At 43.3% G+C, this 55,340-nt stretch overlaps 2 protein-coding genes across 7 annotated transcripts; one reads left to right on the top strand and one right to left on the bottom strand.

The window, feature by feature from the left end:
• The first annotated feature begins 547 nt into the window (after positions 1-547).
• On the top strand, positions 548-40,119 carry TSEN2 (tRNA splicing endonuclease subunit 2). Of its 6 annotated transcripts, none has more exons than XM_064592057.1 (13): positions 548-679; positions 6,955-7,156; positions 8,429-8,510; positions 14,838-14,874; positions 20,242-20,779; positions 21,984-22,061; positions 28,014-28,064; positions 30,325-30,463; positions 36,361-36,397; positions 36,936-37,047; positions 38,003-38,059; positions 38,173-38,262; positions 39,223-40,119. In XM_064592057.1, exons 2-13 carry the CDS (start codon positions 6,968-6,970, stop codon positions 39,280-39,282), a joined length of 1,470 nt encoding a protein of 489 aa, XP_064448127.1. In that variant the 5' UTR covers positions 548-679; positions 6,955-6,967; the 3' UTR covers positions 39,283-40,119. The 6 variants fall into 6 exon arrangements, 5 of the variants coding, with proteins under 5 accessions (XP_064448127.1, XP_064448122.1, XP_064448136.1 ...); XM_064592052.1 differs by lacking the exon at positions 548-679 and adding an exon at positions 1,119-1,540; XM_045861805.3 differs by lacking the exons at positions 548-679; positions 38,003-38,059 and adding an exon at positions 1,125-1,540.
• A 6,805-nt stretch (positions 40,120-46,924) lies between these two features.
• Positions 46,925-52,898, bottom strand: MKRN2OS (MKRN2 opposite strand). Its single transcript, XM_045863774.2, has 4 exons — positions 52,681-52,898; positions 49,045-49,094; positions 48,324-48,486; positions 46,925-47,165 (listed from the first exon to the last, which is right to left on the bottom strand). Exons 1-4 carry the CDS (start codon positions 52,896-52,898, stop codon positions 46,925-46,927), a joined length of 672 nt encoding a protein of 223 aa, XP_045719730.2.
• Between the last annotated feature and the right edge of the window lie 2,442 nt (positions 52,899-55,340).

Raw genomic sequence — 55,340 nt, 5'->3', positions numbered from 1 at the left:
CTCACAGTGCCTCTGAACCTTTTTTCTTACCTGTTAAATAAGGAAATTGAATTGGACAACTTCTGGGTTCCCCTTCATTGTTAAAACCCTCTCATTCTAAAACCAGTATTTCCTAAATTGCTATGTTCTGGTATAATATTACAGCCTCCGGCGGGCTCTCTCTCTTCCCTGCCCCCATTCGTCCTGATGCCACTATTCTGTGAACCTTGCTGAAGTTCTCTTTTTTTTGCAACACTCTAACCAGGAAGCTATGCTAATTTTGATTTCTCTAAATCAAAGTCGAAACTCAAAGCCGAGCAGTTAAGGCCTGTGCAGGCAGACCATCCACTGAAGCCCTCTGGCTAAGAAGGACCAGGAAACAGGAACAACACAGGGTGCACCAGACGATTGCAGAAACAGAGGAAAGTCACCCAAGCCAGTCGAGGGAGGCAAGAGGAAGTCTCCTGGAGGAAGATGTAGGAGCTGAGGCCCCAGGGAGGAGGGGGGGCAGGAATTACAGCTGCAAACAGAAGGGAGAAGGATGTTCCAGGCCAAGGCAAGTGTGTGTGAAGCCCCGGAGACAAGAGAAGTTTGGAAAAGGGTCGGATTTCGAAGCCCATCACACCAGCCCCATGAGTCCCTCGGGCATTATTTGCCACCCCTTCCTGTCACCACCTTCCCCACCGGCCCAGCATGTGTGGTATGTGTGCTGGGGACCCTGGGGTTCATATCTGGAAAAGCATATTTGGGACTCCCTACTAGACCTCCTTTAAAATAACCAGGTCAGGATTAACTTTTACACTTCCCCCACACCTTTTTGTTTTGCTCATCCGGCATAATTCTAACGACCCACTTTTCAATAGAGGAAACTGAGGCTCAAAATTCACTCAAGACCACCCAGCCGGGGAGGGGGACGGCGGGGATTCAAACGCAGTTCTGACTCCTGGCTATTTTGCCCTTCATAATGCACAGGGCAGCCAGGACACACGGGGGCTTTTAGTCAGGTGTCTGCGAGAGGGCGCTTCCTTACAGGTTCCGGGCATGCTGCAGCTTATACATCTACACTGAGAAAGCTGAGGTCAGCGTCAGGACTAAGCTTACAGACCCATTTTTCTCAGGACGAGGTCATACAATAAAATCTGGTCGCCTCAACTCTCCCACCCCCGCCCGGGACAGACTCCAAGTCTTCATGCCCGGGTTAGAGTCTCGTTTCCACTACCTCCTAGCTATGTGACATCCGACAAGTAACTTAGGATCTCATATGTAAAATGAATCTTGTGAGGATTAAACGAAAGTGGCATCTGTGCAGGAGGCTGTCCGTACAACTACGGGGAGGGCAGGAAGGAGAACTCGCTTACACCCGGTTCAGGGCCAGCAGTAGACACAGAAAACGCAACTTCAGGCCCTGCGCAGGCGCTCTCCGCAAAGACCCGGCGGGCGCTCCCGAGAACTCTGCGGCTGCGCATTCGCCCGGCTTTGCGGCCGCACTGCTTGACGGCGGCAGTGACCGCCCTCCGGCCGGCGTTGCCGGGGTAACGACGAGCGCGTGAGGCTGAGGAAGGTAAGGCGCCGGGGCGGGCGGTGCGAGGCGTCCCGTGGCGCTGAGCGTGGTGGCCGCGTGTGGCGGTGCGAGAGGAGACATCGCCTTCTCCGAAAGCTCTCAGGCGCGGGAGCAGAAAGGGCGTAGAGACTTTACCCCGGTTGCACAGCCACCCCAGAGTAGGCCGGGCAGGGGGAGCCAGGCTTCCTGGTTCCGCCGGAATTTGCTCCTCTCCCTTTCTCCGAGCATCTGTGGCCCTTTGCACTTCTCTTCGTTCTTTCCGAACGGGAGGCCACGTTCTGTGCTGGGGGCTGGGGACGTCGAGGTGTACCGGATACCGTCTCTGCGCGAGGGGAGCCTCAGCCGCTAGTGCGGTTGTTTCGGTGCGGGGGGCACCCAAGGAAATCCACAGAGGGATGAGTTAAAAGACAGGGAGTTATGAATTTGGTGGGCCCTTAACACCTTCTGGCTTGTGTGCAACCATTTATTGCAGTTGCAGCCCCCGTCTGGCTAGCATTTTGCACATGACAGGCCCAGTACGAGGCTCCTTCGCCTTCGCACAGTTACCCACTTAATCCTCACAAACAGCCTTCAAAGGGTTATCGTTTGTTTATGTGGCCTGTGTCAGGTTCTAACTTGAAAGCTCCCCTGGGGCTGGATTGTTTGCCTTGTCCCTTTCATCCTTGCCTCCCTAAGCCCAGGAGGTACACCGCTGGAGCTTCAAACATTTTTTAATTGGGAGAAGGCGAGCTTTACTGGGTGGGAGGTTTTAACCAGATTTTGGCAAGGTGTTTCCAGGGGGTTGGAAAATTAAATGGAGTTACCTTCCTCATTTTTGTTTTGCTCTGTTTTGTTTGGAATAAACATTTACTGGATACCTAAACAGTGTTAGCTTGTCTGCTCAAGGGAAGAATAAGGAACAAGCGCTGCTTTTGATAGTAAAGTAAATGTACTTAATGCTCCTTGTGTCTGGAGTCAAGTATGCCCTGGTTTGGGAAGGGAAAAGCAACAATCCCTTACAGGTGCGTAGCACTCAGCCCCTCTGAGTCCCTTTCCTGCTCTGAACAATGGGAACAGTAACAGTACTTACTTAGGGAGCTGTTGGGATTAAGTGAGTTTGAATAGTCTATCCTGTCACCAGTGGTTGGCAACTTTGGTTACATGTTGAAATCACCTGGGTCCCACCCCAGAATTTCTGATGTAATTGCAGGTAAGTTCTGAGAATTAGGAGTTTTAAGATTTCCCCAGGTGATTGTAAGGGCACCCAAGCTTGAGAGCCACTGTTGCATACCACCCCAAGTTAATTCATCTCTTTTCAGTTCTCATTCCCTGCTTAAGCGTCTGCACTGACTCCAAGTCTAAACCAGCCTTCATATTCCAAACCCCTTGACAATTGGCCCAGTCATTCCTATACATATGTGTGTGCTTCAGACATCGGTCCTCTTTAAGGCCGGTCTTCTTACAGTGCTGTGTCTTCATGCAGTGGGGCTTTGGGCAAATGACTGGCCCTCTCTAGGCCTCAGTTTCCTTGTCTTTGGAAGAGGATAGTAGTACCCGTGTGTGTAGCATATGGTACAGTCCATGCCTGGAGTGTTGTACCAAACCGATGATGATTACCTCTTCGAATTTTATTCACATTCCACATCTTATGTTATGCTGTTCTCCTATCATGGCACTAAAGAAACATATCTTAAATGCCTGTTAACAGATGTGGAGAACAGTGAATTCAGTCCTGTCTCCCCTGCTTTGCCTTTCAAGTTCAGCACAAGACAACTCCTTCAAAAAACCATGAAACTAGAGATCATTTGGTTTGTCCTATTGAATTTTTTAAATAACAGCTTTATTGAGAGACCACTCACATACCGTAAAACTCACCCTTGTAGGGCGCCTGGGTGGCTCAGTCGTTATGCGTCTGCCTCTGGCTTGGGTCATGATCCCAGGGTCCTGGGATCGAGGCCCACATCGGGCTCCCTGCTCAGCGGGAAGCCTGCTTCTCCTCCTCCCACTCCCCCTGCTTGTGTTCCCTCTCTCGCTGTCTCTCTCTCTCTGTCAAATAAATAAATAAAATCTTAAAAAAAAAAAAAAAACCTCACCCTTGTAAAACGTACAATTCGGTGATTTTAGTATATTCACAGTTGGGCAGCCATCACCACCACTGCAATCCAGTTTTAAAACATTTTCATCACCCTCAAAATTAATCTGTACCTATTAGCAGTCGCTCTCCATTTCTCCCTTCCCTCAGCACCTGGCGATCACTAATCCACTTTGTGTCTGTATGCATCTGCTGTTGTGGACATTTCATATTAATGGTCTTATAAAATATGTGGTCTTTTGTGACTGCTTTCACTTAGGGTAATGCTTTCAAGCTTCATACACAATGTAGCATGTATCAGCACTTCGTTCCTTTATTGCTGGTAATCCATTATTTATGGATACACCACATTTTGTTAATCCATTCATCTGTTGATGGACATTTGGGTGGTTACCACTTTTTTTTTGGCTATCATGAATCACTGTAAACATTCAGGTATAGATTTTTGCATGAACATGTTTTTAGTTTTTTTATATCTGTACCAAGAAATGGAATTGCTGGGTCATATGGGTATTCTGTGTTTAACAATTGAGTGACTTCCAAACTCTTTTCCAGTCCTGTTCAATTTGAAGATGAAGAAACAGGGCTCAGAGAGCTTATGTGGGTTGTGCATGGTCACATAATAATAACAGCGGGTTTGCATATGTAGGAGGTCCATGAGCCAGATTCTTGAAGCCTTTTCTGCCACATGGGCAGAGGTAACACTAGATCACAGACTTGGAGGTTTTGTGGAAAACAGGGAATGTTTTGTGGCAGGAACCTTTGTCACACACACTTGCGCTGGAATACAGAGTGCTTTCAAGTGTCCTAGCTCATTCTTGCTTTTTTTTAAAAGCGTGTAGCAGTAATCTGAGGGAAAATTCCAAACCAGGCAAATTAAAATATAACTTCAGTGTCACTTGTTCGAGAGAATTTAATTGGAAGTTCTTGAAGTTAGCCATTTAACATTTTCTCTTTTTTAAAAAATTCCAAATGTTAGCATATACAAGTTAAATACTAACCAGAGGTTAAGTTATAAAAGTGAAAAATCTCATTAAAGTCCAACTTTTTCCAGGAAATGCCTAGAAAGTTTCTCACTAGATTCCAACATCCTGCCTCCAAAAAGCCAACACAGCATTGTTTAAATTTTAGAATAAATTGCTGTTTCTTCTTCTTTTTTATTGCTGTTTCTTCTGTTGAATACCAAATGTGATCATTGGCTTGGATTAAGGGATAGGTCGTCATTGGCTTGGATTAAGGGATAGGTCGGCAAGTGAAAATTGAGTTAAAATGCTCTTGGAAGAAAATCTAATTGTCCGTTAACATGCGACATACATGGTTTTGTTGTGAATGCTTTACAGCAATGTGTGTGTGTGTGTGTGTAGAATCATGCTCAGTATGTAATTCCATTGAGGGATCTTATTTAAAAATTAAATTATTCTAGTGTTTTGCTGCTTAGCATACTTGGTTAATTCTATGAAGGTTCCAACTTGCTGATTCTTATTTTTCATAGTTATCTTTGTAATTGAGTTACCAATTTCTGTAACTCTCCCTTGGTCTGTGTTTTCCTTTGTCCTCATCTAATTCCTCAATTTCTTTGAGAGGGCGGATAAAGGTATCATCACACACTGGACAAGGTATTCAGTTTCTTTTTAATGGTCACGAACCCATAAAACCACTTACCTTCCACAGTTTCGGCCACCGTCACTGTCTGTTTCAGGCTTGGTTGCATCCATTGCCCAATGGATGCTCGTATTAAGTGCAGGAGGCATTATAATAAGCAGTCTTACTTTTTTCTCTGGATCCATGTAGATGAAACATGTGATAGTGCTCCACTGTATTTTCAAGCACCAGATCTGCTCCCCGCTTAAATCAAGCCAGGTCCAGGACGAAGGGAGCAGCAGGTTCAAGTCTCCCCTCTCATTCCAGGGCGTCTGTTGGGAGAGTGGAGTGCCTGGCCCAGACTCTTGCACTGTTTACATTTTCCCCCCTTGTATGTGGTTGAGTTAGTCCTAAGTTAGATATGTGTGCGTGGCTCTGTGTCTTTATCACACAGTGCACTCAACTTCATTTCCTTCCTTTAGCCATTATGGAATGCAGCCTGTTGTGTTACCTTCAATTTGCTTTCGTGTGTGTTATGTGCTTGTTTTGTCTCCTCAGATTGAGTATAAGGCCTGGAAGGGAGAGGTACTGACTTTGGCTTCCTTTACTTCCTCAGAATGCTGAGTGCACACTGGCTCAGGACTGAGACAAGGACAGTTTTGTCTAAGTAATTCCATAATTATCTGGAACGCTTTAGCTCCTAACCTTGAGAAATAGTGGGCCTTCAGACAAAGGGGGACAGATGCTGCCTGTGCTTGCAGCAGAACCCAGCGAGAAGAGTGTAACAGGCTTTGGAATTCAGCAGACCTGGGATCATCCGAATGGGCCTTTCACAGAATCTCTCTGACCTGAACCTGTTTTCCTCATCTGTAAACCAGAGTTGGTAGTGCTCACCCCATAATAATAATTAAAGCAAATACACACATGATGCTCATTATGTACCTGGTACTCTTCTAGGTCCTTTATGGGGTCTTAACTCTAAGATAGAGTCTGTTTTTAATCCTTACTTTGCAAATGAGGAAACCAAAGCACTGAGAGATTAAGCAACTTTTGCCCCAAATCACACAGCTAGGACATAGTAAAGCCAATTCAGTCCTGGCCCTCTGGCTTTAGAGTTCCTGCTCTTTGCCACTCACATTTGGTGGAACATAACAGACCCTGAAATGATAACTGTTTCTGTCATTGTTGTTATTACCTATTAATTTACCTTAAAAATTAGAAGATGATTGACCTAATGTTTAGAATGTATTTTAAGGTCCTTTTTTGGAAAAAAAAAAAAATACTAGATTTAATTCTTTGAGAAACAGTGTCTCTTTTGGCTTTATCTTTATATCACCAGCACCTCTGATTATCACAAGGCCCTGGTAGGTACTCAGTAAATGTCTGTTGTCTGAGTGAAAGAATAGGAATAATCCTAATAAACAGGAATCTTATTGTGCTTGCTATCAGTAGACTTTTGCATGTTATGACTTTGGACATGCCGCTAGGCCTCAGTCTTGTCCACTATAATTAGAAATATTGCCACAGACTTCTTGGGCATGGTTTGGGGAATTGAGATATTTTAGGTGATTGGGATTTGTAGTGCTTGTACAAAATGTTCTCATTAGTTTTTCTTTTAGTCCACTCCTTTTAAATATTTTATTTTTCCCACAGATCGCAAAATTTTCTGAGCCCAGAGATAAATGCACCCCCATTTTTTATCAACATAGTTATGGATTGGCTATCTGTTTCTTTCTCCTTATTATACTCTTTTAAAAAACAGCTATCCTTGAGAAATGGCAGAAGCAGTTTTCCGTGCCCCAAAGCGGAAAAGAAGAGTGTATGAGAGTAATGAATCTCCACTGCCCATCCCTTTTGGTCAGGACTATGGGCCTAAGCAAGACTTCAAAGTGTTCACAGCAGAGATGATAAACAACAATGTAATTGTGAGGAATGCAGAAGATATGGAGCAGCTCTATGGGAAAGTAAGTGCTGGTGGCTTTGGCATGGTTACTTCTGACAGAACTGAGCCAGCTATCCTTTTTGCTTCCCCCCATCCACTCCAAAAAGCAAACCATCATTGACCCATATTCTTTCCTTGCCATTCAGTCCAGTGTAGGAGAGGAACTGCCCAATTTGAATCAGGTGCCCTGATGAGGAAGACTCCCCCACCATTGAACCCACGTTGCAACAATAAAGTAGGGTCAGTGCATTGGCCTTTCTTGTCTTTCAGTTATAAAAGCCATGCATGTTCATAAAAAATGTCAAGCAATTTACAGAAATGTAATGCGTAAAAAGTAAAAATTCCCCACTCCCATTCCATCTCCAGAGGTAAACACAGAGTGGCATATTGTTCTGGCTCATGGACAGATGAGGCTTAGGCATGTCCTTATCTGTGATCTCTTGTTTGGGGACCTCTTCTTAGATGAGGACAGGTTCTAGTTCTTGCTGTTTTCCGCCCATGATAGGTTCAGGTTGAGATTGGTAACTTGCTTGCTTTTTTTTTTCTATCCATAGCCAGTTTATTACTGGAGGCATTTTTTTTTTTTTAAAGTAATCTCTGCTCCCAGCGTGGGGCTCGAACTCACAACCCTGAGATCAAGAGTCACATGCTGTACCAACTGAGCCAGCCAGGTGCCCCAACTTGGGGGCATTTTTTAAATAGCTTTATTGAGGTATAATTTAGTGTCATAAAATTCACCCATTGTAAATGTGCAATTCAATGATTGTAGTAAATACACAGAGTTGTGCAACCACCATAACATTCCAGTTGTGGAGCATTCCCATCACTACAAAAAGTTCCCTTGTGCCATTGCAGTTAATTGCTGCTCCTACTCCCAGCCCATATCACCCACTGATGTACTTCCTCTCTAAATTGGGCCTTTCTAAACATTTTATGTAAAATAGATATGTTGTAGCCAGCTTCCTAAAGTGGGATACAGCAGGTGGCATTGATCCTGGTGAGATGGGGTCTAGGCCAAGGCCCTGCCTCTGCCTGTTCCATTGCCTTGAGCTTACCAAACCCAGACTGAAATCATTAGGTATAAGACACATAAGGTGTACTGAAAACTTACTAGAACTCTTCATACAATCAGATATAATGCTAAGATCTTCATTAGTAATCATTAGGTAATCAGAGGGAAAATGTAAAGCTAAGGAAAATAGAATGAATCTCTTGTTAACTCAAATAGTTGTTTTCCCCCAGCTAAAAAAAATTGGTAACTAAACATGAACTTTGTTTTCTCTTTTCCTGGAAGGGTTATTTTGGAAAAGGTATCCTGTCTAGAAGCCGTCCAAACTTCACAATTTCAGATCCTAAGCTCATTGCTAAGTGGAAAGGTAAATTTGTGCCTCATTCAGTTAACTTTTGGCAAATTATTTTCTTTCATCTTTGATCTTTTTTTTTTTTAATCATTTCATGAGGCCAGCTTTATCCTAACACCAAAACCAAAAACATTCCCAATTCATCTTTGGTCTTAAACTTCGGATTATATAGGAAAATTCTCTGGAGAAGACGTAACATGCACAGTGGCAATTTTACTGCTAAAACTAGCAACTAGAATAATTCTAATCAAGGTGAAAGGGTTTTGATGGTTGGTGAAAATGTGTTTTATCTAATTTCTGGAGTTATCAAAAGTGTTATTCAGGTTTTTCTGTTGTTAAACATTGACTAGCAGGGTACTATGCACTCGGAAGGTACTAGTAATTAAGTACCTTTTCACCTGTATGCAAAATGAGTTTTATATTTTTTATTTCTAGAATTAGAATTTACAGCAATAACCATAACATTAATGAATTTGTTAAAACATTAACTAATGTGTGTAGTTCTTACTTGCTTGACTTGCCTTCTTTAACTTAAAAATCTTTTACTTTGTCTAAAGAAGTCTCATGGTGATTACATAACCAATGCCAGCAGATGAGAACATAATGTAAGAAAAAATACAAATTAAACCTACACTAAGATACCATTTTAGCAATCAGATTGGCAAAAATCCGAAAGTTTGACAATATTCTCCTTGGGGAGGCCCAGAAAAATACCCTTCATGTATTGTTGGGGGGAATGTAAGTGGTACTACTGTTACAGGGGGGAATTTAGCAATGTCTGGTAAAATTATATATACATTTGCTTTTTCCGCCCCCAATCCTCCTCTCCCCCTAACCCCTGGCCACCTTAATATGTTTGCTGTATCTGTGAGGTTGCCCATCCTAGATATTTCATGTAAGTGGAATCATACCTTGTGAAGCCTTTTGTGTCTTCCACTCAGGATGTTTTCAAGGTTCATCCATGTTGTAGCATGTACCAGAACTTCATCCTGGGGCGCCTGGGTGGCTCAGTCGTTGGGCATCTGCCTTCGGCTCGGGTCGCGATCCCAGGGTACTGGGATCGAGCCCCGCATCAGGCTCCCTGCTCAGCAGGAAGCCTGCTTCTCCCTCTCCCACTCCCCCTGCTTGTGTTCCCTCTCTCGCTGTCTCTCTGTCTGTCAAATAAATAAATAAAATCTTTAAAAGGAAAAACAAAAAACTTCATCCTGAATAATAATTCCATTTTGTTTATCCATTCATCCAAAGATGGACATTTGGGTTGTTCCCACTTTGGGGCTGTTATGAATAGTGCTGCTGTGAATGTTCATATACAAGTCTCTGTGTGAACATGTATTTTCATTTCTCCTAGATATATACCTAGGAGTGGACTTGCTGCATCTTATAGATACAGATAGATATAGATATATCTATTCTGTTTTAATTTTTTTAGGAAATGCCAAACTATGTTCCACAACACCTGCCCCCTGTTACATTCCCACCAGCAGTGCACAAAGTTTCCAATTTTTCCACTTGCTGTTTTCTGGTTTTGGATTTGTTTGTTTGTTTGTTTTTTATGATAGCCATTTCTGTGAGTGTGAAGCGGTAAAAGTTTTTAATATTAATGAAGTCCAGTTTATCTGTTTTTTTCTTTCATTACCTATGGTTTGGTGTCATATTTAGGAAACCTTGCCAAATCCAAACTGATGCAGATTTTCCCCTGTGTTTTCTTCTAAGAGTTTTACAGTTTCAGCTCTTAAATTTAGATCTCTGATCCACTTCGAGTTAATTTTCATACGTGATGTAAAGTAGGGGTCAAGCTTCAGTGTTTTGCCCATGGATATCCAGTTGTACCAGTATAAGCATTTACTTTTAACCCAGCAATTCCATTTCTAGGAATTTATCTGAAAGATACACTAGCAAAAATATGAGAAGAAGTCGCACAAGGCTATTCATCGCAACACTGTTTCTTATATTAAAGACTGGAAACAACCCAAATGTCCAGTATGAGGGGACTGGTCAACTACACTGTACTGCATTCACATAATAAAGTACCATGGAGCTGAGCTAAGAATGAGAGATCACTGGGATGTATTCCTAAGCGAAGAAAGCACAGAAGGGGGGTCTGCATAGTGTGCTGTGGTTTATCTGAAGGTGGGGGGATATAAATATATTTTTGAAATTTAAGGAAGGATAAATCAAAGATTCTTTTTAATGCCTATGGGGGAGATACGGAACAGGATGGAGAAAGAGGTGAGACTTTATAGATTTGACTTTGGAACCTTGTAAATGTGTTACATGATTACAAAACAAAGTTAAATTTTAAAAAGTAATTAAAAAAAAAAAAAGCTGGGGCGCCTGGGTGGCTCAGTCGTTAAGCATCTGCCTTCAGCTCAGGTCATGATCCCGGGATCCTGGGATCGAGTCCCACGTTGGGCTCCCTGCTCGGCAAGAAGCCTGCTTCTCCCTCTCCTATTCCCCCTGCTTGTGTTCCTGCTCTTGCTCTTTCTCTCTCTGTCAAATAAATAAATAAAATCTTAAAAAAAAAAAAAAAGCTGAAGCTATATATCAAGTTGGTGGTATAGCCACTGAGGAAAACTATTTTCAGTGACTGTAAAACGTGGTAACTTGAGGTTCAATCCTAGTAGGATAGACTTTGTGTCAGTTATCTCTTGGCACAGTGTTGTTTAACCAGTGGCTTTCAGCAGCATCCAAATTGCTCACAAGTCTACAGGTTTGCTAGGTAGGTGTGCTGATCTTGGCTGGATGTGTTCATCCATCTGGTTAGTTATGGAGATCAGCTAGCTGCTCTAATGGATTTAGTCCAATAACGGATCTAGTTGGACTTACTAGTGTCTGGTTGGCTGTTGGTTGGCTGTCAGCTGGTCTAGGATGGTCTCAACTGAGATGAGGGGCAGGGGGCACCATGTGTGTCATCCCTTGGCAGGCTAGCCCAGGCATGTTCTCATGGTTATGGCAGAGGGTCACGAGCAAACCCCAGTGTGCCAGTGCTTTTCGGGCCTCTGCTCACAGCACGTTTGCTGTTATTCCAACCGGTCTAGAGTCAAGGTGTTTGGCAGGTGGAAGACCTGAAGAATTGGGGCCATCAGTACAATTAACCTACCCTATACTCTAAAGAAAGGAAGAGTGGCGAAATAATCTTCACATTGCTTTCAGCAATTATTTTATAGGTGATAGCTTGGTACAACTGACTGTTGTATGTATATTGTGTGAAAAAGCAAATGATTAATTATGTTGGTATGGTTGAGAGCCAGGATTTTCACCTGAAACATTTTTACCAGGAAGCAAGGAAGCTTATCAAGAACTGCTAGGCTTGTTTCAAAAGTGGCTCCCCAGACCAAAGAGGGAAACATTTGAGCATCAATGAGAATAATACTATAGCGGCCCCTGGGTGGCTCAGTCGGTTAAGCGTCCGACTCTTGATTTCTGTTCAGGTCATGATCTCAGGATCGTGAGATTGAACCCCACATCAGGCTCTGCGCTGAGCATGGAGCCTGCTTAAGATTCTCTCTCTCCCTCTCTCTCTTGCTAAAAAAAACAAACAAAAAGGATCAATCCTACAATTTGTTTTAAAATCCAGTCATTGGTAATAATGTCCCAAAAAATGCTTGAATCTTTTAATTTATGCTGGTACAATATGTACCTTCACCTGTGAAGGATTCACCATTTTGGAAATTAGTAAACATGAATTGGTTCTCAGGGTCACTGAGTAGTGAGGGATTTCTCTCTATGGAAGATTCCTGCTAATAAGCAAGGAATAATGGGATGAGAATAGCACCATTTTGCATCCTCTAATAAAGCACTGATCGTCAGTGGTGTTGATGACATACAAAAAGACAACACATTTTTTGTCTTGTAAGAGAAACACACAGCACCACCCATGAAGTAGGCTGCCCAAAATACTGAGCCTGAATGTGATCAAGCCTCTAGTTCCACCAATTTACAGGAAACAGGGTAAAAGAATGTATTAAGCCAGTGCTGCTCAAAGTGTCACAAGTGTCACTGAAGTGTCACAAGATAAGTCCTTTGCACCAGAATGGAAATAGATCCCATACTATTTAGCTGTTTCTGCGGCTTCCCTCTCCGTGAAAATCTGGCTATGAAAACAAGGTGAGCTGAACTAAGCAATGTGCTGAGTGAGACAGTTGCTTAAAGGTTGGTGCAGGCCCTTCTTGGACCATCCATGAGCTGTTCAAGGACAGCACAGTGCTTGTGACCTCCTTTGATGAGCACCATGTTTACAGCACAATAGGGACGTGATCCTCTGAGGCCAGACTCGGGGGGGGGGGGGGGGAGGTGTATAGGACAGAAAAGCCATTGCTTCAGTAAGTGAATTACAGGGAAGAAAATCATGATGGGGTAACATATATTAGAATCAATTTCAGATGTATCAGTCAGTTGTAATGTATATAGGCCTCATATGGATTTTGAGTCTGACTTTTAAAAATTGAGACAATCCATAGATTTTCATGAGGCTAAGGAATTAATATTAATTTTTAAAGTAATAATGGTATTGCAATTTGGGGGGGGGTTGTTTAATTTTTATAATTTTTTTAAGTAAGCTCTATGCTCAGTGTGGGACTTGAACTCAAACCCCAAGATCAAGAGTCATGTGCTCTACCAACTGAGCCAGCCAGACCCCCTTTTTTTATGCAAGTTTTTTCTTCATTTTTTAAGTCTTCATAGAAATACATAATGAGCTACTTAGAGATGCTGTGATAGAATGTGAAGGATCTTTTTCAAAATAATCTGGGGACGGGGAAATGAACAGAAGAACAAGATTGGCCATGAGTTAATTGTTAAAGCTGACGGATGGCAACATGGGAATTTATTATACTGTTCCCTTTACTTTTGTATGTCTCAAAACTTTTTCATAATGAGTGTTTCAAAAAGAGAGGGGAAAAAAGTGGAAAAAAAAATAGCATAATGACCCTCACCATCCAGCTTCAGCAGTTACCAATATTTGGCCAGAAACATAAAAAGCTTTCAAATAGTATAATGATCTTAACAGTTGAGAATCTTTTCCTGATCTGTGTAGTAACTAAATTTTAGACAGTAATAGAAATTTGAAGGAAAGGAATTTATGCCAAGGAAACAGAAATTAAGCTTGTGGACTGCCCTGAAGAAGTAAGTCTCAAATGTCCATTTTAGGAGGTTCTTCAAGTCCTGGCTTCAGCCTCATCTTCCACCCTCTCTTTGCACTCTCTTCTACTCATCGGCACTGGAGCCACCTTGGGCTGCTTGCCGTTCCATGAACCTGTCACGCATTTACTCTCTCTCAGCCTCACAGGGCTTCCCCTGCCTGTTTTCCCCTGGTCTGCCTGGTGAACTCTTACTCATTCTTCAGAGCCCAGCTCAGTTACTCCTCCTCCTTGGTGTTTTTTACTAAGCCTTTCAGGCAAAGTGAACACTCCTTTTATACTCCTTTACTTGGTCATGTATCAGCTTGGGTTAGAATCAGTCATTTCTGGTCTGTCTCCCCAACCAGACTGTGAGTATCTCAAGAAGAGGGGATTTTATTTTATTACTTCTGTATCTCAAGTGCTTGGCACATGGATGGCTGTCAGTAAAACTCGCTAAATTTTCATTTTTGTTAAATTACCAGAGGAGGGAGGTCATGACACAGAGAAAACTGACAAATTCCTAAGGAGGTAGGAGTCTGTGAACTCCTAGGGTTTTTAAAGCTGATGATCATCTATTCCAGGCCTTTAATGCGCTGGGGAGAAGGCTGAGTTTGGGTAAGGAGAAACGACTTGCCCAAAGGCAGAGTGGAGGAGGATGAGGACTAAAACCCACACCATCAGGTGATCAATAAATAACATTGAAGGTAGAAAGGCTCAACCAGCCAGATGCCCAGAACTAGAACTAGAGCCCAGAACTCCCAGGTCCACACCCAGAAGCAACACTGCCATGAAATTCCACAATCTTTTCTGTAGGTACATGTGGGGCGCTTTGACTGAAGATGCCTTATAGAGCATGGGAAAACGGGGGTCAAGTGCATAACTTTAGGGCCTCGATACTCTCATCTGAAAGTTCAGAGGTTGCAGGGGGGTTTCCTCTTGCCTGCCATTGCTGCCAAGCTGCAGTGTTGAGTTGAGAAGGATTTCAGGGTCACATCTGGGCACAGCAAGAGCACCATGAACAGGCAACATTGCCTTCTAATGGGTTCAGGGGGTGGGTTCCAGGAATGATGGCAGAGAAAGCATGCCATTGCTGGTTGGGCAAGATTAACCTTCTAGATGTGTGATTTTGTGATTCTTGAAATTCTCTTTGTTTTTCTGGATTTTCAGTGTGTTTTTTCCCTTAAGGAAAATTTGTCTGAACAGAACTTTTTTGTTGTTACAGATATGAAGACACAAATGCCTATAATCACGTCAAAGAAGTAAGTCATGGTGACCTTGGTCAGAGTTACGGTTTAAATCAGATCTGTTTGTAGATAACCTTTTCCAATGTGGTAGGTCATGCCCTTTTTTTTTTTTTTTGGTAGTAGGTGTATCCTTGAAAATTATGTCTGAACTTAATGTGGATCAAATCATATTTGAAATGCACTAAGTTAATTTTTTTAAATAATCCTAGGCCAAATCCTTTGCCACTTGAATTCTTTCCAAAATATGAACAAATAACCTCTAATGTGTATGTCTCTAAGTGCTAAGATGCTTACACTTAGGTCTAGAACTGGCCTCCTCCCCGTCCTCTTTCCTCGCTCTACACTTGCAGGGTGAGAAAAAGGCTTCCACGGAGACTCTTCTTTATCCACTCATACACTCACAATTCCTTCCTCTGGCTTTTTTTTTTTTTTTAAGATTTTTTATTTATTTATTTGACAGAGAGATAGAGAGCACAAGTAGGCAGAGGGAGAGGGAGAAGCAGGCTCTCAGCCAAGCAGAGAGCCGGATGTGGGGCTAGATCCCAGGACTCCAGGATCATGACCTGAGCCGAAGGCAACTGCTTAACCGACTGAGCCACCCAGGCGCCCCTCCTCTGGCTTTTCTTTACGCTCTTCCCATTTCCCAGGATTTTTCTCCTGACCGCCCCCCCCCCCCCAAGCATGCACACTGCATGGCTGTCGCTGCCCATTCTGTGATCCAGCTTACATGTCACTCTCCTGGAGGTTTTCTCATCACCACCACCCTCCGTTGGTTGGGGTTGTTCTTCCGGCTCCCACGCAGTCTGCCTTGGTGCCCCTCGATGTGCCATCCGTCACACACACCCGGATTTAGACTCTCAGTTCCTGGAGAGCCGGGACCATGCCTGCTTCCTCTCTGCAGCCCCTACACTTAGTGGTCCCTTGGTGGGATTTTGTGGACTAAACATTCATGCATTGAAATCCTCATTGTCCCTGAGAGGCAGCTCAAGTTGCGTCTCTTCTGTAAGCCTTCTAAAAATATTGAAACCCCCGATGGTTTTTCATCTTGCTTCTAGCACATACTGGCAGAATCTGACAGCTCCTATTCGGTTATGTGCTCGGTAGTGCCATAGCCAGAGGAGTGGCTGGGGGCAGTGACACCAGGGTAATCTCAGGGGCTGCTAGGGCTATACCTGCAGGCTGGGTGTGGGAGTAGGTTCTAGTCTGTGGGAGGGGCCTGCTGAGAACCTGGCAGGGCCCCCACCCGAGGAGTAGCTGTGGTAAAGCTGCAGTCAACACTAAGGACTCAGAGCAGAAGCCTGCCCCTCAGAACTGCATCCTGATAGGGCTGGCAGTGGGCATGACATGGCGTCAAGCTAGTTTGAGGATGTGAGGTTCTGGATGGGTGAGATTGTCACCTGCCTGAAGTTATCCCTTTGTAAGCTCTACAGTAATAACATTGCAAGCATTTTATTGATCTTTGTATTAGTTCCCTAGGGCTGCCAAAGCTTAAAAGAGCAGAAATTTAGTCACATAGTTCTGGAGACCAGAAGTCCAAAATCAAGGTGTCAGCAGGGCTGTGCTCCCTCAGAAGGCTCTAGGGGAGGATCCTTCCATCTTCCATGCCTGGTTGGAGCCTCTGGTGGTAGCCAGCAATCTTTGGCATTCCTTGGCTTATAGATGCATCTCTCCAGGCTCTTCCTCCATTATCACATGGAGGTCTCCGTTGTGTATGTCTGTGTGTCTCTGTCCAAATTTCCCTCTTCTTTCTACAAGGAAACCAGTCAAGTATGACTTCATCTTAACTTGGTTACATCTGCGAAGACCCTGCTTCCAGAGAAGGTCACATTCACAGATGCCAGGGGTTAGGACTTAACCATATCTGACAGTTCTGTCAGAAAATTATGTGCCCCCCACCCCCTCAATGATTGATTGGTTATTTGGCCATAATAATTGCAGTCATAATCTAAATTGTTAAATATTAAAAGAAATGGGCTCATTTTTATATTTTTAGGTTAATTTTCCAGCTTACGTGCTTGTTATAATTGTTTCTTTACTATTCTCTCTGAAACTCTGATCCCTTTCTCAAGTGAATTCACTCTGATTGGCCGTTTTCCAACAGTAGTTGTCCTTGGGTGATGAGAACCTTCCATCTAATCCTCTCTGGAGGTAAGCGTCCAGACCCTTGGGTGATGCCCTAGGGGACTGAAGTATGTAGGTTGTGTCCTTGGAGGGCCATCCATGAGGGGGGTGCTGGTCCCCTCTCCTCATTTGTAGTCCTCTGTTCAGCCAGCATTTACTGCAGGTGCTTGAGTGTCAGGCATTGGGTAGGTGCTGCAGATACAAGAGGAGGAAGAGAGTTTGCCCCTGTTCTCGAGGGATTTACGGTCTGGTGGGAGAGGAAGAGAAGTAAGAAATTGCACTCTTCTGTGATAGATGTTACGGGGAGCTATTACTGAGATCGCCGTCCTAGCCCACGGGTACTGGTTGCTCCTGAAGTGCTAGTTCCCAGCTGGATGCTTTACCTAACCATCTCAGTTCATCTCAGGGAGCCTTTGCAGTAGGCGTAGTCATTTCCATCTCATTTTATCAGCTCAGATGAGGCAGTTCAGCTTCAGAGCCTCCAAGGAATTGACACATAGTGAGAACAACAACGTGGTTGCACATGCTGGCGTTTCTTGGGCATATTCCATGTACAAGGTTCTGTGTTGATAACACATTTGTGGACTATCTCCTAAAGTCCTCCCATCACCCCTAGAGGTGGGTGAGGAAACGCAACCAGAGGAGGTTATATAATTTGCATAAGGGCAGTACCTGGACCTAAGCAGACTGCCTCAAAACTGTTTTGCTGTGAACTTCTAATGATAGGTAGGCATTAATCAGTAGGTGAGGGAGAGGGATGTTCACCATGCCAGTGGAAGAGTGTCTTCGAGGCCATAGAGACAGAAGAAGCGGAGGTGTATTCAGATGCTCCACCATTCTGTAGTCTGGTGGCCCCGAAACGGGTCTGCTTTTCACCAGTCTCATTACTGCTGCTAATCATAGCTGCCACCTTTTTCCCCTGCCACTCTCTCCCTTATGTTTCCTGACTTTTACTTTCCACTTTTCTCTTCCTGCTGCTTCTCCAGCAGTGTCTGGGGTTAATCGCGGCAGGACTTGGCTTTTTAAGGCGTTGTCAGCCAATGAGAGGACACCTGCTCTGTGACTCATATGCCATATGTCTTAGTCATTTGTGTATCTGGCTGTTTTCATCACCAGTCTTGCTCAGAGGCTTTCTTCCACATGCTTTTGCAGCCACTGTCTCATTTGAGCTTCCATAAAATGAGTATCTGAGGTCATTATGAGGCAGGAATGCAGGTGTGATTCTGGCCTTTTGCAGAAGAGCAAAAAGGTGTAGGGATGCTAAGTCGCTTAGCTTAGAATCCCGAAAGAGCCAACTCAAGAACCCAGATCTGGTGCAGCGCCTGTCCCCATGGGGCTGCCCCTGCTCTCGAAGAACAGTTAATTAAGGTGTACATTTCCATTCATTAAAAGTGTTATTTGTATTTTGTAATGTAATATGTATGAGTCAAAATGATTTTGTTAATTCTCACCCTAAAAAGCCCACAGTCAGAGTAACAAATTTTATAGAACACTTACTATGTGCTGAGCCTTACCCACGTCTTGTCTCCTTAAATCCTTGCAACAACTCCATCATGTCAGTATGGTTACTCCTGGTTTACAGATGAGGAGCTGAGCCTCACAAGGGTCGTGTAGCTAATACAAGAACATGATGGAATGAGAGTTTGAACTCATATCTCCCTTGACCCTATGGCAGAGAGCAGAGCAGTAGCCTGTGTGTGCTCTTTCTCTCGGTTCTGCTCAAAGGGGCGATAGTTGAACCTTTCATTCAGTGGTTCCCTCACATATTTTGAGTCAAGGAATGTGATGAAAGTTGGGGATCCCTTCCCCAGAAAGATACATATTGACACAAAAATTTGTGTTCAAATAAAGGAGATTTGTAGATCCAGTGCTGTAGGTGGTATGAAGAGCAAAGATTCTCTTTAGATCTCTCAAACGGAAGTTCTTTTAACTGTATGCAACGGTGGCCATACTTTTCATACAGGCGAGAAGACACCCTGCCATTGTATGAGCAGCTACGTTTTTTATTCTGACTATTAAAAGTAATACATAACCCCTTCGTACAATAGTAGTCCCATTACCCTATCTTATGGGTGGAGGAACAAGCACAAAGAAGTAATTGGTTTTGTCACATTGTTACAAGGGACAGAGTCAGGCTGAACATGAAACATGCAATATGTGTTCATGCATACAGTCATGGTGTCTGCCTCTTAGTTGTGCAAGTAGCCTTGCTAGGTTTTACTCTTTAAGATACAGTTCCCAATAAACAGGAAGGCATGCTCATCCCTACGTAAGATAAACAGGGTATGGACAGCTTGGAGATTCTTCTGAGGAATCAGGATTAAGCAGCTACATATCTTAAATACAGCAGAGGCCAGCTTCCTTGTTCAGTTGAGTGTGAGATGTCACAGTTTATAAACTATGAAATATTCAGCCATCCACACACAAAGCAAAATACTCAAGGTGAAGAGTAAAATTACCTCTGTCTTCCCACAAACAGTGCCATCGTAGGTGCTTTCCAGGCTAACAGCTGTAGGTAGAGGCCAGAAGTGCTTGAGTTTCGCATTGCCTTTAGCTCTCCCGCTGAAATGAGATTTCCCGTATGGCAGCCTGATGCCACATGGACGTGTCCCAGCAGTGTCATCAGGCCGGAGGTCTCACTTGCGCAGAACCCTGTTGTCTTACCTGTGACTTTTTGTAACTTGGGAAGTGTTCGGGGGTTGCCTTTACATTTGAGGAACAAAGCAGATATTCCTCATCAAACTGCACTTCGAAAATTGTTATGAGAAAAAGGGCCCTTTCTGCTAGGATGCTTGGCCATATGTGTGGCATGTAATCCTTTCTTGCCGTACGCAGTGGAGACCTCAGTAGGTACTGTGAAAAATATCTATCGAAATTCTCATTTTGCATCCCAGTACTGAACAAAGACTCTTTTACTATGAGTGGGATATTTTTCTGAAAATGTCGTGATATCCAAAATTAAGAATAATGTAGAAATCCTGACAGAGGATGACCATATTCTCTTTGTATTTACCTAAATCATTTGGCCCACCAGTTTTCAATTACATAAATATTCATACTTTGTCAAACTGGGGTCAAGTTATTTTTCAAAATAAGAAAATTAAATGAAGCTCTAATAATAAAAACAAAAGTGACACATGCTTATTGCAGAACAGTTAGAAAACACAGAAAAGTATAAAGAAAACATTTACCTATAGCCCACTACTGAGAAAAACTACTATAAACTGTTAATGTGTTATTGACAGTATTTCCATCTTGCAGGTATCGGCATAGTGTAGAGTGGGCCGCAGAGCTCATGCAAAGACAGGGGCAGGAGGAGAGTACAGTGCAGAGAATCCTCCAGGATTACACAAAGCCACTTGAGCATCCTGGTATAAAAAGGAATAAAGAAGTTCAGTGGCATGATGAGCGGAACTCTGAAACGGTTTCCAAAATGGAAGGTACCGCAGATAGAGAGGAACTTTCTGTGATGAATGGGGACGTGGGAAAGTCAGTTGACACCGACGGTCCCAGCAAGCCATCAGACCGCCTGCAGGAGAGCCCTGGGCCTGACCTGCTCGCTCCAAACGGCTTGGATGAACCTGTGGTGGAGGTTCCCAGGCTGCAACACCACCCCCTGCCTCAAGTTTCTTGTGGCAAAGAAGATGTTCTCCTGCCCCTGCCTGACACTCAGCCTGGGGACAGGAGCCAGCAAGCGGGTCTCCTCTGTGCTAGAGAGAAGGGGCCTGGTGATGAGTTCGTGCTGGTGGAGGAAGATGTGTATGACGTGAGCGAGAAGGAATGTGCCCCAAGTGAAGAAGTAAGTATAGCCAACCCTTGAACAACAGGGGTTCAGACTGCACGGATCCACTTATACACAGATTGGTGTTTTGGGGTTTTTTGATAAATACAGTACAATACTGTAAATGTGTTTTCTCTGCCATATGATTTTCTTAATATTTTTTTCTCTAGCTTACTTTATTGTAAGAATGTAGCATATAATACTTATATAAAATATGTGATGATCAGCTGTTTATGTTGTTGGCTTCCAGTTAACAGTAGGCTATTAGTAGTTAAGTTTTGAGGGACTCAGAAGTTATACATGGATTTTTTGTGGCGGGAAATCAGCGCCTCTAACCCCTGCGTTGTTCAAGAATCAACTGAAGAAGAAAATAACTCACTTCCTCCAGAGCCATCTGTTTCTGGCCCATGGCAGATGTGGGCTAACCAGGATGCCCCTTACTCAGAACTGGTAGCAGGCCCACATTAAGTGCCCAGTGTATGTGAGAGGTGGTGAGACCCTCGTTGCGGGGGAGGAGCCAGCAGGCACTGGGTCCCAGCCCTGGTGGCTCAGTAGCTGTGAGAGCTATTTCTACTAAAATCTCAAAGTTTGTGAATAACTTTAAAAAAATGTGTAAATCAAAGCAGGTACAATAATCTTTCCCTTGGGTGGGAGAAAAAGAAGTGCTATGGTAATTACACATAGTCTTGAGTGTGGCTATGGTGCGGGGAGTCCTGGGTATGGAGGTCAGCCAGCACAGGAGAAGCAGTGGGAAGATCAAGAGCCATTCCCTTGAGGGATGCACAGTCAGAGACAGTTGCCCTAGAATTATCTGTAATACCTAAAAATGAGCAAGTCTAATGGCTAAGTAGTATGTGAAACACCTGTTTGAAGAAATATTATCTAGCCTTTAGAATGGGGTTTATGAAGCCTGATAAAGAAGCTAGGCCCACACTTGGGAGGTGCAGGTGGGTGAAAAGAAGTACATAAATTCAACTAACGAAAGGATCATAACTGTGGGAAAAATTCATGGGGAACATAGAAAGGAAGTAAATCAAAATGTTAATAGTAGAAACCTAAAACTTCTTTTTCCACATAATAATAAAAAAATATTTTTAATGTATTTCTCCAATAAATGTGAATCTGTGAAATTTTTAAGAAAAATGTTTGTTTTAAAATGCAATGTGCTCTGTGTAATATGTAGTGCTTCCATTTGTTCTGTATGTATTTTATTTCTTTTCAGTTGGCACCAAAAAAGAGATTAGTATGCAGAAGAAATCCATATAGGATCTTGGAGTATTTGCAACTTAGCCTAGAAGAGGTATGTTTCCTGCATGTTACTTTTTCAGCTCTTGGTCTCGGGGCCAAGGCAACCTGTAATGCAGTCCACTTGTAAATGCAATTCTGTATGTGATTCAGTAATTACTGAGTATTCAGTAATTGAACATTACAAATGGGTATTGAAATGACCATAGGCAATTTCCAAAGTAGGCCAGCCTAAATTTCACTCCTTGGCCTTCATTTCATCAAGTCTAAGATTATGAAGGGTCTTCCTATATCATGAGATACAGTTTATATACCATACCATTCACCCATTTTAAGTGTACCGTTCGTGGTTTTTAGTATATTCATGGAGTTTCACCAGCTTTTAATAAGCTATGATGCATGCTTCAAGTCATGTCATAGCTGCTAATTACATAAATGGATTCTAGATATTTCCTTCTGCAGAATTACTAACACATGTTCTCTTAATGCGATAGCTGCATTCCCAAAAGGTAACTGAAAGTGACTTTCTAAAAACTGCATCATAAATTTTCCCTCTGATTTAGAGTTCCTCCATCCTGTGTTCATGTGGTCAGGCCCTCCTTCTTTGCTTCTGTTTATACTGTGCACAGAAATGTCCTTTCTGCCCTGGAGGATCGCACCCCTCCCCCAGTCTCGTGTTCTTCCTCTCCCGGAGCGCTCCTGCTTGTCTTTGATAGCTCCTGCAGGGGCTAGCACTGTTCTCGGTGTAGACGTGGGTCTCAGGGAGTGCTTGTTGACTGCATCCACATTGGTAACTTCGTGGGCCCATCCACAGAGGAGTAGTTGTGTCTCCATGTTCTCTGGATTTCCTTGTCTGTACTTCCGTCCTTGCAGTGAGGCCAAACGTACAAAGAACAGACTGTGGGACCAGGAAAAGGTGTATGGAATTATTTACTACATCTCCTCGTTCTACAAATGAGACAGCTGAGTCTGTTGTCGAAGACAGTAACCACTAGCCACATGTGACTATTTAAACTAATTAAAATTGAGCAAAATTCAGAATTCTGCTTCTCAGTTGTGCCAGCTACATTTCAAACACTGAGCAGCCGCAGGTGGATAGTGGTGACGTATTGGACAGCACAGGTGTAGAACATCGTCATCATAGGAAGTTTTCTGCTGGACGACACTGTAGATACCCCTCTCTAGGTGCTGGAGCTCTCTGGGCCTTGATTTCTTTTCTGTATAATGAGGGTTACGTAATACCTTGTTCATAAGATCTTCTGGGAATTAACTACCCCATGTAATGGGCTCAGCACAGTGCCAGATACATAATAAACGCTCAGTAAGTGTTAGTGCCTGCTTTTCTTGTTGTTATATTATTAAATTACTTGTAAATGCTATTAAGTAGCTAGTTGGAACCTTCTCTTCTGCAATCAATATTTTGCAAAAATGTTCACTGGGTACTTACTCTGTGCCAGGCACTGGGCTAAGTACTAACAATACAGAAGTAAACAGAATATGGCTCTGGTCCTAAAGAGAGCCCAGGAAACAATTACGTTCCATGTGGTCTTGTGCCAGTGTTGCTCCTCTGGTATCCTTGTACCCAGTGTCTGACGTCTGTCACGTGCTTAATAATTATTTGTTAAATGGGTGCATTCAAGGTGTGGAATTTGCACAGAAACTGGTAGAATCCAAAGGGACGTGAGCTAGCTGGAAAGACTTCACAGAGTCAGTGATCTCTGTAGATGTTAAAAGATAAATAGGGGATTGCCAGTTGGACACTGGACAGCAAAGGCTCTTCCGTGCAGCTCAACCCTGGATGGCAACACGGGAGGGCTAGGTCGGGAGGGCATATCTACAGGTATGTACCAGGGGTCTGACCTGGTCCTGGAGGCCCTGGGGCACCGCAGGTGCTACATCAGAGAAGGGCAGGTACTGGAGCTGGCATCAGTAGGAGGCTGGGCTGGAGGGCTGAGGCCAGGAGGGGCTGGCCAGTATCTCAGCTCTGGGAGGCGGCAGCCGTAGGCAGAGAGAGAGCATTAGGTGCCAGCCTCACTGTTCCAGTAGGTCCAGTTGTGTTCCATGCAATGCTTTTTACCGACAAAAAAAAGGTGTTGCTGTCTGCTGTTCTCTCCCAAACACTCCCTGAAGAAAGACAAGAGTAATGGGAGGTAGATGAGGTTGCTCTGCATTCTTGGAAGCTGTTTCGTTTCTGAGGACATTCCAGAGAGGTGTTGCAGTTTTCAGGGAGTGTGCAATTAAACCTAGCTCTGCCTCTCAGGTCTGTTTTGGCAGATTTCCTCTGAATGAATCACCTGTGTTTGGTGCACCACTTGTGCAGTTTAATGTGTTTCCATAAATATCGATCAGGAACACGGGCAGCCCTTCTGTGGTGATTCAGAGCAGTTCTTTCTGGGCCTCGGGAATGATAATACCACAGCTGACTTAAAGATCTGTCTCTTAGAAATCTGTTACTGAGAACTGTTTTTCCATTATAATGCTTTGGGACCTAACTAGATTTAGTGATGACGTTAAAACCATCGTTAAACTCATCCCTCCATTTTGCTTTGATAGTAAAAACTTACTAATGAGATCTCAAGGGACATAATCACCTACCCCTACAAGTATGTACCAGGGCTCTGACCTGGTCCTGGAGGCACTGGGGCATCGGTGCAGAAAGGCCCCAGTCTTCTGATTATTCAATTCTAAATAAAGCCAACTCAGTTGAATTAAGATCCACTCCATCTGTAATAAGTGCCTACGAGCAGTTTGTATATATTCATAAAAGCCATTTATTTTAGGCCAGTAAATATTAATGAGGCATTGGTTTCATCAGTTCTTAGAGAAACATGTGTTTACTGATAATGGAAAGTTTCTGAAGAACTTAAATTCTAACAGACACCAGGAAGGAGTCTCTTGCTTGGCAAGGAGAAGATTGAACTTGGGCAGGCTACAATATCTGAATGGTGTTTTAAAAGGAGGGGAAACTAAAATGAATTGAGCAGTTAGGTACTTTGCATAGCCTTTAAAATTTTTATGAGACTTAATCCCATTAGATCTTTAAAAAGGCATTTTCATCCCCATTTTGTAGATGAGGTAGGAGAGCTTAAGTGACACTTCCAAGGGCATAGCTGTTAATGAAGATTTCAGCCCAGCTCTGCCACATCCCAGAGTTCATCCTACCTGTCGCCCCGTTCAGAACCAAGAAGTGACAGCTGGGAGAAGTCGAAAGGGGAAGCACTTGGCTGTTTGAGGACCCAAGTTTGTCTCCTCCGTGGCACCTTCTGGCCACCGTCTGTGTGCATCCGAGAAACAGTGGTACTCTGCATTAGTGAGTAGTGTGCCACAGGAAGACAAAAGGTCAAAATAATAATGTAGGACTCCTGGGAAGGCTGTCACCACTAGCTGCAAGGGACTGTGGGGCATATAGCATCCACCTGAGGAGAAAGGAGCTGGCAAGCCAGGCCTGCAGAGACCTGCTCTCGGTGACTCTGGCAGTGTCCTAAACTCAGGGTCGATTCTATCCGCACAAGCACTGAGCAGATGCCATGTGCTAGACCCCCTCCCGGGCCAGGGCAGTGGCAGGCAGAGTTTCTGCTCTCATAGAGTTCACATTCAAGTTGGAGAGATACATGTAAGAAAGATGTTTTCAGACAAAAGTGTTTTGAAGATGATCAGGATGAGGGTTGCTTAACAAGGGTGGAGGGGAAGACCTCTCCAAAAAGTGACTTTTGAGTCTGGGGCAGAATGTGCCAGATACTGGAGTAGCACTTACAAAGATGAAGGCAGGAAAGAGCTTAGTGTGTTCAGGGGCAGACATGGAGCCAACATGGCCAGAAAGAGTGGTGGTCAGATTTCGCAGGGACTGGAGGCAGTGGGAAGCAAAGTGCTGTGAAGCCTTCTGGAGGGTTTTAGTCGTGGGAGCCACGTGGTCTTCACATGGGAAAAAGATGGCTCTGGCTGCCGTGGAGAATGCACAGAGCAGAAAGGCCTCTGAGAAGTCCAGGCGCGGAGTGGTGGCTAGGACCCAGAGAAGTGGGGTCACCTGCATCTTCAGAGAAGCTCTAGGTTTAGATCTGAGTGAAACTAAAGTGGTAGTTCCCAAGCCACTTTACTCTCTTAAAAATTATTGAAGATCCCAGGAACATCTTTATGTGAATTATATCTGTCACTGTTTACCAAATTGTAAATTAAAACAAAATTTTAAATATTTGTTCTTTAATTCATTTTAAGATAATGATGATAAATCCATTATATATTAACATAAATAAAATTTTATGAAAAGTAACTATATTCTTTCAAAACAGAACAAATTCAGTGAGAAGAATGGCAGTTTTTCGCTTCTGCCAGTCACTTTAAGGTCTGGCTTTATAGAAGTCAGCTGGATGCCCACGTCTGCTTCTGTATTCAGTCTGTTGTGATACCACATGTCTTGGAGCCTCTGGAGACAATGAGCAGGAACAAGGCAAATAATGTGTTATTACCATGAAACAGTTTTGACCTGGAGACCTCCAGAAGGGGTCTCGGGGTCTCCAAAATCCCCAGACCACACTTGGAGAACCACTGCTGTAAAGAGAAGTGCCATGAGATATAGCCAGGAGAAAATGACGGGGTGGATTCAGGCAATTCCTGGGCATCACAGAGGTATTTCTCGCTGCTGCTTGAAACCCCCCACACCTCCATAGGCTGTGTTCTCTTAAATCCTCTTGTGGTTTGTTCCTGTGCGTGCTAGGGCAGTGAGGAAGCAAGCTAAGTAAGCACTGGTCATCGGTGCCATGCTGTTGAACAAAAATGTGCAGGCTCAGGGCTGAGGACCGCATCTCTGTCGCCACACTACGTAAGAGGGCCCTCGTCTGTGCCACGTGGTGGCAGCAGCAGAATGGTTTTCGTTTGGTTATAATCTTCTGTCCTCATGTTTATAAAGAAAATACCCCAGTTTTACTGATACCACCATTTAGCCACTACGACGCACGAGTGTCGCATATAAGTCTGTAAACAAAGTGTAAACGTGGATCCTATCCCCCTCTACAAGTAGAGTGAGCAGCAGGGTCTGTTTGGTGGTATCAGTGCTTGGCATTGTCTTACTTTTATCAGAAAGCAGTTTGGGGCGCCTGGCTGGCTCAGTTGGTGTCAAGTATATGACTCTTGATCTTGGGGTTGGGAGTTCAAACCCCACGTTGAGTGTAGAGATTACTAAAAAAATAAATTTAAAAAAAAAAAGCTATTTTGGGGCTCCTGGGTGGCTCTTTGGGGGCTCCTGGGTGGCTCCATCAGTTAAGAGTCTGCCTTCAGCTCAGGTCGTGGCCCCAGGGTCCTGGGATCGAGCCCCGCATCGGGCTCCCTGCTCAGTGGGGAGTCTGTTTCTCCCTCTGCCTCTCCCCCTGCTTGTGCTCGCTCGTTGTCTCTGTCAAATAAGATCTTAAAAAAAAAAAAGCTATTTTTATTTCCATCTAAGTGTGATTTTACTCAACTACAACTGACTTCCTTTGCTTTTCCTCCTGCCTTCCCATGCAAGTAAAACACATTACTGTATAATGAAGTTCATGGAAAGATAGGGATTAATAGGAGATCACTTTACAACAAGGATTGTAACTCATGTTTTGTTATGCAAGCCAAATCTACACTGCCCACTTTTCACAAATTTCTATATGTCTTTCTGTAAATTTTTTTCTCAGTTTGATATGGTTATTTAATTTTACAGAGGAAAAGATTTCTATTATTACAACTATTTACATCATTTTTCAATTTAGCTATGTGGTTTTTAAGAGGAAAATACATGGAAAATATCATACAAATACTTTGTTTTTTACTGATTTTTAATCAATTTGTTGCTTTCATATTTTCTTAGATTTTTTTTAATCCTTAAAATTTGCATAAACCATTTATGTTAAAAATATGTGACCATTTTTTGAAGATGATTTAAGGACATTAATTTGTACTTAAGGCAAAGAGAAATCAATCTGTAAAATAATTTCTCAAGAATGTGGGACTGTTTCTAATGAACATTTTCTGCTTGCTCTGTTTTTAGGCCTTTTTCCTGGTCTATGCTCTGGGATGTCTGAGTATTTACTATGAGAAGGTAAGATGTCATATTTAAATAAAATCCACTTAAAATTTTCCTGGTGTTAAAAGCAGGCTGTAGTAATTTTCATATTGCTGTAATACAAATGTACCTACTTTCACTGAATAAAATTGGAATTGAATTTTGTCTCTAGGGTTAGGCTTTGGGCCCTGAATTGGGATTTTTGGGGGGGGGGGTTAAGATTTTATTTATTTGTTTATTTGAGAGCGAGAGAGAGAGCACGTGCAAGCAGGGGGGAGGGGAGAGGGAAAGGGGAGAGAGAACCCCAGGCAGACTCCGTGCTGAGTGTGGAGCCTGATGTGGGGCTTGACCTCACCACCCTGAGATCGTGACCTGAGCCAAAATCAAGAGTGACATGCTTAACCAACTCAGCCACCCAGGCACCCCCTGAATTGGGATTATTAAGGCAGAAGCCAGCTTTGACTCTTTCAGATTGAACTTCATTCCCAGAGACTAGGAGAAGAGCAGTATCTTAAATGATGATCAGGAAATTGGTGTCAGAACAGTACTAAAAATTAAAACTGCCAGTGTTCAATGCCTACTTAGGTAAAGGCTGTGTGTTGTTGGGTACCTTTCAGGCGGTACTTCTCATCCTTGCCTCTGCCTGGTAGGAATTCTACAGATAAGGTAACTGAGGCTCAGAGGAAGTAAGTAATTCACCCAAGGTCACACAGCTAGTCTGGTTAGAATTAGTACTTGAAACTATATGAAGGTATCTCCAAAGCCTGTGATTCTGTACTGTAGCCTGCTGCCCTTAGAAGAAAGTTCCACGAGAAGCTGATACCATTGCTTACCTTCTGCTAGAGGCTTTGGAGGACTGGGCACACAGGTAGAAAGGGAGACTTCACTGTACATTTTTATACTTTGTGAATTTGGACCATGTGAATATACCTATTCCAAATAATTCAAATGAATTAAAAAGAGAAAGGTAAGCAGAACAATAAATAGAACAGAGAAAGCATATTTTGTTCTGTTCTTGGAAGTACATAATTTTATCATTCATCAAATTCTAATTATATAAATTCTTTTCAAGAGTATTCCAGTGGTTTGAAAATAGCTATCAGCTGATGGGTGACTCATTTTCCCAGATGGTGGCCATTCTTAGCCCACCTTGCCTCCCCTCCTGGGTCTTAGCTGAAATTCTCGAGAATATTCCACTACTACCTAGAATCCTCAGCCTCTGAAACATGATGGTCTCTCCATATTGGAAGTTCAGCCTTCCCTACAAGACTGTTGCTTAATACAGGGGGGCTGAATGTATCCTTGCTTTGGGATTTAAAGGCCACACATGTATGGAATTTCTACCTTAGAAACAATTTTAAAAAGAAGAAGAAAAGAAGGAAAAAACTCTAGCTCATTTTTATGGATTTAAAGTCTCAGGCTGAGACAAACTGAGCAGGTCTCATTGACTGAGCCCTAAACCAGCTGGAGAATCGAATGTTCTCTGAACCAAGCCATTCTCTGTGTCTTCATATCCTCTGTTAGGAACAAAATTCTCTTTGAAGCAGTTAGATTATTCATTTAAGCCGTGAGATAAATTCTCTAGTTTCCAAGACTAAATGGGGCATCTTTTTTTTTTTAAGCTTTTACAGAATTATGTTTTGGTTTTTCTGAATGTGGCCTGACATACAGTAGCTACTCGCCTGGGTCACTGCAATGTTTGGAACGCGCTGCCCTCCGGCTATGGTGGACTTGTCACACTCGAGCACCCGGCACATGCTCGTTCCTCTGCCCGGAGTGTTCTTGTGCAGCAGCCCCCACTGCCCCCAGGTTCCCCCCCACCGCCCCTGGTCCCCCCGCTGCCCCCTTCCACTTGGCTGCTTCCTCCTCATCTCAGACATTGCAGTTGCAGGGAGGCCTTCCCCAGAGCAGTGCTGCCTCATAGACGTGAATATAAGCCTCAGACAAGAGCCGCGTGCGTCGTCTTGAATTTTCTGGTAGCGCATTGAAGGGGTTAAAAGAAAAAAGTCGTATTATTTACAGAGTTTCTTTAACTCAACATATCATTCTTGTTTTCCTACCAAGTCTTTGAAATTCGGTGTGTATTTTCCACCTGAGGCACATCTCCCTTCTGGACGGTGTCTGGTGCTGCCACACTGGACAGCACAGGCCTGGGTCCTCTGTGAAGTCCCTCCGTCACGGGCACTGTCTGTGTTGACTGCTTCGGCGCCACACCTGGTGTAGATGTCAGTTCACTGGCTGAATGAAGAGCGAATACATACATAATAATGCCCTTTTTTTCTCTCACCAACATTAGGAGCCTTTAACAATCATGAAGCTCTGGAAAGCTTTCACTGTAGTTCAGCCCACATTTAGGACTACGTACATGGCATACCATTACTTCCGGAGCAAGGGCTGGGTGCCCAAAGTGGGACTTAAGTATGGGACAGATTTACGTAAGTACTTCTTGACTCGGTAGAACGCTGGTTCTCACACCAGCGTTTGCAGCAGATCCCAAGGTGAAAACTGAATTGGTAATATATGCTGTTGCTGATTTTTTTCTAAGATGATACCTTCATTTTGGCTTAGATAAAAATATTTGGGTTGGGGTGGAGGGTTTGTCCAGAAAGAGTGAAAAGGAAGTCTAAGTGGAAAGCCTGGAGATAGAAGCCTGTAGCCCCAAGTATTCAGGTTTTCCTCTCACCTGCTCTGTAATCTGAGAAGAGAGTTTTACAGCCCCCACTCCCCTCCTCTCATTAGCCATGTGATCATGTGATATAGGGCAGTCCCTTATCCTCTAGGCCTCAGTTGTCTCATCTGGCAAATGAGAATAATCATACTATTGTAATAATCCTAGCTGTCCTTTGTTGAGCACTTACTATGTGTCAAGCATTTTAAAATTCATTATCCCATTTCATCCCTAAAGCAATCCTATGCAATGGATCTCTTATTATTCTTTTTTCTTTTTCTGATGTGGAGATTGCAGTTGTGTCCTGCTAAGTCCCTCAAACTCATTTTTCCACATCTGCTAAGTGAGGGTGCTTCCTGGATGTTCAGAATTGTGGGGCTCAAACAAAAATATCAAGCTATTTGAGAAGTCATGGCCCTTGAGGTCTTGTGAGCTGTGTTATATGCTTGTTTCATGTGTTTTGAGCCTTTTTTTAATACACAAAGCCAATTCAATCTTTTAAATCTTTAAATGCTCTAAAATTGTGCTTAACCTGAAATCATAGTATAGTCTTCAGGAGACCCCAGCATAAAATAATTGTTTGTAGATTGGTATGTTTTTCTGGGTCAAGAGTCCACCGCTTTCGTTAAATTCTCAAGTGGGGAGGGAGGGTGTCAGCAGTCCAAAATAAAGGTTAAGGATTTCCTAACCCTCTAAGATAAATGGTTTCTTTTATTTCTTCCATGCCTGGATTTCAGGTACAGATATGCTAACTCAGGGTTAGCACACAAATGATCAGGATTAGTTTGAGATTAGCTTGCTAGGTTTCCACATAATTGTGTTGGCCACAGTTCACGATGTTTAAATAAGTTATGTGCCTGTTTCATTTTCCTTCGTTGGCTTCCCACCCTGTTCTCCTTTTCATACTCCTGTAAGAATAGCTGTTTGGTACAAATGCTTGGCAGGTCTTCCTCAGCTTTCTCATTGTATGGGTGAAACTTGAGTTAGAATTTTCCATCGACAAGGCTGCAGGGATACTTCCAGAGGTGGCTGGGGCTAGTAAAGAGAGCTCTTTGGGTTCACAACCAGCTCTACCTCTTTACTGTGTGACCTCAGGCAAGTTACTTCATCTCTCTGAGTGTCCATTTGCTCATCATATAACACGGATAGCACCATCTTCTTTACAAAAAATAAAAATTGCAGGGGAAAAGGGCCTTTGTTGAGTGCCTTCTAAATATACCACATCTCATGTATTTTCAATGCTAAGCCATATTTGTGGATGAGGAGTCATTTTTAAAATAAACCACCTTATAGGGATGGTTGAAAGGACAGACAGATTTTTTTAAAGAAATAAAACAACTGTTATTTCCCAGCTCCCTGGAGGCCTTTGCCACAGCTGGGTCATATCATGTACTTCGAGCTGCTTGTATAATTAATGTGAGACCAGGTCTCTGGCCCAGCAGCAACATGAGGGGTGTCTTCACATTTCCTGCTTTAGCAGGAGTTCACAAGCAGTGCTAGACCGGGGTAAGAGGAACAGCGAGCGTCCTGGGGCGCCTGGCTGGCTCAGCCAGTGGAGCGTGCAACTCTTGATCTCGAGGTTGTAAGTTGAAACCCCACGTTGGGTGTAGAGATTACTTAAAAATAAAATCTTTAAAATAAAAAAAAAAAAAAAGAGGAACAGCTTTCTAAGCTTTCCTCTTCTCTAGGCACAGCTGCTTGGTGCCTGCTGTTTTTTAACAATAATATTATTTTAATTTTGAGGTTCAGTGACCAAATCACACATACCCTAGAACTGTCAGCACAGGTTAAGCCCAGGACATCCCCTCTTAACTATTGTTTCTGCGTATAGAGGTAATGACCCAGGACAAAGGGCCATTATGGAATTCACATCTTATCAGGAAAACTCTTCCCCTTGAATAAATCTTGTCAGTCACTTTTCATTCCAGGAGCCGTAGTCAGAACAAATGATATGGATCTCAAATTGAGTGCAACTGCTGAACTCCTTGACTTTGATCACCCACTGGTGAAAACCAGATTAGAAACCCAAGTGGGAGCCTTTTCTTACATTCCCCATCCAAAAGCTCCTGCAGCTGCTGGCTCTCACAGTGACCCGGCACCTTGCCTTGGTGTTTCTTCCCTCGTCTTATTTCATCTTAATACTCCTGTGAGCATGTGGCGTTCGCCTCCTTTTATAAGACGCTGAGGAAATTATGGTTTAGAAGGGTCAAGCAAGTTGCCGAGGGTCCCACGACAAGTAAGTGCGGAAATTTGCCCTGTCTGGGTCCAAGCTCCTTGTACTTCCACCACACTAAACTGCTGTTGCCAGCCAGAAAGCTGAAAACCAGCTCCACGTGTCTATTTTTTTCCGACACGTGCAGCTACTGGTTGATGTGACTTAAGATCTAGTTACTCCTAAGCCTCCCTCCCACGCACTCCAATTTTGGATTCGCACTGACTGAGTTTGGTCATGTAATTTCACAGCAGCCTGTGAATTAGAAGTCGCAAGACAGGTGGAGTGATGGGAACCATTAGAAGCCAGCAGCATACAAGGTTCCCAGAGCCCAAAGGAACACTCCCTAGTCATGGCGCCCAGCTCAGAGGCTGATGACTGGTTCTGCTCCAGGGAGGGGCATCAGAGCAGCTCCTCTGTACTCATCACAAACAAAGAGCTATGCCTTCTTCTCATGTCTTGGTTCTTTCCTAAACCACTCTCTTGGCTTATTTTTCCAGTCAAACTTCTTATTTTCGTTAACATTTTCCACATCTGCACACATGATCCATAGTATTTCTGTGTGCAACTCATAAGAATAGGGACATTCTCCTTTGTAAGTATAATACCATGCAATACGTGGGAGAAATCAGAACTTTGAATATCGTCAAAATACCAGAAAATTTAAATTCCTCTGTTATCCCCAAAATGTCTTTTGCAGCTATGGGGGTTTTGCTGTTTTTGTTTTAATACAGGCTCTAGTCACTGTTCATGTATCACATCTGGTGTTGTAGGTTTCTCTTTTATTTTGCTAGGGCTGCCATGAGAAATTACCACAATCTGGGGCGGGTGGGGGGAGCTTAAAACAACAGAAATTCATTCTCTCACAGCTGTGGAGGCTGGAAGTCTGCTGGGTGGTAGGGGACATCGATCCCTTGCCTCTTCAGCTGCTGGTGGCACCGGGCGTCCCTTGGATTATGGTTACATCACTCCAGTCTCTGCAAAGAGCCTTTTCCAAAGAAGGCCACCTTCACAGATTCTGTGGATGTATCTTTTGGGGGCTACCATTCACCCCACCACAGCCTCTTTGGCTTTTTTTTAAATCTGTGACAGTTTCTCTACTTTGTTTTTCATGACATTGAATTTTTTGAAGAGTCCTAGAGGATATCCCACATTTGTTTCCTCATGATTAGACTCCAGTTCACATTCTTTGGCATGCATAGGTGTTATGTGTATTATGCCCCATCAGGGGGTACTTAATGTCACGCTGTCCCACTGTTGATGATACTAAGTTTGATTACTTGGCTAAAGTGGCCATTATCAGATGTCTGTTGTAAAATTGCATATTTCCTTTTGTAATTAACAGGTAATATGTAAGATGAGACTGTGCATATGTGTCCCCAATAATTGTAACAGTTGCCCAAATTAATTACTGCCCTAATCATTTTCTAATTCTGTCATTCCTTCCACATGCCGTGTGCGGCTTTCATTTATAAGAAGGAGCTTTCTCTTTTCCCTGTTCTTTCAGACTTTATTTTTGAATGCCCAGGATTTCTTAGGCTTCAGAAGTTTTCATCTTTCTGCTTGAGAGGCATTTTTGTAAAATGATTTTATTTTTCCCTCTGAATACACTATCATCATTATGATTATTATTCTGGGTAACATTTTGAACCCTCACTTTATGCCAGCCACTGTGCCAACACCTCTACCTTCACTTACCACCCCCAGATTTCATAATAAGGAGATTGAAACACAAGGCGTCGTCATGTGGTCTTGACACTGATAAGACTTGACTTGGGTCTGTCTCATGCCAGTGTTCATGCTTTTACCTTCTAACGCTACACCACCATCATCATCAGTCATCTGAAACGACCCCTGCTTTCCAGCTGTGTAATGTTCCAGATGCACGTTAGAGATGTGTGCCTGGTCATAAATAATAGTATTTGAATGCTAGAAAAGATCTCAATTTCCCCTTGTTCCTCATTTTCTAATTTTGGAAACTGAGGCTCAGAAGTGTTAGTAACTTGCTTGAAGTCACACAACCATGAGTGGCAGAACCGGGCAGGAAACAAAACTCCTGAATTCAAGTTCATTCCAGTACACGGTTTCCTTCCACTACACCACATCTCAAAAAATTGAGGATTGTATGTTGGGGTATTTACTTAAATTTGTACCCTTACACAGTGAATTTGAGCTGACTTGCCAAATCCTTTAAATATAATTTCAGTAGGAAATATAATAATAAAAAGGAAACATGACCCTAGAAAAGGTAGTCTGGGTGAAGGGTTGCTGTCTTGTCCATGAGCCTACAGGGTTACTACTCATGCTCTCAAGTTGGCTCTGAGCTTGCTGAGCCTAAGGGAAATTAGCTACAGTACTGGTATGGCCAAAAAGGAAAATTCTATCAATTCCTCAAAGGATAAAAAGCTTTTCTGCATTTTTGATTTTACACTGGGGACAGCCACAAGCTTATAGATGTAATTGTATATTAGTAAAGGTATTTCTTATACCTGTAGTTACTATAAACCCCACATCTCAGAGGCTTAACAACAGAAGTTAATTTTTCATGTGAAATCCAAAAACTGGTGTCTCTGAATGGTGAGCAGATCAACTCCCAAAGGTGCTTCAGGAGCCCAGGCTTCTTCCTTGTGTCTCCATGGTCTTCACCACATGGCTTTCAAGGTCATCTTCAAAAAGGAATAAGTACAGGCTTGGTACATGGCAGGGTTTTATGGGCCAGCCTGGCTGCTTGGGAGACTAAGAGACATGATCTAGCCATGTGCCTAGAAAGAGAGGGAATGAGTTTGATAAACAGCCACTCCCTGTCACAGACATTGTGCCTCTGAAGGGTGGCCTGTGCAGTTCCAGAGTCCACGGGGCAGAGTCCTTGCCCCAGGCTCTTGTGGGCACTGGCTTTTGACCTCCACAGATTGAATGAGTAGGGCAGACTGATCTCCAAATGGCCTGTATGGTTATGTGACTATTCCCCCAACCTGACTGAATTTCTTAAAAATAGTGATGATTCTTACTCATCTCTAGCACCAAGACTCAAGTCAGCTTGTACCTGGCCAGAGTACCTCAGACATTTTAAATTACTTTGATTTGAAATTAATAACAAAATACCAGTCCACATTATATACACTTCACATGTTTGACATAATTTCACATTCTCACTCTGGAAGAGTATAAGACAAAAGGCAAGACCAAAATCACTTGTATTTGAATTTGGATTTCATTTGTGGGGTGAGGGTGAGATAAGATTGTTAGGATCTTGGCCACAGATTTGCTTTACTAATTGCATTTTGTTCTGAGGGAAGAAAACAGTTTGGGTTTTAAAAATAGAGCACAGGGCATATTGCAGATTACCCATATACAGATAATTGGGTATTTATGTCTCTTTGGAGAAGAGAAAATGTCAGTAATAAGGATTTTGATTTCAAGTGGTTATACATTTTCTTTCTTTTTCTTTGCAGTGTTGTATCGAAAAGGCCCTCCATTTTACCATGCAAGGTTTGGAGTGATTTTTAAATAAGTTAATGGCTTAAAGGGACAGGAGGAAATTTCTGACCTCCAGTGTAATTTTCAGTGCCACAGAAACTATTACAATCATGTTTCTCTTGACCTATTAGGAATAGATACTCTAAATCTGTGCCTTATACACTAACATTGTTGTACTATATGTAAAATAATAAATAGGTTATGGGAAACGTTGTAGTGTTACATACTGAGTTAATGTATGCAGTAATTGTTCATCGTAATTATCAGTGAGTGTTAGTATCTAAACAGTTGAGTGAATTCATGGCTTTCTTATTGGGAGAAATATTTTTGTTCTCTCCTTGTCAGTGTTGAGATGAGCCTGAAAGTTTGTAATGTAAAGTAAGTGTTTTTCATTAATACTTTTCCAATAATGTTGCAGGGGCATTTAGGATTAGATGATGTATATATATTATTTTCTGTATCTCTGTTCTTGGTAGAACAAGCGTTACTCTTTTTAAAGAGGTTGATTTCATGCCTTTTATTTTTACAATGCCCTCTATCTGTCTTCCAGTTACTCTGTCATTATTGAGTTAGTCGATGACCATTTTGAGGGCTCTCTTCGCAGACCTTTCAGTTGGAGGTCACTGGCTGCCTTGAGCAGAGTTTCGGTTAATGTCTCCAAGGTAACAGCATCAGCTTTGGCATTCACGTGTCACTTAAAATGGTTGGATTTTTTTTTTTTTCTTAAATGTAATGGAACCCTAAAAGTCATCTGTAGGAACTTCACACCTGCCAGCAAGGTTCTAAAAGATGGGGCTAGAAGCTGACCTCCTCTCGCATTCCCTGCCATCACCCACTGGTGCTGAGCTCCAAGAACTGAGCTTCAGAGTTTCCTGTAATGATTGGTGTAGGTGGGCCTTGCCTTCCTTTCCAGGGGTGCTGTCAGCACATGCTCAGAATTCACTCACACACATTCACAAGGGAGTCAAAACATTGATAAATTTCTTTTCAGAGCTAGCAGATCTCTTGAGGAGAGAGGAAGGATATTAATCTTTATGGCTAAGCACTGTACATGTTTTCTCTCACCACCCTGTTGTTATTCTCATCCCTAAGGGTGAGGAATCAATCAGAGTCAGATGTTGAGTGGCAAAGCCAAAATCATGCAACTTATATGCAGAATTGGGATTCAAACCCAGAGTCCTCTGACTTCCTGGCTTATGTTCTGCTGGATTTTGCTGCCATCAGGATAGGAGGGAAATTTCATCTTACACCAGGACTACTAAGGATGAAAGCTTTGTGTGTTCTCTGTTATTCAATAGTTTGCTAACTGGACACAGATTGTGAACCCCCTCTGACTCTGTCCCAATGCTGCTGGAGGCGCAGTGGGGGGAGGAGGGCGCAAAAGGTCCAGCAGAGGCCAGGTGGCAAGTGCCTTGAGTATGGGTTAAGTTCCTTATGCGTGGCCTATAAAAAGTAGCTTTGTCTTTTAGAAATAGGGAGTCTATACTGTTTCTAGTATTTTTATACCCATTTTATGGGACTTGTAGCATATATTTAATATTTTAAATGCTGTGTTTTTAATCCACATATTTGCTTTATTTGCATTCTCTTGCCATGTCAACAATGACTAAATGGCAGGTCCTTAGTCTAGATCCCAGGCCCAGTCACGTTCCTAGAAGGAAACCAGTGTGCTTTGTAAGTTTCCAAGAGCACAGTGTGGGAGGGAATGGAGCCTGCCTGCATTTCCTGCACCCAAATTTGTATTATTATTGTGTGGGATGTGGATGTTTTTCTTCATTTCTCAATAGGAACTGATGCTATGCTATTTGATTAAACCCTCTACCATGACTGACAAAGAGATGGAGTCCCCAGAATGTATGAAACGAATTAAAGTTCAGGTAGGTAAACTTAGAGACAAACTCATGGTATCCCAAAGATTCTGTCTACCATACTGTGTCCTCTGGAACATGGGGTCCCAAGAAAAGAAATGAAAACCATCTTGCCTTGATAACAGGAAGCCCCCTCAGGCCCGCTCCCTGCTGAGCCCACTCTCACTTCCCCGTAATTCCTGCTGCCGCTTTATCTGCCATGTCATCTGGCTTCCGTCTCCACCATGCAGCTGACCCTGCTGTCACAGATGGCCTGGGAACTCCTGACCAGGCCTCTCCCAGGTCTCATTCCCAGAAATTAAAGTGGCGCTGCTAACTCACTCCCCCCTGGAACTTCTTGTCCGGCTTCTGGGGTTCTGGCTTCTGAGTCTTCCTGGCGGGTGTTTCTCTGGCAGGGCTGCCATCCTGTCACCCAGTATTAGTTACTATTTCTGCCCCTCGCCCCGGCTGGGGCTCCTCCCCCACATCCAGCACATCGTCAGTTTTCTTTGTCTCTGAGGCTGCACCCTTCCTCCTTTTTCACACTGCTCTGTCCCACCGCAGCCTCCCCGGCCCCCGCGCCTCCTCCATGCAGTTTGCCCAGCTCGTGCCCCCTCGGTCAGCTGCTCATCGAATGCCAGCCCAGACCCACTTGGTATGCCAGCGCCATCTCAGAGCTGGTTCTAATGTGAAATGCTAGCTCTCGTCCTGGCACTCTTGTTCCTGAAATGTGCTAGTGGAATACAACTGCCAAGGCAAGTTTCGCTTTTAAGATCTTGGTGTGATTATGATAGGTAGGGTTTTCGTGGAAGGTGTGTAGTGCTGCCTTCACCTTTCCCCCAGGTGTTTCAGTGACAAGGAATGGGAACAGGTGTCCTCATTATATAGACCGGTCTTTGTGAAATGTTGCTTTGATCTCACACACCTAGCATGTTCTTTCATTTCTGTTTTTGAAATTCTTAGTCACCTTTTTATTTTTATTGGCTACAGGAGGTGATTCTAAGCCGTTGGGTTTCTTCACGAGAGAGGAGTGACCAAGACGAACTTTAACAATTCAACCTCAGAATTCTGATTTACCAACAAATACTATTGAGTCTCCTACAGTAAGCCAAGTTCAGTGGAGGTAAAGAGTCCTCTTATTGTAACCGCCCAATAATTGAAAAGTTTTAAAGGGCATAGCAGTCCCAGCACCAAAAAGCTGTTAGTATTTTACAAAATAAAATTACACAGGGGAGAAAAAAGAGCTCTGTGCTGGCCTTCAGATTCTGTCCTTGGGTCATTCACTGACTCCCAACTGATGCCGAGCTTCTCTTCTGTGGGCCTGTGTCCTCATCCATTCAGTAAACAGGTCGGACTAGATGAGTCCCAAGAGGACTCTTCCAGCAACAGGGAAATTGTGTTACTCTCTGATTTTACCTGAAAATGACAGTAGTTTACATTTATGTGGCACAGTACTGTTTCCCAAAGGCTTGTGTACACATGCGTCTCTTGTTACTCACCTCCAGTCTGTTCCTGAAAGAGTGCCGGAGAGGAGATTTGGGGATTTTAAGACCCTGTATTCCATTATGTTAAATGGAACAAATAATGTGTCTCACCTTATCTAAGAACTTGAACCAATTACTCGAACGCTTAAAAATCCGTTTAATATCTGTCAAGGATTTCCGAGTCATAAAGCCTTTAAAACCTAATCTCTAACTCTCAGTGAACTCACTGATGGACATGTTTGTGTATAGTACGCAGCAATATTGTACAGTATTAGATAAAAATTGCATCGTACTTCAGTGAACTTGTTATAAAATTAAAAAATGTAGTGAAATAATGTATGGAGATACATAATGAATGCAGTTGGCATTTGGCAAAAACACAATAAACCAAGCCTTTTTCAAATTGGTTAGACAGTCTTCTCCTTAGCACTCAACACCCCAGAAGTGGACGGTAAGAGCCAGAAGCTGCGAGATGACTAAGACGGGCATCTGTGTGCATTCCTCTGATGCATGGTCCTGGAGCTCCCGGCAGCCCGAGATTCGGATTGTGGTTATGTGTGTTAACGCGGTGCTTCTGTTCGCGGCATGATCCTGCTCTCTCACAACAGAATCATTATATCTGCACGGTCTACATTTTAAAGATTTGTCATTCAAATGAGGGAGGTTGTCCTCTTCCCCCCCCCCCCCCCCCCCGGCCGCAGACCAGTAATGACCATCAACCTGAAAGAGCTTCTTAGTATTAAGTCCTTTTGCTCTTCATTAGTGATGCTAATAGTTCAACATTTTTACTACCTGCTTTGCTTTCTCCAGGCTCCTTAGCAAAGTAAAAGACTTGGCTTTGAAGCGTCACTTTCTCAAAACCCTGAAAGTCAGCAAAAATTTCTGGAGCCCTATTTTTCCCTATTTCATTTGTCATTGGCGGTGACATTTCTCTCCAAGCCTGATCAGTGCATCATGTGCTTTTCTGGTAAAAACTCTTCTGTGACTCCTTCATCAAAGTACTATCCTCCTGTGAGCACTCCACATCACATATCTTATCATCAGCTAATGTGCCTTCAACGTTTTGGGGACTCGCTTCATGTAACAGCTACCCACAAGACTGCACAGGTATTATTTCTAACTGAAAGCTCTGGAAGGATGTCCAAAAGCATCATCTTTAGACAAGCCTTGTAGGAAAGATATTCCTTCTTCACGTACACAGTCTGAACGTCATGTAGCAGGCCGTGCACTCTTGAGCATTACCCAAGGGCCCTGGGGTTCTGGAATGATGTACCAGCAAAGGTTTTGGTTTACAGTTACCAGCTAAAAGCAGGATTAGTTTATCTTTAGATGCATTATGTCCTGGAACTTTTTTCTTATCTTCTGAAATAGATGTAACAGATGGCGTGTTTTCTTTAAAAAAAAAAAAAGCTTAGGTTCAGCAAGATTGGAAATTTGCTCTGTGATAAAAACACCTTCAGGAGTGGCTCTGGTTCACTGGGGGGGATGCTGCCGCCTCACTGAGAACAGAAGTTGCTTCACCTCTCTTCAAAGTGTGTTTACGTGGTTCTTAAATCTCAAACCTTCCAGTCTTGCTTTAAAACGAATTCTTCACCAAATCCTCCCTATGCTCCATCACTCTCCAGCTCTCCTAAGGCATCTAAGCTGCCCACTGTAGCCACATGTGCTCAGTGGCATCGCGCTGACCGGCCGTACACCCTCCATACAAGAATTTCACTGGCTTAAAAAAAAAAAAAAAAAAAAGAATTTCACTGGCTTTATAAGTGTAGCATGCCACACGCAAGAACACCATGAAACTTTGTGGAACCAACACTTTTTGCAAGTTCTATTTTGTCACCCAATGCAAAAAACCATACACAAATAAAGGGGGAACACGTGTTTGGCCAAGATTCTTTTATAGGATCACCTTTCTCAATACCTTATCCCTTTTTTTTTCTTCTTCTAAGAAAGGGAATTTCCTAGGTCTTTTAGACTCACCTACTTTCTTCATAGGTTTTTCCACTTCCATAGCAGACATTTTTACTTAATAAAGCGGAGGAAATGATGTGACCATCCACCACACATCTAAACAGCACAAGCATTGGGCAGTCAGTCAGCTAAGACCGGCACATGCCGTGTGCTCCAGACACTACTTGAGTGATTTTGCTGCAGACTCACAGACTCATTATTTTATTTTTTTATTTTTTTATTTTTTTATTTTTTATTTTTTTGGATAGCCAATATGGTATACCATTTTTTTGCAAAATTGTTACAGCAAATATTCAGATAGTGGGGGTTAAGATGGGGCAGACACCTGTGTTCTTGCTTCTCCCACAACAGACTTTTGAGTTCAAATGGGGGGACCCTCCCTAGGATGAAGGTTTGAGTCTCAGAGAGGTGGCCACCACACCACCACCACAAAGGGCAAGTAGAGGAATTGACCCGAGAGCTCTCGGTCCTGGGTTTAGTGCTTTTACAAGATCTCCACGGCTGAAGTGACACCAGCCTAGAAAAGCATGTGAAATCAGAAATACAGCACAGATGACTTCCAGTCACTTCCAGCCACGTGGATTCGTTTTGGGGGGCGAGAGGAAGCACCGTGTCATAAGAACCACCATACCTACCATCTGTTAAAGCAGTTCTTTGTGCAGTTGATTACTTTAGGATGATTCTCTTAGCTTCCATTCTAGAGGCTGACATTTTCTGGCTCCATTCCCAAACTGAGGGGAAGCAGTGACATCTGTGCCCCTAAGTCCTAAGTTCTCCTGTAAGGAGATTCAGTTCTAGAAAGTAATTAGTTCATAACATTATGCTTGGCAGGGATTAAACCAACATGAATGGGGCATGGTTTTAGGCAGGTTTGCCAGGGTGGAGTTGGTTAGGTTTCTCTTCCTTTTTGAACATAGTCTACAAATCTGAAAAGGCACTGTTCTTTGTGGAATAAAATTTTGCCTTTTTTTACCCTTATTGTTAAAGCATTTTTGTTGTTTTTTAAGTTACTACTTACTTGAATGTGATTTTTAACTTAGTTTTCCCTTTGTTGGGGAGTACATGGGTTAAAAAGAAATGAGGTGTCTTCTCCCCACCACCCACCTTCCATTTACGATTTTACCAACTGAATTGAATTTTTAAAAATCTGATTACAGACTCCAGTAATTAAACCATGGACGTTAACTTCCTTAAAACTGAGCTCCATTTCTAAAATTGAGAGATATTTAAACCCCTCAATTTGGGGCACCTGGGTGGCTTAGTCGGTTAAGCATCCGACTCTTGATTTCAGCTCAGGTTGTGATCTCATGGGTCATGGGGTCGAGCCCCATGTTGGGCTCTGCACTTAGCAGGGAGTCTGCTTGAGTTTCTGCCCCTCGCCCCATTCTTGCTCTCACTGTGTGTGTGTGTGTCTCTCTCGAAAACAAATAAATAAAATCTTTGAAAAATAAAAATAAACCTCCCAATTTATCTTAAATCCTTGCTTTCTTATATAGAACTGAAAAAACTTAGTCTTTCTGCCATTTTGTGAAATACAGGGATGACTTAAGAATACATAATATGAAAACACATCTGTGAAACTGTTAAACTAAGAAGTAGTATTTTTTACTTCAAAGTAATTCACTGTTGAAGTGAAAGGTTGCATTTAAGATTTTTTAGAATCTTTACATTTTCAGAAATAATATTACACAGGTAAATAGTCTTCCTAACTTTTATTTGTTAAAGATTTATTTATTTATTTATTTTAGAGAGAGTGGGGGTTGTTGAGAGAGAATCTCAAGCAGATCCAAATTCCAAGTCTACACTAGGGAAACTGGTGACCTTGGGAGCCTTGCCTCTGAACCTTATTTGCTCACCTGTGAAATGGGGATAATCAGTACCTGCTGAGTGTGTTTTGCAAACTAAATGAAATGACCTATGAAAGGGTCTAGCACATCTCGGGTATACTTTTTTCCCTTTCGGAGAAACCAAAAGTGTAAGCACTGCCATAATTGTTTTCACTAGGAGATGCATAGCCAATTTTTATGCCCTGGTAGGTGACACAGTGGAGAAGGAGGTGCCAGAAGAAGAGTTTGAGGTAAAGTAAAGAGAGCTCTGGAGATGGAGAGAGTTGTAGTAAGCACCTCTACAAAGCAAGCCAGAAACAGCCTGTGTGTGTGTATGTGTGTTTAAATAATGTTTATCGGGTTTTCCTGGTAATAGGAGTAATTCATGAATGCTCTCAAGGCTTTGGGAAGATGCCTTTGGGTGGATCATTTTAGACTTTCAAGTCAGTAACACTGAGGCAAACTTTATGACCTTGCTGTGAAGAGTGGTTGGTCATTGTGTGAGGGTTGGTGAGGACTAGACGTGTGCCCAGGGCCGCACCAGGGGATGAGATGAAGAGGCACGTTGTGGGGGGGGTACCAGGGAGAACTCTTCTGGGAAGCAGAGTTGGTGCCAAGTTGGTGGCTGAATTGCCTGGTCCTTCAGTTAGCATTTCGCTGGTATGATAAAAGAAACTTAATGGAAGGAGTCTTGGGTCATAATTCTGCAAAACTGAGCAACATTGCCATCTATTGGTGTTATCTCAATGCTTAATTTCCTTTATTAGGGGTAAAGCTTATTGGGTGGTACTGTGAATTTTACCAGAGGGAATTTGTGGCCTCCTGAAGTGAAAGAATAGGCTGACTACTGCTGTGATCACCCCCAGGTTGGAGAGCAGCCCCTAAAACAGGGGCTGGGGACCATGAAAGCTTTGTTTGAAAATCAAGGAGTGAAGCACTAAGAGAAAGCATGAACTTGGCATTTCTAACATTAACCATCCTTATTTTATCTGAATTGTTTTATGACATTTATTTCCTTTCCATATTTGAATGTCAATGAAAGCAAAATCTTTATTTTCTCCTTTATCTTCTCTAATGACGGCAAATCGGCGCCCCAGTTGCCACACATCCTAGGTACCATTGGTTGCTTTTAGGTTGCGGGGTGGCCCAGGGAGTTAAGCGCACAGCCTTTGCAGTCAAACCTAGGTCTGATCTCTGGTTTTCCCACTGTGGGACTTTGGGCAAGTCATTTCCTCAGTTTCCCTCTTCATCTGTAAAATAGGCATATTGTTAGTACCTACCTCACAAGGTGGTCTTAAGGATTAAAAGGGAAGAAAGATTAAGAAGTTTATGCAGTGGAGCACTGGGTGTTGTGCACAAACAATGAATCATGGAACACTTCATCTAAAACTAATGTTGTAATGTAAGGGGATTAACATAAGAATAAAAAAATTAAAAAAAAAAAAAAAAAGAAGTTTATGCAGGTGTGGAATCTTTAATGATACTCATTAAATGCAGCTGCTCTGATTATCAATAATTGGTAAACAACTAGACCAGAGAAGTAGAGTCCTAAAATAGTGTGTTAAGAGAATAGGGACAAATTGGAATATTTCCCAAACTCAACACTTTTTTCATCTTTACCCAGTGAAGTCTTTATGACTTCTTGAACACCCCAGAATAGTAGTCATGATTCTGTTTAAAGTGGTATCATATTCTGGGTGGGAAGTTTTGTTTTTCTTAAAAATACCTGAACGTATAGATGCAAACGGTGTGCTATGCATTTTTTTTCCCACTGAAGTTACCACGTGCTGAAACATTACCCAAATACGTTTTTGGAAACGGGCCTTAAGGATCTATAGCAAGTTTTCTAAATATCTTTTTTTTTTTTAATATTTTATATATTTGACAGAGAGAGCCAGAGAGCACAAGAAGAGGGATGGGCAGAGGGAGAGGGAGAAGCAGGCTCTGCACTGAGCAGGGAGCCTGAGTCAGGGCTCGATCCCAAGACCCTGGGATCATGACCTGAACCAAAGGCAGACGCTTAACCATCTGACCCACCCAGGCGCCCCTCTAAATATCTTTATTACGAGTAAATTATTGGTTCCTTGAAGATGGATTTGGTTTTTGGAAATTAAACATTTATTTGGTGCCATAGCTAGGGAGTAACTTTAGGTGTGTTAGTATATCACATTTGGTCAAAAACAAAGTGACTTCTGGAAGCAGTTTCCAGAGAGGAATGCTGAAATGTTTTGCTCCTTGGCTATTTAAAATTCAGTGATCTTTTAGGTATACAAATTCTGATGTGGTTGTTAAAAATCACCCCATTTCTTTATAATTACTCATCCCAGTTATCCCCTTCCTCCCCCTGAAGGTATTAAAGAAGTCGACCTTTCATTGTGTCTTTCCTGAATTCTGCTTTTAAAGTAGACAGGGAAGGGCACCTGGCTGGCTCAGTCAGAAGCACATGCGACTCCTAATCTCAGGGTTGTGAGTTTGAGCCCCATGTTGGGTATAGAGATTACTTTAAATAAATAAAGTTTAAAAATAAATAAATACAGTAGACAGGGGATATACTTTGCCTTGGTCAACTCATGTCAGGTCAAGTAATACGAGAGGGAAACTGACTTGAGGAATTGCCATCTACTTTGCATATAGGCTCAGAAAAGCTAGTTGAGAAGTGGAGCCCATTTCCTAACTTAGATTCGGAAAACCTTGCTTGCTTCCTTGCTCCTCTTTCTTTCTTTCTTTCTTTCTTTCTTTCTTTCTTTCTTTCTTTCTTTCTTTCTTTCTTTCTTTCTTTCTTTTCTTTTACTGACTGTCAAAAGGTTACCATATGCTTTTTAAATAAAAACAGGAGAATTTACTTCATAAATTGTGTCTCGCTCACCTTTCTAAAATCCTCACTTTCTTTTTTTTTTTAAGACTTTATTTATTTGACAGAGAAAGACACCACAAGAGAGGGAACACAAGCAGGGAGAGTGGAAGAGGGAGAAGCAGGCTTCCCGCGGAGCAGGGAGCCCGATGTGGGGCTCGATCCCAGGACCCTGGGATCATGACCTGAGCCGAAGGCAGACGCTTAACGACTGAGCCACCCAGGCGCCCCAAATCCCCACTTTCTGGGTTCACATGGAAAAGTGAATTTGTTCAGCTTTAATTATAGGAATAACTTTCATTGTTCTGCAAATAAAAGATGCTGCCACTTTATGCTGTAACATGGAGCCTCAGTTTAAAAACCGAACCATTATGAGAATAATTTAGTTGTAATGCATACAACTTTTAAAACCCAGGGCAATTTTTATTAATTTCATAAACACTTATACTGCAATAGGTAGAAATATGCTACCAAGAAAGCCTTAACACCTTGTTATTACAGTTGAACACACGTAGAAATCCCTCATACCGACTAACGGTGCTGTCCTTCTGCTCTTAGTGCGCTCAGCACGCAGCGCTCCCCTCAGGAGGGTCTGTCTCTTCATCCGGGTGGTCGGTCACGTAGAAGCCACGCTCTTCTATCACCCGGTACAGTGTGATGTACTTGGAGGCCTTCCTCGTCCTTGGAAGCACATACTTCTCAATGAACTCGTCTTTGCCCAGTTGCTCCTTGCCTTCTGTGGTCAGAATGCAGTTAATGAATGTGAGGGTGTAACTGTAGCAGTTGTGACGGTCTTCTTCATACCTTACAAAACAAGCACGGGGAGAAGGGGAGCCTGAGGTCTCAAAGCGGCTCAGGCTCAGGCCGTGAAGCCGCCGAGGGGCTGGCAGGGCTGAGGCTGGGCTCCCCACGCACTGGGTCTACTGGTCCCCTGGACGACTGAGCTCCCAGAGTGCAGTTCTGAGGGACACCGGGCAGCTCAGGCTATTTCTGCTCGCAACTTAAGTAAGATAGGAGTGGACGCGCCTAGAGGTTCCGAGTGCTGACTTAAGTTGTACAGAAACCGCCAACATGGGGAACTGACATTTTAGAAAGGGAGTTCCATTTCTTTCTTTTTTTTTTTTTTTAAGATTTTATTTATTTATTTGAGAGAGAGCACATGAGAGAGGGGAGGGTCAGAGGGAGAAGCAGACTCCCTGCTGAGCAGGAAGCCCGATGTGGGACTCGATCCAGGGAGGGAGTTCCATTTCTAAGTTTTAGGGTATCCCAGTGTCTATACCTATTTTAAGGGAAGCCTCAGAACAATTAGGTCCACAGGTATGCTATATATCTAAAGTGTTGAGGGAGCAAGAGACTGAGAAATAAATTTCAAAATGGCTAAATCATAAAAAGGAGTGTTAGGTATTTTTTACGTTTTAAACATTTTTTAAAAATTTTAAGGGACTGTAATATGGCTTTTGCTGTACATATTAAATGTTAAGTATGTAAAAATGTCTAATCAAATAACTGGAGTACTAGGTTGTAGTCCTTTCGGTTCTTAAGATACGGTGATTCTGGGGGCGCCTGGGTGGCTCAGTCGTTAAGCGTCTGCCTTCGGCTCAGGTCATGATCCCAGGGTCCTGGGATCGAGCCCCGCGTTGTGCTCCCTGCTCCTTGGGAAGCCTGCTTCTCCCTCTCCTGCTCCCCCTGCTTGTGTTCCCTGTCTCGCTGTGTCTCTCTCTGTCAAATAAATAATTAAAATAAAATTAAAAAAATACGGTGATTCTGTTGTGTAAGTGTATACTGGCCCACCTCTGCGGAAAACCCAAAATCATTCAGCCCCTGCTCACACTTTGTTACAGGCACTACTATCTCGGTACAGGCTCCACACAAAGTAGACACAGCTTGAGAGTCCTATGAGCTGGGGTCACACCTGCATGCGGAACGAGGGCCAGGGAGCTGGAGGTCCCTGCCGGCCTGTACCTCTGGGGCAGCCAGGCCCCCGTGGCGGAGAAGTCGTCCAGGTACTTGTCCCACTGATCCATCAGTCCAAACATGCCAGGCTGCAGTAACGGGATGCTTACACTCTGCTCCCACCCTGCTTCGTCTCGCTGGACGCCATGCGTGGTGTAATTATATACAACTCCTGCAAGCGAAACTGGAGTCACGCGGAGGGGAGACTTAAGGGAAGATGCACCTCTGTGAGAAGAGGTTGTCCGGAAACGGCAGCCACCACCATGGTCACTTCACATGATGTGAAGTTAGCCAGAGCGTACTTTCTGATGACTGTCAGAGAGCAGGAGACCAGGAGAGGCCCTAGGATCCCCTCCAGGGTCAGGCTGGAGAGGCAGCCACCACCTGGAGTCAGGGAGGATCGGGGGTGTTGAGCCCCTGCCTCTCCTGCCCTCTGCACATCATTTCTTTCAGGGAAACCCAGGTCTTGCTCCACCTGCTCTTCAGCTCCGAGAAGTTGCCCCCAGCAGATGGAGACAATAATAGAGCCAGGATAATCCTCTCCAAATATTCTTGGTGAAGTTTTCTATGTACAAGGGGGTCTATCTGGTTTCCTTAAATCAGCACTAAATTTCCACTGAGACAGTGGGTAGTACATTTGACAGCTCATGTGGGTAAATCTGAGTCCAAAAACCCAGTCCTGGGTTTCTGTTCACAGATCAGTTTCTGCTGCCTCGAGCAGTGCACTCACCATTTGTATTGGTTATTCCGACATGAAGATCGGATCTTCCGTCATACTCCCTGAAAGAAACATGAAGAGTTGGTATTTAAAGTAGGAGCGTGATCTTGGCTGGTGCCAGAACTTGCCATCAGTGACCAGGCGAGTGGAAGCACTGTTTCAAAACTGGTTGAGCCAAGAGTACATTTGAGGTAGAAAATACTCCCCTGGCCCCCCACCTGGCTTTTCTAGCCCCCCATTACTATTACTAAAGCCCCCCACATAAAGTGTGCTGGAAGGCCAGCCCTGCTGGAGCATAAAATCAGCTTAACTCCTGGCTCCCCAGCAGAGGGGTGCATCTGGAGGTCAGTTGTTGAATCTTTCCTCCTTGTAGGTGAGGTTACAGCCTGTTCATCAGGCTGACCAGGGAAAGGATCCTGGGTGCATCTCAGTGGACCTCTACCATCAAAACTGAAACAGTGTCTTTTGGTCTTTGTAGCCCATGGCCACACTCACTTTTCCTGGACAGCCCTTGCTTCCTGAAATTACTCTTTACCTGAGACTGTTCATTAAACCTCTGACTCCATATGATAAACCTTCTTGTACAATCCCAAACCATCACTTACTAGCCCTGGGACATTAGCAAGTCACTTTCTCTGATCTCAGTTTCCTCATCTATAAAATGGGAATATCATAAACCTCCAGCAAGCTGGTTGTAAGAATAAAATGCCTGTCGAGTACCTGCCACATACAGGTGTCGAATAAATCAGAGGTAATTGTTAGATGATAAAGCTCCTTCACGAGACTGCAGGTTCCTCATGAAAGCAAGCAGTCCCAGGCTTTAAAATGACCAAGAACACAAACAGCTGCCCCACCTCCAGAGTGATCCTGCAGGTCATCTTGTTGCAGCCACTCTGAGTGTTTTGAGACCCTGTGGGTTCAGAGGCTGAGAATGGAGCTGGGCAAAATAGTACCAGTCCGACTTGAGTGCTGCACTTACAGTGTGATCTACCTTGAGATCACTGCCCCAGCGTGTCACTGCACTTTGTCTCCTGCCTAAATCCCAGCTATTCCTTCCCTCCCCCCATCCTTTGGTGGTTTCTCAGTCCTGCACAGATGTTTACCATGGGAACTGTCGGCCTGTCACTTGAAGTAAAGGGCTAGTGGCACCACAGGAAATGAGACTGACGAGGTCTCTGCCCTCTTGGAGTTTGCTCGCTTCCAGAGAAGACTTTTAGTTTAACAAGCCTTTAATAGTTAACTGCTCTTAAGGGGGAAAAATATAGAATGTTACAAAAGCATGTCATAGTGGCAGGGCCATTCCTCTCCCATACCACACCTTTGTATAAATTAAGAAAAGGTGCCCCTTCCTCCTGCAGATGCAGCTCTGCCCAGAGTGTTTGGCTTGGTAAGTGTGGTGCAGACTGAGTTTCAAGACCCAAAACCACTTTGGCAAGGCGGTTTTGTGCAGTCCACAACCTGCACAACCATATGTGGCAGACCCGAGAGTTTGATGAGAACCTCGGTGAATCCTTTGGGTTATTGTGGGTTCTCTTTTACAAAGTAGGTGAAACTGTCTCAAGGTGAGTTGTGGGAGTCAGTCCTGAGGTTTTGGAAATTAGATGAGAGGGAAAGGAATAGTTTGGAAATTGTCCTTAGAAGGTCTGGTGGGCAAGGGACTACTTAGGTTTCTGCAGATCCTGGTCTTCGGGGATGAGAGGATGCCAAAGCATATAACCTGTTTCAACATCACCACCTCCCTTCTGCTGATGCCAAGCAAGGCTAGGCTCATCAGTATTGCTACCACATTGTAGAATAAATAAATGCTTATTAGGGCCCCACCTGAAAGCCTATCATGTTCTAGAGAGCAGGGCCGTGGCTCCTTCACTGTGACATCCCTAGCGTTTCCCACACACAGCTGCTCAGTAAGGATTTGTTGAATGAACCCATGTTATGGCAAATAAATTCTGAATTTTAATCACTTTATTCAAAAGCTTTTGGGATCCAGCCAGTAGCATGAATGAGGGGATCTTTTTTTTTTTTTTAAGATTTTATTTATTTATTTGAGACAGAGAGAATGAGAGATAGAGAGCATGAGAAGGAGGAGGGTCAGAGGGAGAAGCAGACTCCCCGCCAAGCAGGGAGCCCGATGCGGGACTCGATCCCGGGACTCCAGGATCATGACCTGAGCTGAAGACAGCCGCTTAACCAACTGAGCCACCCAGGCGCCCCTGAATGAGGGGATCTTATGAAACATTTTGGGCTTCATGATTCAGATAAGGGAAATGAAGGTTCTGCCAGTCATATTCAGAACTGAGTATAAGAATAGGATGGAAAGGAGTATGTTGGCTCAACATCGTGACTGGTGCCTGCGCCAGCTTTATCTGCCTTATCACTGAACCTCACCACCCTGCAAGGTCAGCAGGACCCTCAATTTGCAGATGAGGAACAGAGACTGGAGGGTCTGGAGCTGGTCTGAATATGGACAGGAATTGGGGGCTTTGTGGCAGCACAGGCGCGCTGTTCTCTCTGCACCCTGCGGCCTCCAGGAGGGGCAGGGGTGCAGCACTCTGCACACTTTGGTTCATTTCATCCACATAAAGGGGGGAAGGAAATCGATTAAGGAAGTTAGTAAGCAGGGAAGTGAAGACACCACTCCAGCTGTCTTATCCCAAACCAGAGCTCTCGAGGGCACATGGGAGTTGGGAGGGTAGATTTCAAGGAGGCCAGGAGGTCTCAGCATTGGGTCACAATGATGTTCATGACCATGCTCATTCTGTAGTGTCCATGCTCTCATACCTGGCTCATGCTGGGCCGCTTCTAATTCCATTTGTAAACTCCACAGGGACACTAAGGAGGCACAGCCCTTTCTTTTGATTTCCGAAATCTTAAAGTCAGGTGGTATCCACAATTGAGGTAGACCACCTCTGGTCTTCAATTTAATTCATCTCTATTGCAGAAGAGTCTGGATGTGGCCTTTCTTCAGGCTTTGTACATTATTCCTGTTTGTCACAGAAATTACAGCCTAACTCGCAGTAAAGAAATTATTTTGATTAGAGTAGCTGCTGGGTCATTTTCCCAGTTAGCCTCTTAGCACAAAATCTATGAGTAAAAAAAAAGCTCCAAGCTATCAGTTTTCCTCTCTTAAGATTGTATAAGCAGGTTTGACCTTCCCTTATTCTTCATATAGTCTTGCACTAATCACTCTAGGAAAGTACATACACCATCTATCTTTATGAAATGAATAGACCTACATTTTAGGATTTGATGCCAAAACACTGGCAAGATTATCCACTAAACCTCATACTGTATAGTACATGTTAGAAAAAGAAAGTTTTCGGGGCGCCTGGGTAGCTCGATTGGTTAACTGTCCAACTCTTGGTTTCGGCTCAGGTCATGATCTCAGGCTCATGGGATCTGGTTGGACTGCGTCTGTCCCCGAAACCAAACCCGGCTTTGCGTTCAGGCGGGAAGTCTGCTGGAAATTCTCTCTTCCTTTTCTTCTCCCTCTGCCCTTCCACCACCACCACCCCCACCCCCCCACCCCCCGCGCACACTCTCTCTCTCTCTCTCTCTAAAATACATCTTTATAGAAAAAGTTTTAGTGATTACAACACAGAAGGAAAAGTTTACAGAATCACTTAATATAACACTCAAAAAACACTGTACCTAAGGAACGTCCCTTGAGTTGGTCTGAGGAGGAATGAACATTTTTCTTGATGCCCGTTGGTAAATGGATTGGAGATGCTAACAGGTGCTTCCTCCAGCTTCCTTGAGCCCATGACTTGCTGGCAGAGGGGGCAGCTTTGGGGCACACTGAAGCTGTAGATGTATTTCTTACAGTGGCTGAATTTAATTAAAGGCTTTCCAGCCTCTGTATGCTGCATGGCTTTCCTGTCCTGGGCAACCAGTGGCAGTTTCCCAAGACTTCCTTTTCCTCATTACCTGGCTAGCAAACGTACGCCTCCCGAGTAACCCGAACAACAGTGATGTCATTCTGACTGACGGCTTCAGAAGCCAAACCAAGTAGGATTAACCAGTAACCAGACCTCCCCATAAACTGGTGTCTTAAAGAGCTAATTTTCATTTGTGCTCACTTACAAAGTTTCTTTCCAGCCTTGTACGCTTTGCAACGGTCAATACGCAGCTCCTACTCATCTTTTAAAGCCCTACTTTTCTGTGAAACCTTCCTTCGCTTCCTTGAGCGTTCCCTTGCACTGGCAGAAGTGGATTCATATTTCTACTAGCGTTCTGATATTTGATTAGCCATTAGTCTGTGAGCTTCTTGCAGTTAGGGACCCCCATTTATTTCTGTGTTTCTAGAATAGGTGATGTTGTTTTGTTGTTGGATAAATATGTGAAATCCTTGGAGGCTATTTTCTTTTGATGTTTTATATCGTAGAAGTAATCTTGCTCATAAAAAATTAACAGCAGTTAGAAATAAGGATAGTGGTTGCCCTAGGTGGGGACGGGAGGGGTACTGAGTAGGAGAAGGCAGGAGGGAGTTTCTGTGGCCTGGGGCTTCTCTGCTTCATTATCAAGGGGTTGGTTGTAGTAAGTATTCAGTTTGTGAAAATTCATCAAGCTGGACATTTTACTACATGCACTGTATGATTCTTCAAGTTTAAAATAAGTTTGAGAAACTGCAAAAAAAGAAAGAAAGGTAATGTCCCCTGTTCGTCCATAACATTTTTCCACTCACCAAATCCTGTTCCCTGAGAAAACTAATAGTAAGGTAAATGAGTATTGCCCCATAATTTTTTTTTAAATCCCGGTGTTCTGATAACAGTATGCTGTTTTGAAATGTGTGTATTTCTCTCATCTCAGAAATTTAGCTACAGTATTAGGACTATAGGTCCAGCTCATCCTTTCAGATGACTGCATAGGAATCCATAGTTTGATTGCACCACACTTTTTTTTTTTTTTAAGTAGTCTCTACACCCAACATGGAGCTTGAACTCACAACCCCGAGATCAAGAGTCGCATGTGCTTCTGACTGAGCTAGCCAGGGACCCCTGCACCATACTTCATTTAACCAATCTCCTATCGGTGCCTATAGTTCCAGAGAAAAGCAATGGTAAAGGGAAGATCTGTGGGTATCATGGCAGGTATAGTCACTTCAGAAAAGTGTTTCACAGCATGCCTTTAAATAAATTACACTATGCCAGGTGCCTGGGTGGCTCAGTCGTTAAGCGTCTGCCTTCGGCTCAGGTCATGATCCCAGGGTCCTGGGATCGAGCCCCACATCGGGCTCCCTGCACCGTGGGAAGCCTGCTTCTCCCTCTCCCACTCCCTCTGCTTGTGTTCCCTCTCTCGCTGTGTATCTCTCTGTCAAATAAATAAAGAAAATCTTTTTAAAAATAAATAAATAAATAAATTACACTATGCTGAGATGCAGAAAAGTGCATATTAAGTATTAATAATATGAAAATGATCATCAGACTCACAGAACTAGAAAAAACCCTTAGAAATCCTTTCAAGCATCTTCTCTCTTACAGTGAAGGCAGACAGGCTCTATAGCTAGATGCCCAGTTCGGGTGACCAAGGTCTGAGGTGGTTCATTATTAATATAAACCATGCAGCTATTGTTTGATTATTTGAGTGACCCAAGTTATTTTCTTTTTTTTTAACTTTTTAGAATTTTTTAAAAGATTTTATTTATTCATCTGAGAGAGAGAGAGACTGTGAGAGAGAGCACGAGTGGGGAGGAGAAGGAGAAGCAGGCTCCCAGCTGAGCAGGACCCTGGACTAATGACCTGAGCCAAAGGCAGATGCTTAACTGACTGAGCCACCCAGGTGCCCCCCAAATTATTTTCAACTGAGAATATATTCATCTTCATGACACCAGTACCAAGAGGAATTTTTAATCTTATGAAAAGGAACTGAGGCATCATGCCTTGATAAACGTTTTTAATACACTAGCATTCTCCTTTCCAAAAACACAGGCATCTAGGGGCACCTGGCTGGCTCAGTTGGTGGAGCATGTGACCCTTGATCTCAGGGTTGTGAGTTTGAGCCCCACACTGGGTGTACAGATTACTTAAAAATAAACTTAAAAACTCTTAAAAACACAGATATCTTAAATCCTTTTTTACCTTATTTTCTCTGTTTCTAAAAATCTTCTTATGGTAAAAATAAAACATAGATACAGATAATAACACAAAACAAATGTATAGTTTAATGAATTATTTTACTGTGAACCCCTTGTAAGTATCACTCAAGTCCAGAACTAGAACTTTTTCAGCCATCTCAGAGTCCTCTGTCATTCCATCCCCACCCCCAGCTTCTTCCAAAAGTGACCCCCACCCCCACTTTTATAATAATCACTC

This window comes from Mirounga angustirostris, unplaced genomic scaffold (assembly GCF_029215605.1).
Source record: "Mirounga angustirostris isolate CCGP_5_RB_7025 unplaced genomic scaffold, mMirAng1.0.hap1 SCAF_1, whole genome shotgun sequence".
Lineage (NCBI taxonomy): Eukaryota > Metazoa > Chordata > Mammalia > Carnivora > Phocidae > Mirounga > Mirounga angustirostris.
This window is presented reverse-complemented; position numbering and strand designations above follow the sequence as displayed.

Coding starts and splice junctions, on each gene's coding strand:
- TSEN2 (XM_064592057.1), top strand. CDS start 6,968: ATGGCAGAAGCAGTTTTCCGTGCCCCAAAGCGGAAAAGAAGAGTGTAT. Junction 22,062..28,013: donor TGCAACTTAGCCTAGAAGAG/GTATGTTTCCTG, acceptor CTCTGTTTTTAG/GCCTTTTTCCTGGTCTATGC. Junction 30,464..36,360: donor TAAGTATGGGACAGATTTAC/GTAAGTACTTCT, acceptor TTTTCTTTGCAG/TGTTGTATCGAAAAGGCCCT.
- MKRN2OS (XM_045863774.2), bottom strand. CDS start 52,898: ATGCAGCATACAGAGGCTGGAAAGCCTTTAATTAAATTCAGCCACTGT. Junction 49,095..52,680: donor ACTCAAGGGACGTTCCTTAG/GTACAGTGTTTT, acceptor TGTTTCTTTCAG/GGAGTATGACGGAAGATCCG. Junction 47,166..48,323: donor GGGGCCTGGCTGCCCCAGAG/GTACAGGCCGGC, acceptor TTGTTTTGTAAG/GTATGAAGAAGACCGTCACA.